This window comes from Salmo trutta, chromosome 2 (assembly GCF_901001165.1).
Source record: "Salmo trutta chromosome 2, fSalTru1.1, whole genome shotgun sequence".
Lineage (NCBI taxonomy): Eukaryota > Metazoa > Chordata > Actinopteri > Salmoniformes > Salmonidae > Salmo > Salmo trutta.
In genome coordinates, this window is record NC_042958.1 from 57,241,204 (window position 1) to 57,310,154 (window position 68,951).

Below are 68,951 nucleotides of genomic sequence, written 5' to 3' on the forward strand. Positions count from 1 at the left end.
ATTAGGTGTGATGGGCATTCCTTTTCGGTGAGCTGGCTGTTTTGGCTCCATTCACATAAAAGAGACGGCTTATTTGGCTCCCACACGGCTCTTCGTTGGAAATGCTTAAAAATCGACCTAGAATCATGAAATAAATTACAACTCTCCAATGTAAAGCCCAAAAGGTAGGCTACCTTTATGTCAGATCATGAAATGTGCGTTCAAAAATGTTTTACCTGGCCAAATCATGTCACCATTTTTTTTTTACACACTGAAAAAATCAGTGTGGACCAGATTGATGTGCTCTCCCCACTATTTATTGTTTCTGCAATGAGAATTCACCCTCTTTAGAGAATTATTTTGTAAATTATGTACAGAAAAACATTGTTTTGAGCAACAAAAAATGTAAAAGCAGTATTAGCAGTATACAAAAGTTTAGAGTGCACAGCTTTTATCCAAAAGGTTTGCCTTTCAAATATAGATTTCATTGATTAAGTCAATTAACTCATGTACTGTTTGGCCTATAGGGTGTGATGTGGCTGTTACATTTCAAGCTTCAATATACTAGATTATTACATAACAGTTAAGTATAAACAAGACTTCAGTTCAGTGGTGTCATGCCCATAGGGGGCACAGGGGCACGTGCCCTCTCAGATCTGCCCTGTTTGTAGACCCTTTTCTGCAGTCGAATGACCAAAGCGCCCTCTAGTGGGTGGAATGTTAATATTTTTTTTTACATTTCAGAATTAATAAACACATTTTTAAAATCATACCAAAAATCTAGTGTTTCTATGTCAAACCATTTTGTTATATTTCAGTCTTCTGTGATGTATATAAAGTGCAATATTGGGATGCAAACTGAAAATGTTATAAATGTCAACTCAATATCTGACATTGAACAGGTGTCTTCTCTTTTTAAAGCTCATAACCATGTGTGTGAGGTGGATACTTTGGTTTCAAAGTAGATTTGTTTAAGACTACCAAGAAACACTGTGTGTGACCTTTATTTAGCCCACTGCAGTAAAAGGTCAAAAAAATGTTTTGTTTGTTTGTTTTTTCTCTGTAATACTAGAAAAAGACTAGAAAAACAAGCAATAACTGTAAATGTACTGAATAAGACTCTCATTCCTTTCAATCTTTTACCCAGATTTTAGCTTAGATATGCAGGAAAAATATACTCTTTTTTTTTTTTACAAAGAATTAAGAATAATGAATATGGCTCTAGATAGCACAGAAAATCTATTTCAGATGTTTGAAATATGCACAATTTTCCAACTTAAGGCCACCACTCCCCAGCCATCCTGTTCTTTGTACCCCCTCAGATTTTGGGGTGCATGATGCCCCTGCTTCAGTTGATTTAATAAATAACACATTCAATAAAACATTTTAAATTACACAGAAAACATCACCAGTGAAAACACATTTAGCAGTACACAGCATTCATTCGCATCAAATTCATAGCAAACTATCATCACAAAATACACAAAGTCCATCAACAGGGCTTTGATAGCTCAATCCACGTCCACCATGTCCAATGCAGAGAAAGGCTTTCTTCAGAATTGTTCAATCACTCTGTGAAAAGATGAAACTCATTTTATCAACTCGCTTTACTTGCTGACAAAGACAAGTGAGAGGTAGGCTAATAAATATGCCCCTAATGAGGACTGTTGGAAAATGCTTTTAGGTGAGTTGGAGGTATATTGTTGCTGTACTAACCAGATCATCAAGGTCATCCATCGCAGGTGGCTTTCCTTTCTTGCTCCCTATATCCTGAATCATCTGAAATGGAAAACCATGAATTAAAGCCACACTCCGTAAGATGTGCAAACCTTCAAACATAGACATAAGCCTATATGGCAGAGTTACACTTACTTCCACATATTGTTCGTACTCCGCCATTCCCTCATCCTCTTCGTTCGCCCAGTCTCTCCAGTTTTCGAAGTCTACAGCCATCCAATTTGGCTACAATGAACATAATAATGATGGAAGCAAGGGAACATGTTGATAGACATTCTATCAGGTAGAAGATAGACTCTGTAATATAACGGCTTCATAGCATCGCATGTTGACTTTCTGTTTTCAAAAGACAACAATAACATCATCTGAATCAGCCAAGACAATTGTCTCTTTCCAGTGTGAGCATGCCCCAAGGGAGGGCACAAATCGTCTTTGTCGCCCCACTGTTTATGATGATGTCATATTGCTGAGTCTAACTTTAACAAAAACATGAAGCATTTATCCACCCTTACATTGCTCTTAACTATTCTCAGCGAAATACCAAATGTTCCAGTACCTTGAGATTGGCATCTTTCTGAAGACGAGGCCATGCTACATTTTCTTTAACCTTCCTGATCAAGATGTGGATACTGCGATCATAGATTTTCACTTGAGAGTCCTGTTAGAGAAATACACAGTGATGTACAACAGTATCCATAATGCTCTGTAACTTGTATCTGGTTTTCAATACATTACAGTGCTGAATACTGAAGCATAGTGTTTTCTATGTTAGTTGGGAGGAGCAAATTAACTTTGATATGAGAAAAAAAGTGGATCCTTACGAATTTCATTACTTTGTCGTAGAAGTAAATGTGATTGTACATGTTGTTGTCATCAACGTCTTTGCAACTGTCATAGACACAAATCCACAGAGACATACAATGTTATTAAACGTAGGCTATAACGCAACACTTTGCAATAATAACATATACTATTTATAAGAGCAATGTATAGTTATTATAGAGAGTGATAACACAGGCCTGTTTATGAAATCACACACATGCACATTCACACATTCATACACACTTACACACACACATAGACACACACACACACACACACAATTTAGACTAACACAAATTGCTAGATCACACACTTTAGGGTTACAAATTGATCAAACTCACCTTAAAACTATATAGGTATCCTGAATATCAACCTCAACATCCTTGGGGTTTTGCACCATGAAGTTAATGGCCACATATTTCTTCTTGTCATACCATAGAGTCTGTGCTCCTTGACTATCGATAAAAACAAACAAAACATAATGAAAATATTGTTATATTGTATTTGTTAACAGACTAATAACTAAATACCATTTTATTATAATGTAACAAAATGTATTTTCATTTGCATTATATGCCCAATTTACAAGTGATCTACCGACTGACTAAAAGCACATGGGGTAAGAGACCTGGAAACTTCATTTTACAGCGCTAGTGTATAAACCTAGTCTGTCAAATTAGAAAATTGCTTCTTAGCAATACATACCACTCCTCTGGTCTGGGAAGGTTTTTTGGTAACATGGCCATCTCGTTGGTACTTTGTTGATTCTTGGGAGATAATATGCTCCTGGATGTTTATGGTTCTTTTGAAGTTTACTGAGAAAGCAAGTAGCCTCCTCAGAATATTTAGCAGTCTATCTACTAAGACCTGCACTATTTTTAGATCAGCTGGTATCAGCTGCTAGGGGTACATATCCCATCCCCCTCCACTTCCCTATCCCTATAGGCTGTAGTGGAACTCTCTGGAAAGAAGGGGCATTTTCAATTTTCACTCCAGGACCAACCCACTCTCTGTGAACTCAAGGAGATGGGGGAGGGAGATGAAAAGCTTGCCAGAAGACAGACAGAAACTGATTGCTGCCTCATTTGCCATTTTTAAATAGGGTTGAAGATCTTATTGTCAATATGCTTATTAATGGTCAGAATTGGAATACAAATAGACTCAAAGTTGTGGAAGAAAGTCACACACCAGTCACACACCAGAGGCCTACAAAATGTGGGACATTGCTACATATTCATATTATTTAAATAGCTAAAGTGGATGAAAATAGTATTACCTGGATACTTGTAATTTCAGTGCATTTACATAAGTTGTCTCAATAAATGCAAGAACCCATTCTCATGGGAAAAGTATTTTAAAATTCGGAAATACTACAGTTACTAACTTAATTGGTCATGGCTAGAAGGGATCCAGCTTTTGTCAAATTAACGTCCGATTTAACTTTTTGTAGCAGGTTAGTAGAAATTAAGCAGCAGGTTAGGAGCATTAACGTAGCAGGTTAGGAGAATTAGGTTAAGGTTAGGAAAAAGGTTATCTAAAATGTTATGTTAATGTCGTGGAAATTACCACCAGGGACACCTGAAGTCAATATTAAATGAATCATTCTTTATTATCAGCAAGCTGGAGAGGTTCCAACAAACTTAATGCACCATAGTACACATCGGTCTGGAGCTCTCCCGGGGCAATCCCGTTAGTTCTGTTATATACTGCTTTCACAGACAAGTTATATTTGCATGATTTAGCTTATTCATTATTCATAATTAATTCATAATTAACGTTTGGTTCCTGCATGTTACTGGCACCGTCTCCTATCTTAACTTATAGAACATATTCTGGGCGTTCTGCCAAAAGATCTGAGGAGGGGGTCATGATCATCTCTACCCAGCACCTACAGGAATCAATGATTGTATGAGACAAGATGTACAATTCAATGCTTTCTCTTCAGACAACATTTTCCATCACATTAATTTGACAAGCTAGCTAGCTACTGGAGTATGTTCATTTCGCTTGAATGTTTGCTATATTGCGAAAAGGCTTGTACTGAACTTCACGTTTCCCCAAAATGTTTTTGTACATTCTTTCGTACAGACTTTGAGGCATGTTTGCTCTGTTCGGTGGGTGTGCGAGGTTGTGGCTTGAAGCAATAACTGATGTATTTAAAGAGCAAAGGTGCATTTGAAGCCACAACCCAACCCCTCTCAGTTCTTCAAATGGTCGTTCAGTACAACACCATTGCCGTTCAATTGAACGTTCTATTAAATATTTATGTACTGCACGCAGCCCTGTTTCTTTGCTGCCAAAAGAACAAGAAGGGGGTAGCTGCATCCCAATATGGCGACTGGAATATGGGCAAGTGGGTGTATCGAAAGGAAAGTAGTGGGCTTGTGAGAAGGGTGCAATTGCGACCCTCAATTTTGGGCGTTCTTGTATGTGGGCATTCCTGCATTTGCAGGAACCTCTCTTCATACTTATTTTGGTCAATTTATAAGATAGGACAAGCGGGAAGCGGGGACGCTCCAGTACAGTAGGGGGCGTTAATGGGCGCGGCCACAACGGTAGCTAGCTAGCCATACACCATTAGACTGTGGCCTGTCGGAAACTGTTTTCTGTTAATGACGGTAGGGCAGGTGTTCGGCAGGCAGGAGTGAAGGACACTGTGTGCTAGCTTAGCCAGCTAGTCCTAAGGAGGACTCCGGTACACAGCAGATGGGGCGACACTGTGTGCTAGCTAGCTAACTAGCAAGCTAGCTAGTACACGGTGTCACTAACTAGCGAGCTAGTGTAACTGGTGTGAAATGGCTAGCTAGTTAGCGGGGTGTGCGCTAATAGCATTTCAATCAGTGACGTCACTCGCTCTGAGACCTTGAAGTAGTTGTTTCCCTTGCAGATTTTGTGGAGCAATAGGTAACATTGCTTCAAGGGTGACTGTTGTTGATGTGTACAGAGGGTCACTGGTTTGAGCCCAGGTAGGGGCGAGGAGAGGTACGGAAGCAAAACTGTTACATTGATGCTGTTGACCCGGATCACTGGTTGCTGCGGAAAAGGAGTAGGTCAAAATGGGGGTGAGTGTAACCGGTGTGAAATGGCTAGCTAGTTAGCGGGGTGCGTGCTAATAGCATGTCAATCAGTGACGTCACTCGCTCTGAGACCTTGAAGTAGTTGTTTCCCTTGCTCTGCAAGGGCCGTGGCTTTTGTGGCACGATGGGTAATGATGCTTCAAGGGTGACTGTTGTCTATGTGTCCCTGGTTCAAGCCTAGGTAGGGGCGAGGAGAGGGACGGAAGCTATACTGTTACACTAGCAAGTACACAGTGTCGTCCCAGCCTCCCGCCTGCTGTGCTAGCAGGAGGTGGGACTACCGGTAGGACTACCGGTAGAGAGTGTCCTTCGGCCGTGCCTGTCGGCAGTGGTTTTCTCCGGTACGCAGCAGGCGGGAGGCGGGGGCAACCCCGTGTGCTAGCTAACTAGCAAGCTACCACACAGTGGCACTAACTAGCATGCTAGATAGTTAGTTAGCTACCTAGCATGAGTGAGGCGGGGGCGACCGTAAATCCTTCGTTCACGCCTTTCATGCACTTTTTACCTATAGTTTTTTTTTATAATGGTGAGGGAAGGCAGGAGTGAAGGACACTGTCTACCGGTATCGCTCCTGCTAGCGAGCAAGGTCGTCTTTGGTAAGCAGGGGCGAAAAACCTCAGATAATACTTTTATTTCGCTTTTGACCCACATTCCAAAGTGTCACACAAGCATGATGTGGTGCTCGAGGGGAGGAGGGGGTGTTCATAAAATAACTAATGGGATGCTAGAGGGGGGAACGCCCCGAATTGCGGGCTGCAGTTGTATACTACTGGGGCTTGTGGAAATTAGTGGGTGTCGAAAGCACTCTGCTGGTAGACGGTTTTGATTGAGCTGTGCTTTTTTCTTCAGTTTCTTACCAAGCAACTACCTTAAGCTAACTTCCCCGAGAGTTTGGACTTCTGTTTTCGTAATTGTACATTTACAGTTGTAAAACTGACGGTTGTTTATTTTTTATTAAAATTATTGATAATGAGTGTACTGTTGCTTCATGAGTTGTATGTGCATGTTTACTGTGACTGTCACAGGCTGACCACACGCGAGCATTGCAAAATAAATATAGAAATCCATGTTATTCAATTATTGCGCGCGCCAACGAGCGTCTGCATTGGCAAGGGCTACAATAGAAATCAGTTCTATTTCTGACGCAGATCGCGCTGCAAGTCCTGCCTCTCCCATCTCCTCATTGGTTTATAGAAGCAGGTACCCACGTGCCATCTCCTCATTGGTTATACCCACGTGGGTGACTGAAAGAGAACTGTTTTGGTTGTTGTGGTAATACTATGAAAGTTTAGATGCCAATCACCATATAAGTTCAACGATGAAAAAGCCTGGAAGGAGGAGAGATGACTAGAAACGATTCGGTTGACCATTTTATGTGTGGATTAATTGTCAGAGTAGAGGACCTTGTGCATTTCAGGTAAAATAACAACTCAATGTTTATATCCCAGGACAAATTTGCTAGCAACAGCAAGCGAAATAGGACAAATTAGCTAGCAAGTGCAAGCTAACTAGTTAAATTGCCATAAATCTTTAATGCTTTTCGACCTGACAAAATAAATGTATGCACAATGGCGCACGCGCACAGCCGGTTTGGGTTCCGTGTAAGCCATTCTCCTAACTTGCCACGTTAATTATCCTTATCTGGCATGTCATTTCTCTTAAACTGCTATGTAAACGTTCAACTGACCCGCGGTACACCTGGCTATGGCCGGGCCAACCAATAATAGAGCGCTGATGTTACACCCGTCGCTGTTCATCCACCCACTGATGTTAAACCCATCGCTTTTGAACCACCCACTTATTTTGCAACGCCTACTTTTAAACACATCGATACAACACCAGTGCACTGGTCGCAGACTTACCGTCTCGTGGTGTAGCCCAATCAGCGACGCAAAACGGTCTTGAGCGACAATAAATCTACCCAATTAGCTGATCCACTCCTTTCAACACACCCACCCACTGATACTAGAGACACTTTTGAGGAGATGGGAAACTCCATTGAATCTATTTACGCCATTGTGTACGTTGACTATGCTTCGTCAGAGGGCCTCGCGGTGCATTCTGGTATATATTGAAACAAGGAGAGCTCTCCTTCAAGGAGTGAATGGGAGTCAATTGGGCGCTAGCTCAAAAAAACAACATTAGCATGAATTCCACATCTATTTACAAATCTCACTATTTTTCGAGATCTAAGTTGAGTAATTTATCTGTAATACCGAATAGCAACCGCGGGACGCAGCATGAAAACGTGAACGCTTTTGGTGGACAGTCTGCTGTGTGGGGCCTAATAAGGTACTCCATTCATTGACTAAAGGGATTCCTATCTCCTCTTTTCTCTAATATCTCTGCACATCCTCCAGTCCGGTCGCCATATTGTGTTGCACCTTTCAACAAGATCTGGCTAGTGAGCTTCTGCATAGTGTACCGTGGACTTATTTAAATTGATTTCAATGGCGTTTCAGTGTCAAAGGGACTGTTACATGCAAGAGGTATGAGGGAGAGAGAGTAACATTTGTCTAACTTGTGCTTTTTTTAAGAGCAGGTACAATCAGGAGCTTGCTACTGTTAGCTGAAAGGATCCGAGCCGACATGACAACCTACGTTACAGCTAGCTAGCAAACGTTCTTAAGAGTAACTTGTACTCTTTTTTTTGTGTAGCCTACTTTAGTTAGATAACGTTAGTAGTTGACAGGCAGAGTGAATTATTGTTTACACGATATCTAGTTTTCCAATGCCATGATGAAATGTCAATCAAAAAGCACGTTAGTCACAAAATAATGGGTGACCGCTGCCGGTTTACGGGCTCCTAACCAACTCTGCTATTTCTTTATTTTTTTCGCATTGTTTGTGACAAATTTTGTACGTAATGTTGCTGTTACCGTCTCTTATGACTGAAATGAGCTTCTGGGCATCAGAACAGCGATCACTCCCCTCGAACTGGACGAAGATTTGTTCTTTAATGAGTCGCGAAGAAAAGACGGATGGCAGGGTGCCTTGTAAGAATTCCCCAAGTAGATATACCACCACTACCCTTGGTATTACTGGCCAACGTGCAATCATTGGAAAACAAACTCTATGATTTAAGACTGCCCTACCAACAGACATTAATAACTATTATAAACTGGACGGTTCGAGCCTTGATTGCTCATTGGCTGACAGCCGTGGTATATCAGACCTTATACCAAGGGTATGACAAAACATTTATTTTTACTGCTCTAATTACATTGGTAACCAGTTTATAATAGCAATAGGGCACCTCTGGGGTTAGTGGTATATGACCAATATACCACTGCTAAGGGCTGTGTCCAGCACTCCACGTTGCATTGTGTTTAAGAACATCTATTAGCTGTGGTATATTGGCCATATACCATACCCCCTCGGGCCTTACTGCTTAAATATCTTATGTTTCACCAACACTTGGCTAAACAACGACACGGATAATATCGAGCTGGCTGGTTTCTATTGTGTTTCGGCAGGACAGAGCAGCTATTTCTGGTAAGACGAGGGGCGGGGGTGTGTGTCTATTTGTCAATAACTGCTGGTGTGTGATGTCCATTATTAAAGAAGTCTCGGTTTTGCTCGCCTGAGGTAGAATACCACATGATAAGCTGTAGACCACACTATCTACCAAGAGAGTTCTCATCTACTCAGGCTCCCGAGTGGCGCAGTGGTCTAAGGCACTGCTTCTCAGCGCTAGAGGTGTCACTACAGACCTTGGTTCGATTCAAGGCTGTATCACAACCGGCCGTGATTGGAAGTCCCATAGGGTGGCGCACAATTGGCCCAGCGCCGTCTTGAGTTTGGCCGGGGTAGGCCATCATTGTAAATAAGATTTTGTTCTTAACTGACTTGCCTAGTTAAATAAATGTTAAAAAATAAATAATATTTGTAGCCGTCTGTTTACCACCACAAACTGATGCTTGCGCTAAGACCTCAACAAGCTGTATAAGGCCATAAGCAAACAAGAAAATGCTCATCCAGAAGCGGTGCTCCTAGTTGCCGGGTACTTTTAATGCAGGCTAACTTAAATCTGTTTTACCTCTTTTCTACCAGGATGTTCAACCAGAGGAACAAAAATCTGACCTTAATTCTATCCCCTTGATTCCTGCATACAAGCAAAAACTAAAGCAGGAAGTACCAGTGACTCGCTCAATACGTAAGTGGTCAGATGACGCGGATGCTACGCTACAGGACTGCTTTGCTATCACAGACTTGAATATGTTCTGGGATTCATCCAATGGCATCAGAGTATACCACCTCAGTCACTAGCTTCATCAATAAGTGCATTGATGACATCGTCCCCACAATGGAAGTACATACATTTCCCAACCAGAAACCATGGATTACAGGCAACATCCGCACCGAGCTAAAGGCTACAGCTTCTGCTTTCAAGGAGCTGGACACTAATTTGGACTCTTACAAGAAAAACCGCTATGCCCCCAAATGAACCATCAAACAGGCTAAGGATCAATACAGGACTAAGATTGAATTCTACTACACCGGCTCTGACGCTTGTCGGATGTGGCAGGGCTTGAAAACTATTACGGAGTAAATCAAATCAAATGTATTTATATAGCCCTTACATCAGCTGATATCTCAAAGTGCTGTACAGAAACCCAGCCTAAAACCCCAAACAGCACGCAATGCAGGTGTAGAAGCACGGGGGCTAGGAAAAACTCCCTAGAAAGGCCAAAACCTAGGAAGAAACCTAGAGAGGAACCAGGCTATGATGGGTGGCCAGTCCTCTTCTGGCTGTGCCGGTTGGAGATTATAACAGAACATGGCCAAGATGTTCAAATGTTCATAAATGACCAGCATGGTCAAATAATAATAATCACAGTAGTTGTCGAGGGTGCAACAAGTCAGCACCTCGAGAGTAAATGTCAGTTGGCTTTTCATAGCCGATCATTGAGAGTATCTCTACCGCTCCTGCTGTCTCTAGAGAGTTGAAAACAGCAGGTCTGGGACGGGTAGCACGTCCGGTGAACAGGTCAGGGTTCCATAGCCGCAGGCAGAACAGTTGAAACTGGAGCAGCAGCACGGCCAGGTGGACTGGGGACAGCAAGGAGTCATCATGCCAGGTAGTCCTGAGGCATGGTCCTAGGGCTCAGGTCCTCCGAGAGAGAATTAGAGAGAGCGTACTTAAATTCACACAGGACACCGGATAAGACAGGAGAAATACTCCAGACATAACAGACTGACCCTAGCCCCCCGACACATAAACTACTGCAGCATAAATACTGGAGGCTGAGACAGGAGGGGTCAGGAGACACTGTGGCCCCATCCAATGATACCCCCGAACAGGGCCAAACAGGCAGGATATAACCCCACCCACTTTGCCAAAGCACAGCCCCCACACCACTAGAGGGATATCTTCAACCATCTACTTACCATCCTGAGACAAGGATGGCCGCGGCCACAAAAGCCGCGGCCGTTGCAACGCAAGGGGAACAACCACTTCAGGTCTCAGAGCAAGTGACGTCACCGATTGAAACGCTAGTAGCGCGCACCACCGCTAACTAACTAGCCATTTCACATCGGTTACACCCTCAAAGATCTCCGCCACGGCACAACCCAAGGTGGGGGCGCCAACCCAGACAGGAAGACCACATCAGTAACTCAACCCACTCAAGTGACGCACCCCTCCTAGGGACGGCATGGAAGAGCACCAGTAAACCGAGCTGCCCAGTGACGCGAACCTATGAGCTAAATGCCGTTTTTATTCTCGCTTCGAGACAACCAACACTGAAGCATGCATGAGAGCACCAGCTTTTCCGGACGACTGTGTGATCACGCTCTCCGTAGCCGATGTGAGCAAGACCTTTTTAAACAGGTCAACATTCACAAAGCCGCGGGTCCAGACGAATTACCAGAACCTAGACCAACTCCAATTCGCATACCGCCCCAACATAGCCACAGATGACGCAATCTCAATCGCACTCCACACTGCCCTTTCCCACCTGGACAAAAGGAACACCTATGTGAGAATGCTGTTAATATACTACAGCTCAGCGTTCAACACCATGGTGCCCACAAAGCTCATCACTCAGCTAAGGACCCTGGGACTAAACATGCCCCTCTGCATCTTGATCCTGGACTTGCTGACGGGCTGCCCCCAGGTGGTAAGCATAGGCAACAACACATCTGCCACGCTGATCCTCAACACTGGGGCCCCTTGGGGGTGTGTGCTTAGTCCCCTCCTGTACTTCTTGTTCACCCATGACTGCGTGGCCAAGCACGACTCAAACTCCATCAAGTTTGCTGACGACACAACAGTGGTAGGCCTGATCACCGACAATGAGAGAGCCTATAGGGAGGTGGTCAGAGACCTGATTGTGTGGTGCCCGGACAACAACCTCTCTCTTAATGTGAGCAAGACAGGAGCTCATTGTGGAATAAAGGAAAAGGAGGGCTGAAAAAGGCCCCCATTAACATCGACAGGACTGAAGTGGAGCGGGTTGAGTTTCAAGTTCCTTGGTGTCCACATCACCAACAAACTATCATGGTCCAAACACACCAAGACAGTTGTGAAGAGGGCACGACAACACCTTTTCCCCCTCAGGAGACTGAAAAGATTTGGCATGGGTTCCCAGATCCCCAAAAGGTTGTACAGCTGCACCGTCGGGCATCCTGACTGGTTGCATCACCGCCTGGTATGGCAACTGCTTGGCATCTGACCGTAAGGCGCTACAGAGGGTTGTGTGTACGGCCCAGTACATCACTGGAGCCAAGCTTCCTGACATCCTGGACCTATGTACTAGGTGGTGTCAGAGAAAGGCCCAAAAATGACCAAAGACTCCAGTCATCCAAGTCCTAGACTGTTTACTCTGCTACCGCACGGCAAGTGGTACAGGAGCAGCAAGTCTAGGACCAAAAGGCTCCTTAACAGCTTCTACCCCCAAGCCATAAGACTGCTAAACAACTAAAGGGTCACCCGGACTATTTACAGTGACCCCCCCCTTTGTTTTTACACTGCTACTCGCTGTTTATTATTTTTGCATAGTCACTTTACAAATTACCTCGACTAACCTGTACCCCGCACATTGACTCGGTACCGGTAACCCCTGTATATAGCCCCGTTATTGTTACGAAAAGGCATTGTTACTTTTTCTTTTACTGTAGTTTATTTGGTAAATATTTATTTAACTCTCTTTCTTGAACTGCATTGTTGGTTAAGGGCCTGTTAGTAAGTGTTTCACGGTAAGATCTACACCTGTTTTTTTTTGGCGCGTGTGACAGATTTTGATTTGAAATCAAGCTAGCTAACAGCTAGCTAGCTAGCTTACATAGACCAGATTTAACTGACATGGGTCTGTTTGTTTATGATCCTACCTCCAAGTTTTTCTGCTTCATGAAATTTAATGTAGTCCTGTTTTCAAGCCCGAACAGCCGTGGTCGCCGTTTCTTTCATAGCTCTCTTGATGTATGAAATAGCTACTACCAAAGATTCTGAACTAAACCAAGATATCTGTGCTACCAAATATACTGGTAACAAGCTCCTTCTGTCTGTGCTACTACCAGCAGTTGTACGGGCTAAATGTGTTTCCAAATGCCAGAGTCACTGACTAGATACGTTTTCCTTGGCATAAATTAGGTGTTCAACTGACTGTCATCATAATGTTGCAAATTGTCTTTCTCTCTGCAGTTTGTCACCTCAGTGGTGGCTTGCTCACCTGGTGAAATGAAACAAGAAATCAATGGGAAGAAAGAAACCGTTAAAGGCTTCAATGTCAGGCTCCAAGACACCATATTGTTTCCTGAGGGAGGTGGTCAGGTAAATACAGGAAAGCCAAAATGTTCACTGAACTACCCCTCTCTTTCTGGTGAGATAAGGATGGTGTGCTGTAAGTGGTAGGACGCAGGCTTACACCTAGTATCTTCGATCACCAGCCAGATGACCACGGGCTGATTGGAGATGTGCCGGTGCTGCGGGTGACGAGGCAGGGAGCTGAGGCTGTGCACTTTGTGAGTTCAGCTCTAGAGGTGGGCCAGGAGGTGCAGCTGAAGCTGGACTGGGAGCGGAGGTTTGACCACATGCAGCAACACTCAGGTAAGAGCACAGACAGGATTTACTGTATGTGCAGTGCAAAACTGTACAATTCAGCTTCTCAGAAACAATGACTTGTATTTATGCAGTATGATTTAAGCGGTGCGTTCAGTATAGCCTACTTGAAGGTACAGTTGCATAAATCGTGACTTGTTTTTACTTGGTCCTTAGGGCAACATCTAGTCACAGCTATTGCAGAATCCATGTTTGGGTACAAGACCACATCCTGGTAAGCATGCAGAAAGCACATTGATTTCAGTGCCTGCACTTGTACAAAAAAAGTAATGCTTTGGTTACTAGCTACATAATTTCCTTTTTAACATGACCATTAAGTGAAGTTAGCATTTTTGCATCAATCTTTCTCTTTAATTGGCATGTTCCAGGGAGTTGGGGCGTCAGCGCAGCACCATAGAGCTGGACACTCCCTCCATGAAGCCTGCCCAGATGGAGGCCCTCGAGGCAGCAGTCAATGAGAAGATACGTGCTCATGTTCCCGTCGCTGTTCAGGTCCTCTCCTTAGATGACCCTGCATTGGAAAAGGTGGGCATCATTCATATCGAGTAAACACAAAAAAATGCACAGAGAAAAGATTGTCGTATAATACAATACAGGCGGCTATGTCACTATGCACTATTTCTCCATATTTCACGTCGCTTTTGGGACTATACGTTTCTATCTGACATTTTGGTAAAACTGTTATTGCATAGTTGCTCTATAGGTGGTCCTTTACATGTGAGGTACACTATATATACAGAAGTATGTGGACACCCCTTCAAATTAGTGGATTCTTCTATTTCAGCCACACCCGTTGTTGACGTGTAAAAATAGAGCGCGCAGTCATGCAATCTCCATAGACATACATTGGCAGTAGAATGGCCTTATTGAAGAGATCAGTGACTTTCAGCGTGGCACCGTCATAGGATTCCACCTTTCTAACAAGTCAGTTCCTCAAATTTCTGCCCTGCTAGAGCTGGCCCCTTAGTTTCAGTGGAGGGAAATCTTAACACTACAGCGTACAATGCCATTCTAGACAATTATGTGCTTCCAACTTTGTGGAAACAGTTTGGGAAATGTGGAATCCTAATTGCAATGCCCCGGTGCACAAAGCGAGGTTCCATACAGAAATGGTTTGTCGAGATTGGTGTGGACGAAATTGACTGGCCTGTACAGAGCCCTGACCTCAACCCCATTGAACACCTTTGGGATGAATTGGAACACCGACTGCGATCCAAGCCTAATCGCCCAACATCAGTACCCGACCTCAAGAATGCTTTTGTGGCTTAATGGAAGCAAGTCCCCACAGCAATGTTTCAACATCTAGTGGAAAGCCTTCCCAGAAGAGTGGAGGCTGTCACAGCAGTAAAGGGGGACCAACTCAATATTAATGCCCATGATTTTGGAATGAGATGTTCCACGAGCAGGTGTCTACATACTTTTGGTCATGTAGTGTATGTCAGATTTTTTTTTTGGGCGGGGGGGGATTTACGATGAAAAAAACATAAGTTCTATCTGCACAAACACCTTTTAACTTGGTGCTATGAGGTTCGATCTGTTCCAATCACACATAAGGCTGGGTTGTCATTCAAAAATAATGTATGTAAGGTGTTATACTTATTGAATCATGAAAGACCAAGACCTCACAAAACAGTTCTGAGATCTGGGACTTGAAAAATACTTATTTCAAAACTATACAGTGCATTCAGAAAGTATTCAGACCCCTTGACTTTTTCCACATTTTGTTACGTTACAGCCTTATTCTAAAATTGATTCAATTATTTTTTCCCCCCTCATCAATCTGCACACAATACCCCATAATGACAAAGTGAAAACAGGTTTTTAGAAATGTTTGCAAATGTATTAAAAAGAAAAAACGGATACCTTATTTACATAAGTATTCAGACCCTTTGCTATGAGACTCTAAATTGAGCTCCGGTGCATCCTGTTTCCATTCATCATCCTTGATGTTTCTACAACTTGGATTCCACCTGTGGTAAATTCAATTGATTGGACATGATTTGGAAAGGCACACACCTGTCTGTATAAGGTCCCACAGTTGACAGTGCATATCAAACCAGAGGGGAAAAAATCCTAGACCACCTTTATTCCACACACAGAGATGCATACAAAGCTCTCCCCTGCCCTCCATTTGGTAAATTTGACCATAATCCTATCCTTCTGATTCCTGCTTACAAGCAAAAACTGAAGCAGGAAGTACCAGTGACGTGCTCAATACGGACGTGGTCAGATGACGCGGATGCTACACTACAGGATTGTTTTGCTAGCACAGACTGGAATATTTTCCTGGATTCATCCAATATCATTGAGGAATACACCACCTCAGTCATTGGCTTCATCAATAAGTGTATCGACGACATCGTCCCCACAGTGACCGTACGTACATATCCCAACTACAAGCCATGGATTACAGGCAACATCCGCATCAAGCTAAAGGCTAGAGCTGCTGCTTTCAAGGAGCGGGAGACTAATCCGGACACTTATAAGAAATCCTGCTATGCCCTCAGACCCACCATCAAACAACCAAAGCGTCAATACAAGATTGAATCCTACTACACCGGCTCTGACGCTCATCGAATGTGGCAGGGTTTGAAAACGATTATGGACTACAAAGGGAAACCCAGACGCGAGCTGCCCAGTGACGCGAGCCTACCAGATGAGCTAAATGCCCTTTATGCTCTCTTTTGAGGCAAGCAACACTGAATCATGCATGAGAGCACCAGCTGTTCTGGATGTCTGTGTGATAATGCGCTCAGTAGCCGATGTGAACAAAAGCTTTTAAACAGGTCAACATTCACAAAGCCGCGGGGCCAGACGGATTACCAGGACGTGTACTCAAAGCATGCGCGGACCAACTGGCAAGTGTCTACACTGACAATTTCAACCTCTCCCTCACGTCGGTAGCCATGAAGTGCTTTGAAAGGCTAGTCATGGCTCACATCAACACCATCCTCCCGGACACCCTAGACCCACTCCAATTTGCATACCTCCCCAACAGATCCATAGATGGTGCAATCTCAGTCGCGCTCCACACTGCCCTTTCCCACCTGGACAAAAGGAACACCTATGTTCTAATAGCCCAGAACTTTTTTCCACCACTTTTTGGGAAGAAGCTCTATGGTAAAAACAAATACAGTTGCCTCAAACATGCTTAAGGCCCTTGGGAGAGGCATTGCTGTTTTTGTCTTGTTCTATGTCAATATGAAAACCTCCATGGAAGGGGTATTTCACAAAATTTACAAACTTACCATATTTTATTGATAACTAGCAAGTATAGTTTACTTTTGGTGTCAGAGACCAGAAAATTAAATATGTTTACTCATCCCGAGCTAAGCTTTAGCAATGTTGCTAGTTATCCATTGGATATAGTGTATTTGTCATTTGAGGTAACTATCGCTTCAACAAATGTGTGATGAACATGAATTCATATATTTGATGTTTTTAGAAGGACGGAAAGGTATTCTCATGATTTAATCATTAAATGTCTAGTTTGTATTGAAATAATTTAAACATTCTTTGACCTTATGGTTGAACCCAGATTGACATTTCAGAGCAATAACGTTCTATTTGCGATTGCACCCCCCTAAAAAAAAGAAATTAGGATTTTTATACTCTTTAGGTACAATTTTTTTAAATTTTTTTTTTTAAGTTGAGGACCTTAATGGGTTATGAAAGAATTCACTACAAAACAGTTCTGGGATGTGAACACTTCGATGCTCAATATCTCAGAACTATGTTTGCGCAGATAGAACCTTATTGTCCTAAGGTCTCCAGTCTTGGCAAAGCTGTGTTGACTTCCCTTGTGACGTATTAACCCATGAGCTGTGTGAAATGACTACTGTATATTTTAACTCGTCGTGTTGTATATCTAATAGGTGAGGAGTCGCGGTCTCCCGGACGACGCAGCGGGGCCTATCCGGATCATCGACATCGAGGGCATTGACGTCAACATGTGCTGTGGGACCCACGTGTCCAACCTCAGTCACTTACAGGTGGAACCTCCAGACCTTACACAACTGTCAAACACTGTCACCTTTACAGTATGGGGTTATGTTTATGTCCTAACCACACCGCCTCCCCTCCTACTTTGCTGATGGGTTTAATATTTGATACTATGTAGCTCATCTCTTGTATATTTAATGTGGCTTAATATGGCTTTATGGATGTAACGCTTCTCTCACTTTTGACAGATTTGAATCTGTGTTTTAGGTCATAAAACTCCTGGGGACTGAGAAAGGAAAGAAGAACAAAACTAATCTGTTATTTCTGGTGGGAAACCGGGTCCTAAAGTATGCTGAGAAAAGCTACAGCACAGAACGCTCACTGGTATCCCTCCTCAAGTGAGTTCTGTGAGGCAATGCTGAATGTGGCAAGAACCTAATGTGCTATAAATGATATATAGGGATTTTAAAATGCAATAGATGTTAAGAAATAAAGTCTGTAACACTTGATTGGACTGTGTTTGACAGAACGGGACCAGATGATCATGTTGATACAGTAGACAAGATCCAGAAGACTGTTAAGGGGCTACAGAAGGTGAGCTATTGAAAACCTTCTGTTTCTCTGAAATCCCCCTATTCTGCCTTCAATTTAATCATTAAACAAACTCTGTTTTCATTTGACAGAGTAACCTGGGACTACTGAGAGACATGGCTGTTCTAATAGCCCAGAACTTCAAGTGCAACCCAGAGAGGGGCAACTTCTTCACCTTACACAAGTCAGGGTCTCTCCACATTTATTTTATTTATTTTATTTCACCTTTTATTTAACCAGGTAGGCAAGTTGAGAACAAGTTCTCATTTACAATTGCGACCTGGCCAAGATAAAGCAAAGCAGTTCGACAACATACAACAACACAGAGTTACACATGCAGTAAAACGAATATACAGTCAATAATACAGTAGAAAAATAAGTCTATGTACAATGTGAGCAAATTAGGTGAGATAAGGGAGGTAAAGGCAAAAAAGTCCATGGTGGCAAAGTAAATACAATATAGCAAGTAAAACACTGGAATGGTAGATTTGTAGTAGAAGAAAGTGCAAAGTAGAAATAGAGATAATGGGGTGCAAAGGAGCAAAATAAAATAAATAAGTACAGTAGGGGAAGAGATAGTTGTTTGGGCTAAATTATAGATGGGCTATGTACAGGTGCAGTGATCTGTGAGCTGCTCTGACAGCTGGTGCTTAAAGCTAGTGAGGGAGATAAGTGTTTCCAGTTTCAGAGATTTTTGTAGTTCGTTCCAGTCATTGGCAGCAGAGAACTGGAAAGAGAGACGGCCAAAGGAGGAATTGGCTTTGGGGGTGACCAGAGAGATATACCTGCTGGAGCGCGTGCTACAGGTGGGTGCTGCTATGGTGACCAGTGAGCGGAGATAAGGGGGGACTTTACCTACCAGGGTCTTGTAGATGACCTGGAGCCAGTGGGTTTGGCGACGAGTATGAAGCGAGGGCCAGCCAACGAGAGCGTACAGGTCGCAGTGGTGGGTAGTATATGGGGCTTTGGTGACAAAACGGATGGCACTGTGATAGACTGCATCCAGTTTGTTGAGTAGGGTATTGGAGGCTATAATAGAGTACACAGAGTGCGGCAGGTAGCCTAGCAGTTAGAGCATTGGGCCAGTAACCGAAAGTTCGCTGGTTCGAATACCCGAGCCTACAAGGTGAAAAATCTGTCGATGTGCCCTGGAGCAAGGCGCTTGACACTCATTTGCTTCAGGGTCGCTGTGCTTCTATGGCTGACTGCAATAACAACACATTTCACTGCACCTATCCAGTATATGTAACAATACATTTTTATTTTTCTTTACTGAAATTTTTTTGATGGACAGATGATATGATTTGGCTGATAATCTGTCACTGAAAATGTTCATCAGTTTATTAAAATAGTCAAGATCATTTTTTCTCTGTTTAGGAAGGAGGGTGACAACGAGTTCATGAGCATCATAGCCAATGAAATAGGCACTGAGGTAAGATTAATACTCTATGTTCCATGTCTAATATTCTTTAGTGAAATGCATCTAAGGTTTACTGTAAGTAGCGTTGTACCATGATTGACTACATTGGAAATTAAGAGTTGTTGTGTTATGAATACCTAATATACCATTATCCCTCCTGTTTTTTGGGGGGTTTTTTGTCTCGTAGGAGACATTGGTTTTCCTGACTGTTGGCGAGGAGAAAGGACCAGGGCTGTTCCTGCTGGCAGGACCCAGTGGGAAAGTGTCTGAACTGGGACCACGGTAAGCACTGAATGGGCTCGGCATTAGGAAATCCATTTGATTGTCTCCTGTTCAGGAGCTTGGATGTTTTGAGTTTCGACTTAATGTAAAGTGGGTTCTTATTCTGCAGAATAAACTTGGCAATGTCCCTAAATAGTCAATATTTCAAACTCAAACAAAGACTTTGTCTGAAATGTATAACAACTTGGTGCTGTGTCTGTATTGCAGAGTGCTGGAGATGCTCCAGGGCAAAGGGGCTGGGAAGAACGGGCGCTTCCAGGGCAAAGTAAACAGCATGGCACGCCGAGGGGAGGTGGAGACCCTAATACAGGAACACTGCAAGAACGAGCAGTAATGGATGACTGGTGTGTATATTTTTTGGCTATATCGTATAAATGAATAAAAACAAAAATTGGCTAAATGGTCTTAATTTAATTAGATTTGATGACTTTGTGGCTGTGCCAGCTAGTGACCACTGCAGAGCTGCCTCCAGGACAAGATTAATTTCAGTAAAAGTCAACCTGTGCTTTGCTAAGTAACGATACTTCTGACCTCAGTGATGACCACAGTGTACATTCTAAATCAAGGAGCTGTATATATTATGAAGAAGAATACTAGATATATTCATGAATATAAGTACAAGGAAAATGTAAAAATTACCATGTTTAACATGTTGGACTAAGGAAGCACACCCATGTAATTAATGATTAACATTGCATTAATGAATGTGTTTGAAGATATCCTTTTTAAATTGTATTTGTTCTGTGCTTATCGTCTTTTTTTAAATGATTTTGTATATTTCACCTTCAATAAATCAAAGGAAAGTATATACATTTGGACAGTCATTTTCATTTGGTCTGCAGTTGCATAACCAAAAGAAGGACCGACCTTGTCAATTAACTTGCCAGTCAAATATTGATGGTTCAGCCAAGGCTGTCAGTTCTACGTATTTGCAGGGAGTGACGGCTGTGTGACGTGTGAACCTGTGTAATCAGTGAGCGTGAGGCCAGAGGCCAAAGTCCAGGGTTCCATATACAGATCACCCTGTTGCAGGAATGCAAACTTATAGTGTATTTGAGCTTTACAAAGGCTTCTAAACCTTGTAATTTCCACTTTGAAATGTCAGACTTGATTTGCCCTAACAAAAAATGTATCAACCCCTACAAACGTAATTCACATTTCCTGTTGCTGAAGGATCTGTATGGTTGATGACCACTGGTTTGGCTCATATTGTTAGCTGTTGATTTTGGGGTTTGAAAACCATGTCATGATTGTGCAGCAGGTAGCCTAGTGGTTAGAGTGTTGTTCCAGTAACCGAAAGGTTGCTAGATCGAGTCCCCAAGCTGACAAGGTAAAAATCTGTTATTCTGCCCCTGATCAAGGCAGTTAACCCACTGCTCCTAGGCTGTCATTGAAAATAAGAATTTGTTCTTAACTGACTTGCCTAGTTAAATAAAAATGTTCATTTTACCACTGCTGCATTTTCTAAGTTTTTGTGGACTTGCTTATGGTTTATCAGTAATTTTGTCATTAATGTTGGAAACAAACATTGTAGAATGTCTGAACTGATACCTAACAGTATGTTTAGTAGTGTTAGATAAATAGCACATGGTCAGTGATGTATTTGAAAGATTTTTATTATAAATATTTGACAATTTCCAAAAATATTTAACAGGAAAAACAGTTACAAAACAAATATGAACATTGTTATATATTACTTTCTTAGAACACACTGTAAAGCAGGCCACTAAAGTCCCTGCGAGAGCTTTTGGGCTCATTCTCCTGGACTACTTTGCTTTATCTTTTTTCAAAATGAGGTTTAGTCAAAGCAACTGCAAGGAAACATTCACTTTCTAGGCTCCTGAGTTCGCACTGAACTACTTCTAAATTATCATTTTTTTATACAATTAAATCAGTGTCTTAAGTGCCTCTGAGTAATATGCTGGATAGTTCTTTCATTTCAGTGTCCACACTATGCATATATAGGAAAATAAGACATTTTACAGTGAGTGACTGGATGAACATATGTATGGTAGACAAAGACCACAATAGATTGTTCATCTCTTTGGCTATTTGGGAAGAAAGTCAATATATGGAATGATTAAGGATTGAAGCACCAGTGAACACTGTACAATTCTGGAGTGAGCTCCGTATACATAAGTCTATGTGCGTCAGCAGTCAACGACCTCACAGATGCTTCTTGCTCTGTATGCTGCTAAACGCTCCTGACATGCAGTAGGGGATGATGCTCACGGTTGCCAGGGGGACAGTGGCGCTCTTACAGAAAGACAGAAGGTAGAAAAGGGCGGCGGTGTGCGTGGGGGGCTTGAAGGAGTCAAAGAGGTGCAGCAGGAGCAGCGAGGTAACGATACATCCCACCCTGAAGGGGGTGCTGCTGTTCTTCTTGCTCTCGGTGTAGAGGGGGGAGTGCACGCCCAGGCCCAGGCCAAACAAGGTGCCCATGTTACGCAGGAGGCTGGCGAAGGGAGTGGAGTCCATGTGGACCCACTCAGCCCTCACACACCACTTCTGGGCTTTCTCCAGGGTCCACAGCAGGTCCACGCCCAGAGCCTTCAGCAGCACGTAGAAGCCCACAGCGAAGGAGAGCAGGAAGACGGTGGTGTAGAAGTACTTCTTCAGACTGGCTCTGTAGATCCACTGGGTTCTGTTGAAGGCCTCGGCCACAACCATACCTAGAAATCAAATAGACGTCATATTAGCATCGTGTAGTTGAACAATCTGCACATTTTGTGCCATAGTTATGAGGGCTTTATACTGACCTGTGATAACTCCACAGACGACTTGGTGGGGGAAGTGGGCAGCAATGAATACTCTGGAGAGACAGACACACACCTGGACTGCCCAGAAGAATGCCCACAGAGTGCCCCGCAGATACCTGCCCAGACAAGGGGGAGAGGAACCGTCAGCAAATACGTCTATAGGCGTTTTGAAATCTGTCTGGCTGCTACAATAGTGTACAAGAAACCTTGAATACCACTAAACGTGTGTGACACTACAGGTGAGTAGGCTTCTACCACTGCACATGTAATCATTTTAAATAAATTGTTGCTTTCTTTATCAATTTCCCATATCAATTTGGATACGGTTTCACAACAAAACAACTCAAATGCACTCTTTGGCACATCCCCTTCCCTTCGACAACTAAAGTTAGTTTTCATGGTAAATCATCAGCTACGGTGCTGCACAGAGAACATTGATAAGCACTGAACTAAAAATGGTAAACAAGGATAAGATAATTGAGGACAAGAGAAGGAGGGGTTGAATGCTCTCGAACTTACATGCCCTTGGTGGAAGATCTCGTCTTCTTCTTGGTCAGCATGATGGCTAGGATGGAGGTGACCAGTGTGTAGTAGACGCTTGCGGCTCCCATAGCGTGGCCAGAGGGACTGCCTACCAGAGAAAGGCATACTTCAGTCGATGGTCATAGCACTTTATTCAAGTCAAATGAAAACCCAACAATACTGTACAGGATTCTAAAACATGAATATTCTCAACATCATGAAAATGATAAAGCGTTGGCTATATTCACTGAATCGCAGCATATATATTTCATGTCATAAGGCACTATGGGAAAAAATAAATGGAAGTAAAGTGATGCTTCTTACCTGGGCCAGTCTCACAGGTCATGGGGTATTGTTCAATGTGAGGTGCAGTGGTATTGCTGTAGTAAGGTGTTTCATGAACCCACCAATACGGCCTCTCGCCAAACAGAATCCTGGAAGGAAAGCACAAGCCACTTAGACTGATGCAGGGAATTTAATTGACAGTGCACACACACAGACATTCACACCTACATTTCAATGTGTCCAGATGTAGCCGAAGGGACACATTAGATCAAGTTCTAAATTGGTATCCCAGTAAGCATTTATTTGAAGGGTACCTATATAATGACTTCATAACACACTCAAATCAGACATAACAGCAGTACATAAGCTCAACTGGACTCACCACTTGAAGACCAGGTTGAGCCAGTCTCCGATCACTGCCACCCAGATGAGCTTGATGCCCACTGACTCCCGCAGGTGGAACCAGAGGGGGAAGAAGATGAAGAAGGTGTTCCTGAGGTCAGCAGCCCAGGACACCCACAGGAACAAACCCGATGCATCCTTATAGTTGGTCTGGAGGTAATTAGTGGTGCTCACCCCATAGCCCTGAAAGGCATCCGTGACTGCCTCCATTTTCCAACTGTCCCTAGTGAACTATCCGTCTAGGAAGCCAATGTGAGATGTGTTGCAGAAGGAGAGCACTGTAGCTATGTAAGAGTCTGCTGGTTGTTTTTATACCAGAGGGACCCACCACCCAAAGGCATGCACAACCTGATCTTTGAACCTTGCACATGTGTAATAAAACACAACAGGACAGGGGAGTTTGGGAGGGTTGTACAGTACTAACTGGAGAGACCATACAAACAAGTACAAAGGAGGGGTAAAAACAAAAGTCAATCAGTGTCTCTGTGTCGCTCACCCTGAAACAGCATGGAGACAAAAATAAGTAATTTATGATTGACCAGTGGAATTCACATTAAAACCTAACAGATAGCCTACACAATAGTTTGTGGCAAAACAAGCCAGCCAAGGGGATGTGTGAACAACGGCATTGCTTTTGCTTTTCTCGATTAAAATGCAAAATCCAACGTTTTACTTGTAATACAATAAGTTGTCATTGTAAGACCATGAAATGGATAAGATAGGAATTAAAAGAGTCATGTGTACCAACTTACTAAGCCCACTTTTTGGCCAGTTTCAAAAAACACATTTAAAAAAACAAGAAATAAAAAAATGTCATTATGAAAGGCTGGAAGAGATCGAGACCAGCGCACTGTCGAAAATAAGGAATAAATCCAAAACTGAGGCTTGAACGCAAAATAAAGACGTTTATTTTATATTATGAAAGGCTAAATAAATGTTGACGATATGCAAAATCATCCCGTTCGTCAACGACCTGCAGATAATCTGTCAGTTATACAATTCATTTCTGATGATTTTGTGAAAATTGTGGTCAGCGTCCTGTGGCTAGCCCACCTGTCGGTTACATAAGGGATCAATCCTTAAATAGTGTGGGACTTACTCCAGAGATGCTGAAAAGATAACTGACCAATAAAACTAGGTCCTGGATATGGTACTTACCATGCTGTAAACAAGTCTGATTAGACAACCCCCAAGCCAGGACTCACCTCAGGCTTTAGCTTATTGGAAAGAAATAGTAAATTAACTTATCATTACAGCAGGTCATAAGGTCAGTGCATTTTTGATTGATTTCGTGCCATTCGTTTCACATGATAATGATGGATGGGGTTGAAGTGGTAATGACATGAAAAGGTCAATCAATAGGTCAATCAATTTTCATTGGCCTGCTTAACGTGTTCTTGCTACGATCTTTGCCAAGAGACGTACAGTCCTGGAGTGGAAAAACATTCACCCACTATCACACACACATCCTGTTTCAGGGGCTAGCTTATCACTCCAGAGCAGAGAACTTCTGTTTACCGGTTTGGGAAACAGGAGCTCCATGTTGGGGTGTAGGCTAAAGGTCAGGGCGCCTGTCTACAACGTCCACTTGAAGGCAAACAAATGCCCTAACCTTGAATAAAGTCTGATGGGAACAGACAGTCCTGGAGCTCCAGAGGAGCTCTACCAGCTTTGGTGCACCTTCCCTGCGTTGCTGATCTATCTGGATCCACACTGCAGTCATGGATCTTTTCCACAGCTGGGGGTGGAGGTGGCCGTCCATCTGCAGACCCAGTATGGGCATTATGAGGGCTGGTTTAGCCTCTACAGTGGCAGCCCTGCATACCACCTTCTTCTGTTTCTTCCCAGGCTGGTTCTATCTGCGCAGGGACGTGGGGGTCAAGCTCATCTGGGTGGCTGCCATCGGGGACTGGCTCAACCTGGTCCTGAAGTGGTAAGGAACGGGTTAAATCAGGTTTCTGTCATTTTGGAGGTCATGGATTTTTACTACAAATTTGGAATAAATACACATGAATGAGAACTTGCATTGTCTTGAACATAAATCCTATAAAGTACACTTTTTTTCATAAAAATACACTTTTTAGAGTTGACATTGTCATTATATAATCATTACAAAGTTGTAACATTTCAAGGAGTTGAATGGTGTCCTCTCTCTCTGGCAGGGTTCTATTTGGAGAGAGACACTATTGGTGGGTCCATGATACCCACTTCTATGGGACAGACCCAGCCCCTGCTTAAAACAATTCCACATCACCTGTGAAACTGGACCAGGTCGGCAATGCCATAGATAGACCAATGTGTGTCAGAGTATAGCAATGCGTATCACTCAACATACCTCAAGAATATAGTAGTATTGGGAAGTGGAAGCATTATTGTCTTAGTATGTAATACATTAATGATCATAGGGCCATAACAACCTTTGCACTTTAGTATTGATTCCCATTCAGCAGGGTAAATACATGGAGAATAATCTTATCTGGAAAGGGAATTCAGTTGGAAGTGTACAGTGAATTCCAGTGGAGGCTGGTGACTTGAAAAATTGAGGAGGATGGGAGACCCACGTAGATATCAAAGTGTGTTTCAAAAATCGGCAAGAGTAATTATTTTAACCTAAAGCATATAATAAAGACATTTATAGTACAATATTATGGAGAATGGGAATGAGACGGCTACTTACACAGTGTTGGGAAGGGATCACAGCAGTGATTGAATGAGGGTATGAGGCATGAGTTGAGGTGTTCGGAGGCTTGACTTCAGTGCAGGACAGGATTTGTCTGGGAAGACAAAAAACAATAACACAACACACTACACAGTTAGACAAAAGAAGAATGAGTTAGTCCAAGCAAGGAGTAAAATCGTTGATGTGTAATAATGTGATTGTGTATGTGATTGACTCTACATACAGTAATGAGAGAAAATTGATGGAGGTACTCACAGTGCTTGGAGAGGAAACATTCAATGTGCCAGTGGATGAGTGGGGACATGAGACGTGGCATCAGTTCATGTCAGGAGAGAGTTGACAATGGTAGTAGAGTGGACTGGTCATCACCTCTTAATCAGGGACCAGGAGGGGACTTAGCTTGAAATACAAATAGCAGGTACATTCCATTACAGCTGCGCCATTGAAGGTTTGAACAAGTTTCTCCCTGAAGATAAAACACAGAGTTCACATCTTGCCCACTTGACACATCAAAGTAGCCCAAGAAACATTCCTGAATAAAGCCCTGATCATCCACATACCTGACGATAACTGACAACTGCAAGCAGACTGGTGGCACCATAGGTCCCAGTGCGGGGGAAATTGTTACACCCTGGTGCCTGGAGTTTTTCCGTATCTGTTAACCTAACTAGGAAAACTCTGGACCCTATAAGGTATGACAGTGATTAATCAGTTGTAAAAAGATTTTATAAGGGCTATGATGGGACCAGTTTTTCCTAATCAAGTCACATGGTTTTAAAAAACGGAGAAAAAAAACTCCTGGCCCTGGGGTGGCTGAAAACCCTGTCAAACTGCAGCAACTTTAAACTTGTTCATATTCATTATAGTTAGACTAGATTAGGAGGGGGATTTCCTCTACCCAGACACAGACAACAACTGGTAGACAATAGAACTCACAGGGTTGAGCTTGCTTTATGAATGTTTGCATCATACAGTTCTATGCAACTGTAGGCCTTGTAAAAAATGACCTCACATCTGTCATCACTATTATGTTGATAGATTCATTCCAGTGAATCATTTTGGATTGAAAACGTATTGACAGCCTAGCCAACCCAGTTTTGAATATAAACCAAATTTGATTACATTCACATTTTCTCCTGACACACAAATGGACTATAAATACATAATGTTACCAATTAGTTACCCTGACCAGATGGACAGCGCACATAGGCTGTATCCAGCTGCTCTTATTAGTAGCCTACAGTCGATCAGACTGAAAAATAGTCTCGTTTTCATCCCATACAGCATGTCAGATCTCTAATGTTTAGTTGTAGCCTAGGCTGATGCAACATTTATATCATGCGTTTTTGCTTGTGTCTGTCCGGAGTGATTATGTATTTTCATCTTTGCTAAATAAATACAGGAGGAAAGTGGAATGCCTACTTGAGCGCACGCGAAAAAAATGCGGTGCGTCAACCTCTTTCTTTAATCTAACTTTTAATGGATGATGTGATGTGAAGCTATCAAATCATTCGGAATTGATTTCGACATCCCAGAAAATACATTTGAAAGTTCTATATGTTCAGCAAGTAACGAATTGTTACGGGGGGATTATTATTAAACATTCCAGGCCATACTTAAACATTTAAAACTAGATAGAAAGTAAGGAAAAATGATCATGGACCTATATATTTGCAAATAACTCCCTTTTTTTCTGGCCTTCAAATATATTTTGACAAACAAATCAGTACAACAACAAAAAACTGTGCGGCCCTCCATTGAATTTCAAAATCCTGATGTGGCCCTCGAGCCCAAAAGGGGGTAGGTACGGTCTAGGGTTGTTTTGGAGCAGGGCCTTAGTGTCTTATTCATCCCCAGGTTCTTGCAGGTGGGGCTGTGGATGCTGCTGTGTACAGTGGAGCTGCTGGTATGCATGTCCAGAGTCTACATGGCTGCCCACTTTCCCCACCACGTCATCAGTGGGGTCATCACGGGTCAGAGAACCAGGACTCTAGATGTCTAGATTTCAAGATGCAGACACTTGTACCCTTGTACCCAGCAGGTCCTGCTAACCTGAATGCTACTGCACAGGCGTGGTTATTTTCTTTTCATGTTGTCATCCTTTCCAGGAACTCTGGTGAAATGTGCAACCAGGCCTAGCAAGTAGTGTAGTGTAAAAGTTATTGTATCTTATTTCAATGATCTTGTAGCTTGATGACAAACTCCCTGGTCTCTATCCATGGCAGGTATCGTGAGTTCTTCTCCAGAGTGCAGTGGATCTACAGAGCCAGTCTGAAGAAGTACTTCTACACCACCGTCTTCCTGCTCTCCTTCGCTGTGGGCTTCTACGTGCTGCTGAAGGCTCTGGGCGTGGACCTGCTGTGGACCCTGGAGAAAGCCCAGAAGTTGTGTGTGAGGGCTGAGTGGGTCCACATGGACTCCACTCCCGTCGCCAGCCTCCTGCGAAACATGGACACCCTGATTGGCCTGGGCCTGGGCGTGCACTCACTCCTCTACACCGAGAGCATGAAGAACAGCAGCACCCCCTACAGGCCGGGATGTATCTCTGTCTCCTTATTGCTGCTACAGATCAAGGATGGCTTGATGTTCTCCTCCAGGAACCAGGCAACGTTCTACGTGTTGTCCGTCAGTAAAAGCGCTGCTGCCCTCTTCATCCTCACAGCTCTGGTTCCCGGAGGACTCTCCTGGATCTTCCCAGGTAAAAGTGGGGCGGCTAAGCTGAAATTTTCATAACAATTGTTCACTTTGTGATAAAAGCACCACATTTGGCACAGAGGTAGGTTTATGTACCCTGAAAATATTTTGATATTAGGCCATGACATATTTGGCCCATGGGGGGCATGGCAGCCATCTTACAAAATGGCCACCGAAAGTAAAACAATTTTACAATTCAGAAGGACTGTTTTGATATAACTGCACCACATTTGGTGCATAGATAGAAAAATGTACACTGAAATAATTTCAGTTTATTTGGCAACACTATTGTACAAACCAAGGACTATGGTGGAAGTTGAGTGTAGTTGTCACCTGGAGGTGTGTAAATCTGTTGGACTATCAGAAACTGTTTTGATTTGACAAATTAATTGGCTTGCTAAGCTCATGAGCAGAGAGTGGGAATGGGAAGCAAGAACACCTCAGGAGCTTGGGACTATAAGGTTCTATCTGCAAAAAAAATATTCTGAGATAATTGGCTTTAAAGTTTTGAACCCTCATTGGTTTGAATGGTGTCAGCAATTTTTTATCTTGTATTCTTTTGAACTTAACAACATGAATTGGGATATTTGGAGTACTATATAGGTAGAGAACATTGAACAGAACAAGGGTATGTCAATAACAAAATGTTGACAAAAATGCAGATAGAACCTTATAGTCCCAAGCTCTCGACCTGTTTCTTCAAATAGATTGCTCTGTTTGTTCCTAATTAAATGTAAATGTTACATACAGTATATGCAATCCTGTGTATACCAACATGTTATGGGGAGACAAGTGAAAACTTGTGATTCAGTAGAAAAGCTTGGAGGACATTGAGGAGCTGAATCTTCTGTTACAGTAAGCAATGATAGAAGACTAGGCTATCTTTAGCTTTGTGAAAAAATCTTCCACTGTCTCAGAGCATTCATGCTGTAGTTTCTCTATTTCTTTGTGGTGGTTATGTCTCTTGGGTTCAACTTGATGTTAGTGAATGACACTGTGCTGGTGTGGCTCCTTCGATGACAACAAGAGGACAAAGGGTGATTATCAGGCCCTGGACTCTGGACCCTGAGCGGTGAGGATCAAGACTGGTTGTACTATAATGTACACTAAGTGTTTCCATTTTATTTACTAGATGATGTTGTGAACAAGGTTGCCGTGATTAATGAGCAAAAGCCCTTTTGCTTGGTGTACACAAAGATATTTTTTTTACTTTGAGTTAGTTTTTCAGAGAAAATTACCCCAAATGCCAATACTAATTAATGAATTATTACTAGGGACATTAAACATTTACTACTAGACGACCGACCCTTAGCTCAATACATAGCAACACTCTTTACCTCATGCCCACTGACGTTGGGAGTTTTGGGCATGGAGGTTCAACGAGCAGCACTTTTTGTGTACAGAACGATGACCATGTGTATCTGTGCGTTAGTGATACATACCAAGTATACTGTTTCAATCAAACATACCAGCAATAATCAAGAAATACTTGACTGTACATTGTCACGTCAACACTACTGTACAATAATCTACTTAACTTGACGCTGATATCAAGTCAGTGACAATCCATCCTATCATTGCCAAGTATTGTGACGGACATGCATATTTCCTATAATATTGTACATCCATCCAACCACGTGTTGTTTCCCTCTTTCAGCTCTTATCTCCAAGTGCATCGTGGGTTTTCTTCCTATGCTCACCTCATAAAACGATATACTATATCTATACAGTACAGCTCGATTTGCAAATCTCCCAGTAAATTACCATAATTTTCAGAAATGTTGGTAATCTATTAAAAAAACTTTGGTAATGTATACTAGAATAACATAACACATAAGATATACATTTTATTGTCCTTATAGTGGATAGACCATATGGTTGAAGAGAAAATGGCTTAATCAATGAAAAAAAGCATCTAATCAACAATGACATAATTTGCAATTAACCCTGCCACTCTTCCAACTACTTACTTTTTTCACAACTGTGGTTGTGACTGTTTTACAATGTAAATGAAGGTTGGGTTTGTTTCAATCCTGCCAACATAACCACAGATGCCAACACACAAGTAATTATCAATTCTGAGTGCAGCTGCACAAGACATTTTTGGTTTACTTTGGATATCCCTATGAGGCTAGTTATGGACCATCGGTAAATTGCACAATGTACATGGGACAATATGCAAACATTTCAATAGCTCAAAATATCAATGACTTATATATAAATTGCCGAAATTCATATACAAATATTGGAAGCATTTCATAAAAAATCCAAAGGTGTGCAACATGAAAATATTGTCTTATTTGCATTGCGTAATTTATTGACGGTCCCTATCTAGCCCGGAGATAGGCTATCCAAAGTCAAACCTACTTACCATGGTCGCACACCAGCCGGCTGAAGCTATTTGGCGAAATAATAAAAAATAACTCTTCCCATCAGCAAACACGCACGAGACACCAACATCAAATCATACCCCGAAACCAACTCACGTTTGAATTCAGTCATGGTAGCCATAATTTCTTAATGAACCAAATCAGGAAGTGCAGTCGGCCTTTAAAGATCTATCAGTGAGTAGCTATGTTTCCATTCACTTGTGGAGTGATTTTTTGTCGACATTTAGAAAATTTGCATCGAAAATAGTTGCAACTGCTAGGGTGCGTTTCAAATCAAATCAAATTGTATTTGTCACATGAGCCGAATACAACAGACCTTACAGTGAATGCTTACCTACAAGCCCTTAACCAACAATGTAGTTTTAAGAAAATACCCCCCCCCCCCCAAAAAAAGGTAAGAGATAAGAAAAACAAATAATTAAAGAGCAGCAGTAAATAACAATAGCAGGGATATATACAGGGGGTACCGGTACCGGTACAGAGTCAATGTGTCAATGTGCGGGGGCACCAGTGTCGAGGTTTTTGAGATCATTATGTACATGCAGGTAGGGTTATTAAAGTGGCTATGCATAGATGATAAACAGAGAGTAGCAGCAGCGTGGGGGGGGGGGGGTGCAAATAGTCTGGGTAGCCGTTTGATTTGCTGTTCAGGAGTCTTATGACTTGGGGGTAGAAGCTGTTAGAAGCCTCTTGGACCTAGACTTGGTGCTCTGGTACCGCTTGCCTTGCGGCAGCAGAGAGAACAGTCTATGACTAGGGTGGCTGGAGTCTTTGACAATTGTTGGGCTTTCCTCTGACACCGCCTGGTATAGAGGTCCTGGATGGCAGGAAGCTTGACCCCAGTGATGTACTGGGCCATACGTACTACCCTCTGTAGTGCCTTGCGGTCGAAGGCCAAGCAGTTGCCATACCAGGCAGCGATGCAACCCGTCAGGATGCTCTCGATGGTGCAGCTGTAGAACATTTTGAGGATCTGAGGACCCATGCCAAATCTTTTCAGTCTCCTGAGGGGGAATAGGTTTTGTTGTGCCCCCTTCACGACTGTCTTGGTGTGCTTGGACCATGTTAGTTTGTTGGTGATGTGGACGTCAAGGAACTTGAAGCTCTCAACCTGCTCCACTACAGCCCCGTCGATGAGAATGGGGCGTGCTCGGTCCTCCTTTTCGTGTAGTCCACAATCATCTCCTTAGTATTGATCACGTTGAGGGAGAGGTTGTTGTCCTTGCACCACCCGGCCTGGTCTCTGACCTCCTCCCTATAGGCTGTCTCATCGTTGTCGGTGATCAGGCCTACCACTGTTGTGTCATCAGCAAACTTAATGATGGTGTTGGAGTTGTGCCTGGCCATGCAGTCATGAGTGAATTGGGAGTACAGGAGGGGACTGAGCACGCACCCCTGAGGGGCCCCCGTGTTGAGGATCAGCGTGGCGGAGGTGTTATTAGCTACCTTTACCACCTGGGGTGGCCCGTCAGGAAGTCTAGGATCCAGTTGCAGAGGGATGTGCTTAGTCCCAGGGTCCTTAGCTTAGTGATGAGCTTTGACGGCACTATGGTGTTGAACGCTGAGCTGTAGTCAATGAATAGCATTCTCACATAGGTGTTCCTTTTGTCCAGGTGGGAAAGGGCAGTGTGGAGTGCAATAGAGATTGCATCATCTGTGGATCTGTTGGTGTGGTATGCAAATTGGAGTGGGTCTAGGGTTTCTGGGATAATGATGTTGATGTGAGCCATTACCAGACTTTCAATGCATTTCATGGTTATAGACGTGAGTGCTACGGGTCGGTTGTCATTTAGGCAGGTTACCTTAGTGTTCTTGGGCACAGGGCTATGGTGGTCTACTTGAAACATGTTAGTGTTACAGACTCAGACAGGGAGAGGTTGAAAATGTCAGCGAAGACACCTGCCAGTTGGTCAGCGCATGCTCGGAGTACATGTCCTGGTAATCCGTCTGGCCCTGCGGCCTTCTGAATGTTGACCTGTTTAATGGTCTTACTCACATCGGCTGCGGAGTGCTTGATCACACAGTCATCCGGAACAGCTGATGCTCTCATGCATGTTTCAGTGTTACTTGCCTCAAAGCGAGCATAGAAGTTATTTAGCTCATCTGGTAGGCTCGTGTCGCTGGGCAGCTCTCGGCTGTACTTCCCTTTGTAGTCTGTAATATTTTGCAAGCCCTACCACATCTGACGAGCGTCGGAGCCGGTGTAGTACGACTCAATCTTGGTCCTGTATTGACGCTTTGCCTGTTTGATGGTTCGTCGGAGGGCATAGTGGGATTTCTTATAAGCTTCCGGGTTAGAGTCCTGCTCCTAGAAAGCGGCAGCTCTACCTTTCCATTAAATTATCTTGTGTCGATCAAAACAGCTGGACATAATGAAGTCACACCAACAACAACAAAAATTGTCGCAAATACCTAGTGTCGGATAAAAATGTTCTGGTTGAAATGTTTCCATTACTCATTTAGGCAAATTACGCATAAAAAAATTGTAGACAGCCTGTAGGCCATGTCCTCCCACCTATCTGTTTCATGTCTTTGGTAGCCTTTGAAAGCCAGCATGAATAGAATGCAATAATTGAGTAATACTTGCCATATTCTAATAATTCTCATGTTTCAACGCATCAGCACGGTCCGTGCCATGGTGAAACTTGCACTCCTGTAGATATTAAATTATATATATATATATATATACTGAATGAGTCAAAAGTTTGGACACACCTACTCATTCAAGGGTTATTCTTTATTTTACTATTGACCTATTGAGTATATCTGTTTTACAGCTTTGTCATTATATTTTTCATATTTAAAACATCTTATTTTATTATTTTCTATAGGCCTATTTTGCATGTTATTAAAATTACCTAAAATCCTTAAGTTTCCAAAATGTTGGTAGTTAACTTACATTTTTTTAAGTTACCGGTAACATTCCCTCCTTTTGCAACCCTGAGTTCACCTAACATGTGTGTGTATGTGTGGAAGGGATTGCCACCAGTCTGTGAGGAGAGCGGGATTGTTCCTGAAGGGCTGACCTACATTCTGCCAGTGCATGGACAGAGAGTGACTGAAGGTGTGTCAGCTCCACCACCACCACCTCATCCAGAGGTCGCCGCTGCCTGCACATTGAGCCTACGCAACAACATGTGGACACACACTACAGACTACGCCAGGATAGGACCTGTTGGGAAACACACACACTACAGACTACAACATACTGTAGATGTCCAAAATAGAGTTAAAGGTCCAATGCAGCCGTTTTTGGCTCAATATCGAATCATTTCTGGTCAATTATTAAGTACCTTACTGTGATTGTTTTTCAAAAGAAATTGTCAAAAATAAACAAAAGTAGCTTCTTAGTAAAATGTAATTTCTCAAGCAAGAATTTTGCTAGTACTATCTGGGAGTGGTCTGAGAGAGGGCCCTAATTGGAGGAGCCTAATGGGAGGGATGTGTAATCTGAAAACTAGCTGTGATTGGCAGTGAGGAGGAGGGCAAATTATCTTTGTTATTGGTCAATTAACTAATACCACCTGGTTGTCACCAGGCGGTCCAAAAACCCCACCCAGCCAAACAACTGACATTTCAGGTGGTCTTTTCAAACAGCTCTTACACTAAAAGTGCATTATCATAACTTCACAATTTCACAGTATTATTCCAACATAGTGTGGAAATATATCTGAAACACAGGAAAATCTACTTTGACTGCACTTCCCTTTTAAAATAGGATGACTAAGACCAGTAATTTATCATCTATGAACATATTCGTTTGTGATAAAGAACAATTGCTTAATCTCAAACAAATCAAAACAGTATTGTCTGCAAAACCCATCTTGGCAAATGCATGTTTGTCATGTAAACTAATGAGGCACATTTGTACTCCGAGCTGATGCAGGCAAAGGGACGTTTTCCAATCAAATACAGTCTGTGAAACATAACATACCCTGTGAAAGTAGCCGCCCTTTCCACTTTACTTCCGTACATGTAACCTAATCTTTTGAATGAGCTTCATGACTATATCATCAAATTTATGAAAATGCGGTCATTTAATATATATGAAACTGTATTTGTTTTTGGATTAATTTACTTAATTAATTTACTGCCCAGTGACACATGCCCTTTATGAAGTTTTTGCGCTGAAGACCATTGCGCTACGTTTTTGTCCATTGAATACCATTCAAAAAGCTTACAAAAATTCAAAAACGTCAAGGCTACTTCCTTGAAAATGATGTGTCAGTTGCACAGCTTATTATGTTAAGTGATCAAGATGCAGTTCAGTGGAATCAGATGTGTAATTGACTGTTACACTGCAGTGGACCTTCATTGAAAATCAGCCTTACATGTACCATTTAGCTCCATCTACTGGGTGACAAGGGCATTGCTGAACCAGCTTTACGTCAGTCACAAATCAAATCAAATCTTATTGGCCACATACACATATTTAGCAAATGTTATTGCGGGTGTAGCGAAATGCTTTTGTTCCTAGCTCCAACAGTGCAGTAGTATCTAACAGTTCACAACAATACACACAAATCTAAAAGTAAAATAATGGAATTAAGAAATATATAAATATTAGTTTGAGCAATGTCAGAGTGGCATTGACTAAAATACAGTAGAATAGAATACAGAATATACATATGAGATGAGTAAAGCAGTATGTAAACATTATTAAAGAAGCCAGTGATTCCAAGTCTATGTATATAGGGCAGCAGCCTCTAAGGTGCAGGTTTGCGTAACCGGGTGGAAGCCGGCTATTTAACAGTCTGATGGCCTTGAGATAGAAGCTGTTTTTCAGTCTCTCGGCCCCAGCTTTGATGCACCTGTACTGACCTCGCCATCTGGATGATAGTGGGGTGAACAGGCCGTGGCTCGGGTGGTTGATGTACGGTCGGCATTTGATTGCGATGAATTCTAGGCCGGGTGAACAAAAGGACTTGAGTTCCTGTATGTTATCACAATCACACCATGAGTAATCAATCATGAAACATACACCCCCACCTTTCTTCTTCCCAGAGAGTTCTTTATTCCTGTCTGTGCCATGTACTGAGAACCCAGCTGGCTGTATGGACGGGGACAGTATATCCCGAGATTCATGTTTCCATGAAACACAGTATGTTACAATCCCTGATGTCTCTCTGGAAGGAGATCCTCGCCCTGAGCTCATCTACTTTGTTGTCCAGAGACTGGACATCAGTGAGTAATATACTCAGAAGTGGTGGATGGTGTGCATGCCTCCTGAGTCAGACTAGAAGTCCACACCGAATACCTCTTCTCCGCTGGCTGTGTTTTGGAGCAGACTGGAAGTTAAATTGTCCTGGGGGGTACGAACAAAGGATCCAATTCAAGGAAGTCGTATTCCTGGTCGTAATGCTGGCGAGTTACCGCCACCCTGATATCCAAAAGTTATTACCGGCTGTATGTAATAACAAAAGAATTCTGGGCTAATAATGTAAGAAATAACACAAAAAAATTAAATACTTCAAAGTTGCTTGGAGCTAGAAGCAGAGCTGCCATATCTGTCAGCGCAATCAGACCAAAAGGTTACATCAATGGTTTGTGTGAGCAGATATGAGTGTAATGATGTCTGTATTACCTCTGAAGAATATCAAGCATGATGAAACATTAAAGTCTTTAGAAGTAAAACCACTCCAAAATGTCTTCTTAAAAAAAGATTTTATTCAGTAAAATTAGTTGAAGAAACACTTTCCGGAGTTGGCAGCATTAAAATGTCATGTCTCAATATCATTGAATAATCTAAACAATTTTACAGACATTCTGAAATAACTGTTCTGATTTGAGTCCATAATATTCAGCATAAAGTCAGTCAGCCATTACCACCATCAACAGGGTAATTGAAAACCCAGCCACTAAAAAGCACTTCTGCAGTGACCTACATAGGACTGTCTCCCATCGCGCCATAGAACATTCAATATAGCATTAGACAAAACGGTAAAAGTGGTCTTGGACCGTTTAAAAAATTTCAGAAAAGACAGCGAGATGCATGGACAAAATGTTTTTAATTTAATAAAAAATACATAGCGTTCTTTTCCCGAGCCATTGCTCACGGTTCGTCGAGAGACCTCATAACATACTCTTCGAAGGATTTTAAAACAATGACCATATTTTACAAATCAAACGAAAAGATACCGGGACCATGGTTTCCTGGATTGTACTGATCTGGTAGTGATGGTCTAGCTCTACTCCTTCCGCTACTTCGACAGCTGGCAGGGGAAGGGAACGGGAAGGGTGGCTGGGTCAGACTCAGTACAATGCTTCAGCATTACTGCTCCTAGGCTTCTTGATCTTGTCAATGTTCTTCAAGATCATGTCGTGTAGCGTTACCTGTAGCAGAGCAGATTCAGGATAAAAAAACGCAATGTGTTATCTTGTGGGTAGAAATGGATGGTGAAGATAACTATTCCTGTGCATAACAGGATATTTCACTCACGTATTGATTTCTCAGCTCTGAAACTATGACCTTGAGGCTGATGTATTTCTTCTCATCAATCTCCGTCACTGTGCGCCGGTAGTCCTCCTGTTTAGAGAAAGAGACTTAAGGTAAATAGTAATGTAGATGCATGTAAATAATGCATACTAGGGTTGGACAATATCACATTTTCATAATGCTGCTTTGCCCTCAACAAATGCTCAGTGTAGTGACAGGTTTCTGTCTGGAAGAAGCTTGCCAACCAGACCTGCAGTTAGCAATCACACTTACCACATGTGGGTATTTTGCTATTTTGGACACTAGCTTTGCTCTTGTGATGTAGTATCTATGGGCAGATAGGATACAAGATGGTTATATAGCCTACCACAGTAAGACTAAGTGTAAAGACCGGGTTGAGGTTAGTACCCAGATATCTGGTCGAGGTACGATGCTGCTTCCCCCTCCACTGTTCGGAGTTCAGCTACTGTCTCCTCCTGCAGACACCAAATCAGTGGTGGAGCCATGGTTCAATGTAGCATACACTTAGATGAGACCTTAGGTACAGACAGCAATACAAATGGTGCACCTTTTAATACATATAGACTCTAGTAGTCTAAATCCATTGCAGTTGTGCATCCTGATGTACTATGCTGACCGCTCCTGCATATATTATTTTGTAAATGTACTCTGTTAATAGTTCACAGAAGTTTATTGCAACGTACTGGCCGCCTACTCGTCTTCTTTAATACATATAAAGTAAACGTGGCACCTGAATTGAAACCCCGAAGTTGTTGCCATCTTCTATTCTTGGGATAAGCAACTGAACCCACATTTTGACCTGAAGAACAAGACTGACAAATTATTTGGGACTGCAGATAATGGGTGATATGTACTCACTTAAACTTATGGTATAGATTAAGGCAAAGCCTGTGGGATAAATTATGGAAGAGTGTGTGGGAAAGCGTGATGTACCGTGTTACATTTCTCTATGAGTGTCCTGATCTCTGGCTTGACCTTCTCGATCAAGTCCACCAGCTTGGCGTTGCTCTTCATCATCCCACTAGGCATGATAAAGACCTTGTTGCCAGCCACTGTAGGACAGGAAGAGAAGATTGTTCCCGTGTGGCTCAGTTGGTAGAGCATGGCACTTACAACACCAGGGTTGTTGGTTCAATTCCCACGGGGGACCAGTACAAGAAAGTATGCACTCACTACTGTAATTCGCTCTGGACAAGAGAACATACCTCTTACCACTGTAGGCTTGACCAGAAGTAAACACCAGAAAATAAAGAAAACACTCAAAATATGCATGTAGTGTTACTCACCCTTGTCCTCCCCAGTACCAGCTTCCATTTTCCTCTTTTTGGCATTTTGCTGCGAAGAGGATATGAAGTTGCTTATATCTGTTACAATTACAGATTGCATTTGGTCATCACAGGGTGTTTAATTCCATTCCAAGTCTCACCGCTTCAAGTCCACCGTGGAGGTTTGAGAGTAGAATGGGGTCTGGCACTGTCAAGTTGATTTCTGAGTGTATCTCCTTAAGTTCACAGATGTTTAAAATGGGATCCTGCAAACAATGGCCCACAACACATGCACTCTAAAAAGAAAATTGGAGGACACTTGACTAATCATTTACATTTTGATTACATAAATAAGCTTACCTTGAGAAAATGGTCAAGTTCCAATAACTTATTTGGGAAAAAACTCGCAACTAGGTTCTCCGCCTGTGAAACAAGGAGTTTAGTTGGAAAATGACATTCAGAGCTACCTACAGGTAGCTAGTTACAATATCTAGATAATTTGGTCCCCCGCTGAATACTGTAAACAACAAAGGAAACTCACCTCCCCAGTAATTCGTTGTCTGAAAGCATCGACCTGTACAAAAACAACAACTGTCATATTACAGGAAAATAATAAAAATATTCAATAACCAGCAGGATTGTTTGAATACAACATGTGATTAGGATACTGTCTGCAAGACATTGCTAATCATCAGTCAACGTCAATTCAATATGCTATCTGTCTACGTCTAAAAATGGTGTTGAATTGCGTTACCGGGTTACCTTGACACCGTTAGTTATTAACTAGCTAATTAGCTACCAATACTCGCCCCGTATGAAACATGCGGCACAAGCAATAACCCTTTTATAGAAGGAAGTGCACCTGTTAGACAGTTTCCCTTGCCCGTTATGCCAGGCATGGGAAGAAAGCAAGTTAGCTTCTGCACTTTGCCTCACTGACTAATAATTGCTAGCTAGCTAACATTACAAGCAACTTCTCCCAAGATGTCGCATGAATTTTGGACGTAAATTACGTTTTACCTTAATATTAAGTTCATTGTCCACCTTGAGGAGTGAATTCATCTTCTTTAACCACAAACGGAGGAAATACTATTGTCCTCAATTTGGGACTAAACGTGCAGCTTTCCCACTCCTGTCACCCACAATTGTTGTCTTAAAAATGAGGTATTCAACATGAGACAACATGACATACGAACACGCATGCACAGTAATGGTGCTTTCAAGACAAATTGGAACAAGGAAAAAAACTAAGTCAGATCGTGACGTCGGCGATCGATTTCTAGAAAGATACCCGAGTTTTCGACCTGGAATTCCGAGCTGGATGACCGTTCAAACACCTGTTCCCAGTCGGAACTCGAGTTTTTATTTCCCGAGTTCCAGTTATCTTGACCGTACTGAAGATTTTTCCGAGTTCCCAGTTGTTTTGAACGCGGCATATTTATGCACTGAACGCGCACTCGTAGTTTTGAGCTGACGATGTAAACAAGAGGATTGGCGAATGCAAGAACTCGTTTTGTCCACAATAATCTTCAATGATTCTCCTTATTTAATCACAAAACGCAGCCATGGGGCTACCTGTTACGATTAAAGTGAATTTCAGGGGGAATGTAAAGAAATTTGTGGCTCCAGATTTGGATAAATCGGAATGGGAGTCGGTTGAAGCCTGGGCAAGTAGCTAGTTTAGCTATCTAGCGCTGGCGCAGTTTAGCTAAAGACAAGTTAGCTGCATTCTTCGAGCCTAGCAGGCCTAGCCATGGCCTAGTTACCACAAACGTTGGACCATTTAGACATTTGTCTGCAAATTATCTTTCTAGCAACAAATTAGAGTATTATTATTATTATATGTGATGTGATCCTGTTCTGCTGATCCTGAATCATCATGCTATGTTCTTTGAATTGAATCTGCAGATAAAAGCATCGTTTGGCATAAGCCATTTCCAAGTGAAATATTTTGATGAGGACAATGAGGAGGTGAGTTAAAAAGTATTTTATTCTATTGTGTATTATTTCGAATGTAGGGCAAAGTCCTCACTCTGCTCGATCATTCACATGGTTCCAACATTTCTGATGTAACGTTACAGCAACAATAGTATGGGACAAGGGATACATTAGCAGATTCAAAGTATGTTTTTTCAGAAGGCATTCTGTAACACTAATGACTCTCTTTGTTTCAGGTTTCCATTAACAGTCAAGGTATGTAAATTAAGGGATAATCCTAATATAGGAGGGAAAGTATTCTCAGCTAAATCACAATGATATTCCATTACTTTTCTCCATCTTTAATGTGATGGTTATTAGTTAGATCTTTCCCGTTCATAATTGAGGTCACACCAACACAAATGTATTCTCTGATCTCTTTTGTTTGTCTATGTTTTTCAGAGGAATATGAGGAGGCGGTGAAGGTATTCAAACTTACATGTTTTTTTAATGTATTTCAAAGGCTAAAAAAACATTCTGTGAACTAGTTTTTCCAGTCTGTTAAATGCTATATGGAATTGCTGAACGTGCTATTTCCTCCAGAGTGCAGAGAAGCAGGGGAACCAGTTGCACATGAACGTTTACAAGGCAAAGCAGGGGCAGGCTTGCGCTGGGCCGGTCAAGGCCCAAGATGTGAAGGAGCTGAAGGGTGACCTCCGGCCGGCCCCTCCGTACCCCTCCAGGGTCAAGACTGTGGACAAAGGCACACAGGTCACCCCTGAGCGAGATGTTGTAAGAGCACCACACACGGCTTTCAATGTTGATGCAATGTTGTCTGAATGTAAGAGAAGTTATATCATTGTCAGGTTGGTATAGTTTTGCATGAGTGATACAATCACTTTCTTCAGGAAAGGTTGTGAAAATGTAATAATAAAATACACACTCTTTGGTTTCATAGTATGACTTTGACAAATCATAATATGAGTTTAATGTCAATCAATTGATTTTATAGGTGGTTGTGAAGGACAACAAATTGACCAAGCCAGAGGATAAGCCTCCCCCAGCTTGGTTCAGATCTTACATGGAAAAAGTAAGTCCATATTGAAATTAGATTCTTCATTGTTTCTTTATATTTCAGAATAATAAACCCCAAAATCGACTTACATTTTTTAAAATTTAGAACTCGTTTTAACGGGATCCCTCTCTCCTGTCAGTTCAAGGATGAGGTGGTAAAGGAGGTAGTGGAGAAAATGTGCAACGACTTCTCTGGCCAGTGCTGCACCCACAAGGCTCCTGACCCCAACGGGCCCCTCGAGGCCCTTGGAGCTGTAGGTGGAGTCAATGTCAAGGGGCCAAAGATCAGCTCCTCCTCCACCGGGCCCCCTGCCTACACTTCATTGGGCTATACTCCCGACTGCAGCAAATGCAAGAGACCAGCCTCTGATGGAGCGTATCAGTGCAGGTAGACCCATCACAACAATAATAGATCAATATTATTACGTTATTAATGAGCTCTGATTTCTCATAAAATGTAATTTTCAATTAGTGTCCTTACCTTCTTTTTGGTGTCCTGTTTTTCTCCAGTGTGTGTCCATCCTGCATCTTATGTGAGCTGTGTCGACACAGCCACGACCCCAGCCACAACCTGGTGAGAACTAAAACGCCCCTCTCCATCCCTGAGCATGGCATGTCAGGAGAATTAAGGTGAGTCTGCTGGATGTAGAAGCCTGCCCTTACTGTGATGTTGTCTGTTACTTGTATTGTCAGATGTTCAGCTTTCACACCTCCCACTGTATTTTTTATTTATTTTTAACTTCTGTATTTTGTTTGTACTCAGGTTCCCAAGGCGAGGAGACAGGACGGTGCGCAAGGCTGAGCGTCAGCGCCTCAAAGCTGAGAGTAGGCAGCTCAAGGCCGAGGTGAAGGAGATCAAGAAGAAGCTGAGGCTGGAAAAGAGGGGCCTGCAATGGAGCGGCCCTGCCACTACCTTCGCCAGATCCAATATGGCCGCCACCCAGGCTCCAGCCCTGGCCCCTGATCCTGCTGCTACCCAGGCCCCAGAACCATCCCCAGGTCCTGCCCCAGACCCCCAGGCCTCCAGTCCAGAGTAAGCGCCACCCTGGGAGGGCGTCAGAGTGCTGGGTGTCTCTAGGCCCAGCATGGAGAAAAAAATCAAATATTTTCTCAAGAAATAGGCCATCTTTGTAATAGTTGTAATAGAATTTATCGCTGGTGGATGATGGAACTACCCCACTTGTGAAACTGCTGCTGCTGCTTCATAGATTTCTAAACAATAAATAGCTTTGAGCTGCAAAAAGGATCCTGCTGCTTTTATGATTCATAGAAAAAAAGAGGGATGGGTCTGAAGCCGGGGCTGTTTTCAACAATGCTCTGTACACTTGAAACACTAGGGGTCCCGAGGTCTCCCACACCACCTTGGTGCCCACTATGGCTGCCTTGTTTCTGGATGAAAATCTGCCTGATGGGACCTGCCTAGAGCCCGGCACCAAGTTCATCAAGTACTGGAAGATGAGGAACTCGGGCACCATCAACTGGACCTCAGAGACCAAGGTACCCCCCCAAGAGGACCCCTCTCAGCCCCTAACCTGCATACTAGAACGATCTCAGTCCCTAACCTGAATACTAGAACTAACTACACATAATTGTAACTATTAATTATGTGTAATTAGTACTTACTGTCTGATTAACCCAACCAGTGCTACAGCCCTTTGTGAATTCAGTGTAAATTCTCTGTGTGAATACAGTGTTAAGTTTTCTGTTGAAGTGTTTTTGTCTGGGTCCTTGTGCTTGTGTCAATGTATGTGTGTCTTCTTTGCATGCCTGTGTGTGTGTCCCTAGCTGAAGTGCATGTGGGGTAACCTGGCCCTTGCGTCGGAGGAAAAGCGCGAGGTGGCCGTGCCCCTGCTGCAGCCGGGCCAGGTGGGCGTGGTCAGTGTGGCCTTAGTTGCCCCGGTGATGGAGGGCCCCTACACCTCCCACTGGCGCCTGGCGCACTGCGGAGAGCAGTTTGGCCCCCGCGTGTGGTGCAGCATCGTGGTGGCCCCCAGCACCAGCCAAAACACCAACTATCCTCAGAGCAAATGCCTGGCAAGTCAACCAGCTCTGTCCCATTCACATTTGTTTAGCCAAGATACACACTAGTACAGGGGCAGATCTACTAAGCAAATTTGACATCAGGTACAAAGCAAGAATATTTTGCGATTGCAGACCCTGATACAGGGATGGATTTACTAAGCATCAGGTAAAAGTTACAGGAATAAAACATCAAAATCCATCCTATTTCCACCACTATTAGTGTCGTTATATCTTGTGATTTACGTTCTCCCACGGTGCTTCAGAAGGACGAGCCCAGGCCTGTGGTTGTGGAGAAGATGGAGGGGAGGTCCAGCTCCAGGGACAATGGTCTGGCCATGTCTGTAGACTACTGCCACAGAGACTACTACTTACCCTCTGTAGACCTGCTCACTGCACAGGTGGGGAAAGACTAAGGTCCGGGCAAGTCAAGGCATGTTGGCTTTGCCACAAAGGTAGACTCAGTAGTATGATATCGCCATACACCACAGGGCAACTTCCTGCTTTATTCAATGACTCAACAATATTTGTGTTTTTTTAGGATCTGTTGTCCTTTGAATTGCTGGATATGAACATTGTACAAGAGTTAGAGAAAGTTCCCAACAACACTCCAGTTGGTAAGAAACGATATGATACCACCACAACGCATGGCAAGATAGATTTTTGTGGGACTTTTTTCAGATATTCCGAGAATTGCAAGACATAATGCTTGTGTGTTGATGACTGAGATGTTTTTGTTCCATTGGTAGATCTGACCCCCTGTATGTCCCCTCTGCCCCACGACGGCCCTCTTCTGGAGAACCCAGACCCCGCTCTGTTCCAAGACATCACTGAGACGAACAGGGTCAATAACCCGCTGGGTAAGGCAGAGGCCAATGTTGTGGTCTTTCACTTTACTCTTTTATCCAGTAAATAAGTGACAAGTCTATATCAAATTGTGAGTTTTGTTGTTTATGATTAACAACTATGGATTTAAGAATATAAATATGCTAGACCTGAGGCTTTATCACAGGCTCTAAGGCAAGTGTCAGCTTGAGTAAAAGAAGTTGAGAAAAAAATCTTTGATCAGTGTTGACCCCATATCATACACAGCCCTAATCTTTGTATTGTGTGTGTCGTGGTCAGGTGTGAAGAGGGAGAACTCGGACCCCCTTGGCCACGAGGATGGGGACGAGGGGGACATCAGCGGGTCCCAGTTTGTGTGTGAGACGGTGATCCGCTCCCTCGCCCTGGAGGAGGCTCCCGACCACAAGCCCCCGCGCAGACATCAACCCAGCTACTGCAAGCCCACAGGTGAGGCGGCCATCTTGTTTGGTTGAATTTCCCAGCAAAATGGGAAAGAATGACTGAGTGACCATGATATGAGACTCAGTTGAACGATAGTATGGCTGTTCTGTCCACTCACTAGCTGTGCTCTTGGTCTTGTTATCTGACTGTGTAAATGGGGGAAGTTAAAAATGAAAGTAACACCAGTTGTTTTTTTAAATGTTTGAAGCACTCCCAGCTGTAGCCCTGGGACCTGTCTTTGACTATGAGAGGAAAGTACTTGACACTGCAGTAAGAGTGGCAGGACCAGATGTGCTGATGATGGGGGTTATGAGAGGTCAAGGTTCACCTTCAGGCCTTCCCCAGATCACACTGTCAGAGGAGGAGACCGTCACAGGTAAGAAATAACTCTCAATACAGTCAGTCTGCTTTTGTTTACACTCAGTAACTAGTGGTAACTCTCAAGTCAAAATGCACCAGTTACTCATTGGCAATTGTAAATTATCATGAGACATAATCAGAATTTGTTTTGGTTAATGCATATTTTCTTCCTCATTGCATTGTCCTCAGAGGTGCTTCTGGCCCCAGAGGTTGAAAATGTGTACATGGAGCTGCATGAACTGAAGGAGGAGGACAAGGAAGACAACAAAGCCAGAAATGATGTGAACGAGGAGGATGAAGAAGAAGATGAAAAGAATGAGAACTACGATGAGGTGGAAGAAGACGAGACCGCAGACTGGGACGAGGTGAGCAGCCAGATATCCACATTGTCCTCGTCCTCCTGCGAGGACTACGTCATCGTCCTGCCCGACTGCTTCGACACCAGTCGGCCGCTGGGCGAGTCCATGTACAGCTCCGCCCTCTCGGAGCCTGTCACTGCTGCAGCCGCGGAGCAGGAGGAGTATTCCAACTCGGAGCATGAGGAACTGGACAGGGCCACCCCAGAGGGGGAGAGGCAAGAAGGGGCCGGGGCTGCAGCCTTAGTCACGGAGGCTCCAATCCACAGCAGTGTCAACCAGATGCTGTGTGCCTCCCAGACACTGGACACTGTGCCCCTCACCCCTGAGGTGGTGCCCCCGCCCGTCCCTCTCCTGTCCCCACAGGCCCTGTACAGACACAGGTGAGAGGGCTCTCTGATGCAACAGTAGTCTATTAGCTTAGATATTACAGGGCTCAACACACATAGGTGAACAGGGGAAAATTATATTATGACAGATGATATGTTACAGTTCTATCACACACATTTGCAATGTGTTTTATTTTAAAGTGAAGTGTGCAAATTGTTCAGTATCTACTCTAGTAGGTCTATTGGAATTATACTATACTGTTGTCCACTCTCCCTTCTCTTCGATTAGTATATTAGGATGTTTTTGTTCTGTTTCCCAGGTCTGAAGCGGTCCATGTTGCAGAGCCAACGAGTCAACAAGCTTCTGGACCAGTAGAACCATGCGAACCAGCGGTCCATTTAAATGGTGGGTGTTAGACATGGCGGGCCGGGAAGTGTCTGCAAAATGCAGCCTTTTCCTTGCATGAAGCAGACACAATGTTTTGGAAGCTCTGATCACACAAAAGACTCATTTGACATGCATGAGTCTTGGCAGCTTTTTAGCTGGTCTTGTGGACCACTTTACCATCTGTGGCCACTGGCCAGAAAGGAAACAACATGCGTCTCTCTTTGGAGAACGGGGAACTAGATGTTATTTCAAGGCTTCTTACTTCAGCAAAACATCTGACTGTTAATGTATAGCTCTCTCATCCAGTATGTGTTCTCCCCCCCATCTATATTTCAGTATCTAGTCAAACCAGACTGGCAGGCTCAGACAGTGTCTTGAAGACGTACAACTCCAGACCCCGCAGCTACCCCCACCGAAGGTGAAACGACTTCCTACACAATATTAAGCCTAGTTTAGTTTTAGAAATGATCTACACATCTATTGCCGTACATTTTTTGTTGTTGTTGAAAAATGTCCTCATTTGTGCTAGATGGGACGCTTGGTTTTCTACCAACAAATTAGTATTTGAATGCAAAGTTTTAAAGTCTACTGGTCATTCATTGGTAATAGGCCCTACAGTATGATACAACACTACATTTTAAAACCGCTTTAAATAGAAGATATTTAAAGACCTTTTGAGTGATCTCATCGGTGATATAACAACTCTTGTTGATACACAATCTGTTCCCCATAAGTATAGTGGCTGACCACATCCTTCCTGTTCTATAGGGGCCAAGGCGGTATGACAGAGGGACTTGTCAAGGGGGCTTTGTCAGTGGCAGCGTCTGCCTATAAGGCTCTCTTCACTGGACAGAGCTGCTCCACAAAGGTACACATACAGCACAGTCAAACACCTTGTCGCACACTGCCATGAGATAAACCTGACTCAGCTTTAAATATGCTGTATGATAAATGGTTATTATATCATGAAGTGATTATTACATACAATTGTTGAGTTATCCATTTTGAAGCGTCTTTACATTTTGGCATATCTTCTTGACTTCCTGTGCACTTTTAAATTGACAAACCAGAACTAACCTTTGACCTGGCTCCCCTACCCCTTCACCCCTGCAGCGTGGTGTGGACCCGGCCAGCCAGGACGCCTCCATGATGGCTGTGCTGCTGGAGATGGGTTTCGGGGACCAGCGGCTCAATCAGCAGCTGCTGAGGAAGCACAAACACAACCTGCTGCACACTGTCAATGAGCTGGTCGCCAAGGCCGACTACGAATGGGGCGCCGCCACACGCTACTGATGGGCCAAATAAGCCGGGCCTCTACGCAACCCCTGACCTCTGTGACACCCAATGAGAGAGAGGGGTTTTCATTATAGCACTGCTGTCACTGACATGTTAGGTAATGGGCCATACCTATTGCCATGTTCATATGCTACTCGGAACTAGGAAACTCTGAGATTTCCAGCTTCCTGATTCGTTGAACGCGGCACGTGTATAACTACTACCAGTTAGCATGTCGGAAATGTCAGATTCCTAGTTCCGACTAGCTGCTGAATGTGACATATTGACAGGGCTAGGGTAGGTTCTCTGTCCAAAGAGAATGGAGGGTGTTGGTATTGAATGTAACCAGAATTAAAAGTCCACTTTTATCCTTCGCGGGTGGTATTGGAACTACTCTTGTTGTTTTGAAGGACTTACAGGGTTGATTCACAGGGGAATTCAATTACATAGGAATGCTAAAGTACGCAGATGTCAGATTCCTGTTGATTTCTGTTAGATATAGTAGTGAATCGGCCTTAACAATGCAATCTTGTATGTATGTATCAAAAGTACTGTTATTTTAGATGTTACGCAACAAGCAACATTTGACCTGTGGATTGTGTTATGAACAGGCACTGCATATTAAGGAAATAAGCTGTTTCTTTTTAAGAGACGCCTGCATGTCAGGTTTAGGTATATATTCGTTATGTAGCTGTACCATGATAACCACAGCTATAAATGTTGGCTCTGCGTCACACACATCCTCATGTTCAAACTTTTCACCCTGTAAGAATCATCCTTGTTCATATATTTCCATCATACAACACTACGTATATCCAACCGTAACATCTATAAGAGACATTCCTAAGTTTGTTCACGGAACTGAGTTTCTCACCGTTTTTCTGCGTATCGGTAGTGACTGGTTCCTGTGTCACTATGGGGGTTTTACATGGATGGTCATGTAAGTGCGTAGGTTTTAATCATTGTATAATCCCATTACGTTTGATAGTTTTCGCTCTGTATTTTTTCATTTAAAGAAAAATTTGATTTGTAACTGGACACATTGTGATATTTGTTCAAATACTCACCCTTTAAAGGAGCATGCTTTGAAAGAAATGCTGAATATTTTTCCTGTGCTTGGTTAAGGGCTTTCCTCTCATTCAGCATGTAAGTAAGTACCATGCAATTGTCAGTTAGCCAATAAACAACTTGCACAATTCTCCTTAAGTGGCTGAAATGTTGTATTTTCAACATGGCTGTTTGAATGGCAGGTCAGCATTTTTTGTAATGAGTCTTGTTCTGGAGGTAATCTTCATTAACTTCACAATACCTTTAAGATACTTTAGGATGATTTGGACATGAAGAACAAAAATGTTCTAATATAAACTCAGCAAAAAAAGAAACGTCCTCTGCCTGTCAACTGTGTTTATTTCCTCAAACTTAATGTGTAAATATTTGTATGAACATAACAAGATTCAACAACTGAGAAACTGTACCACAAATGGAATTATGTGTCCCTGAACAAAGGGGGGGGGGGGGGTCAAAATCAAAACAGTCAGTATCTGGTGTGGCCACCAGCTGCATTAAGTACTGCAGTGCATCTCCTCATGGACTGCACCAGATTTGCCAGTTCTTGCTGTGAGATGTTACCCACTCTCCCACAAAGGCACCTGCATGTTTCCGGACATTTCTGGGGGGAATGGCCCTAGCCCTCACCCTTCCGATCTAACAGGTCCTAATGGGATTGAGATCTGGGCTCTTCGCTGGCCATGGCAGAACACTGGCATTCCTGTCTTGCAGGAAATCATGCACAGAACGAGCAGTATGGCTGGTGGCATTGTCATGCTGGAGGGTCATGTCAGGATGAGCCTGCAGGAAGGATACCACATGAGGGAGGAGGATGTCTTCCCTGTAACGCACAGCGTTGAGATTGCCTGCAATGACAACAAGCTCAGTCCGATGATGCTGTGACACACTGCCCCAGACCATGACGGACCCTCCACCTCCAAATCGATCCCGCTCCAGCGTACAGGCCTCGGTGTAACGCTCATTCCTTTGACGATAAACGCAAATCCGGCCATCACCCCCGCTGAGACACAACCGCGACTCGTCAGTGAAGAGCACTTTTTGCCAGTCCTGTCTGGTCCAGCGACGGTGGGTTTGTGCCAATAGGTGACGTTGTTGCCAGTGATGTCTGGTGAGGACCTGCCTTACAACAGGCCTACAAGCCCTCAGTCCAGCCTCTCTCATTGCGGACAGTCTAAGCACTGATGGAGGGATTGTGTGTTCCTGGTGTAACTCGGGCAGTTGTTGTTGCCATCCTGACTGTACCTGTCCCGCAGGTGTGATGTTCTGATGTACCGATCCTGTGCAGGTGTTGTTACACGTGGTCTGCCACCGCAAGGACGATCAGCTGTCTGTCCTTTCTCCGGACATTGCAATTTATTGCCCTGGCCACATCTGCAGTCCTCATGCCTCCTTGCGGCATGCCTAAGGCACATTCACGCAGATGGGCAGGGACCCTGGGCATCTTTCTTTTGGTGTTTTTCAGAGTCAGTAGAAAAGCCTCTTTAGTGTCCTAAGTTTTCTTAACTCTGCCCTTAATTGCCCACTGTCTGTAAGCTGTTAGTGTCTTCACGACTGTTCCACAGGTGCATGTTCATTAATTGTTTATGGGTCATTGAACAAGCATGGGAAACAGTGTTTAAACCCTTTACAATGAATATCTGTGAAGTTATATGGATTTTTACGAATTATCTTTGAAAGACAGGATCCTGAAAAAGGGATATTTCTTTTTTTGCTGAGTTTAGGTACAATTGACTTGGATTTGTGCCACAAATGCTTAAAAGTTAGCATTTGAAACAGTGGCCTGGTTAACAAAAACAAAGCATGGATTGCTGTCATTCCTTGTCCATAGACTGCTTACAGGGTAAGGAAACCAATATGTAATTTGGGTGGACTATCCCTTTAAATTCTGCCCGTTGGTTGTACGGAAAAAAAATAGTTATGTTCACTCAGTATCTTTAGAAATTGGACATAGGCCTACCGACTGCCATGTATTGCTTTGCTTTGTCAAGTCTTAATCAAAATCTAGGTGCTATAATAAGCGTTGTGGGAAATGCTAGTAATTTACCACCAAGTGGCAGCATACATCGTTCAGACATGACGTCCGCCTTTCAAATGCTTCAAGTAGGAAGTGAATTCGTCTTTTCGCCAGACAAACTATTTTGGAGAAAATCAAATATTCGTTAATCGTTGACTGGTATAAAACATGTTTGGCTGTGAGTATTTACCATATAACAATTAGCCGCACTGAAAACCTGACGGACATCAGATTATAAAGTAAGTGCGCAGAAGCAAAAGTATATCAACTTTCCACACTGTCAGCTGAACTAATGCTTTGTCATTTTCCTTAAATTCAAAGTGAATACTGTATATCATCATTTAATAATGTCATGTTTTCAATGCTTAAATAATTGATAGGCCATCTAATGTGTTTGTCATTGTCTAATTCAGGTAGCCTATTTTAATTAGAGTTATATTATATATTTTCAAAATTATGAAGATTTGTAATTTGAAACAATATTTATGTAAGGAATGTATAGTAAGGATGACAGACAGATACAATGCGTAAATGCTGTTATCAAGTGGCATTCCTGGTTTGTACTCCAAATCTATATAAAGGAGAAAGTGTTACATGAAATTACAAAGGCCTACACCCTTAGCGATATTGTGGCAAAAAAAACTCATTCATCTAAACATCTCATCCAACAGAACGTATAAAAATAAGGTATCGCTTTATCTAATCCAGCAGCAGGCAATCATAGACATGCAATCAGTCCGAGATAAGATACAGTGATGCTGCATATCAATGCTGCATATCAAAATCTTTACAGCAATGTTGAGGACTTTGGCCTCCTCCTATGTCTTTGTCTCCTCGTGTGTATCAAATGCAGGGAAATGATTTTATAGAGGCAGGTTGAAGGTTTATAGTGTTGCACTATAAAGAGCAAATCAATATTCTTTCAGGCTTCACACAGTCCAACACCAAGGTGCTTTATAGAAAGAGCAATACAGCTTTAGACAATATCAGTCATACTTGTTCATGTTAGAGAATGCATGGCTGATGCCACCTTTTAACAGCAGACAGGGGGTTGTGTTTCCTCTTCTCCCAGCAGATAGGACGGTGTTTCAGACCATGGTCACTGTCGGACACCCCAGTGCCTCCAAGGAGGGCACAGAGGCCATCATGCCTCAGGAACAAGAACCACAGAAGAGAAGATTTCGGTCCCACTCCCAACTATATGGAGCCATCGGGGACAGCATAGGCAATTTAGGAGATAACTGCCCGACTTGTCGGGGAATAGGGCGTATTCCAAGGGGTAGGTGGCCCACTTCTGCCAGACTGACTACTTAGTTGTTCCTGTGATTAACTTACATTTCAATAATGTGACTATTTCCATGTTGGTATTCTAAGACTTGCTGATGGGATTCGGGAAGTGTCTTCCTTAAACTATTGATAACCCACACTTGATTTAAGAGAAGTGATGTTGTGTGCAGGAAGGCTGACATACCAATAGAGCCATATCTCTAACTGTGAAATAGTAACCCTCCTTACTGTTCTCTGTATAGAACATGATCAGCTAGTGGCAGTCATCTCATGTTCAGACAAAAGACTGAGGCCCAGCCGCACGTAAGTGTGTGTGTGTGTGTCTGTTTTTGTGCGTCTGATTATGTGTGTTTGAGTGACTGTGTGATGTGTTTTACCCATACGTGACACTGTATACAGTAAGATTCTTTGTGAATTGAATCAAAATATCATATTTTGCTTCATAGTTGTTCACTCAAATTTTCCAGGAAACTCTACGTGTGTATCTCGGTGGTGCTGTGTCTCCTGATCTGCTTTCTGATCCTCTTCTTCCTCTTCCCACGGAGTATCTCACTATCCCCTGTCACCGTCCAATCAGTGATGGTCTTCTTCACCCCAGACAAAGTTGAAATGCAAGTCACTGTAAGTTTACATGCCACACTCCCGTAGACATCAAAGACAACATGTGATCGCTCATTGTTTGGTCTATTGCATGAGGTCAGTGTGATCAAACTATGCGTTTCCTCTTCTAGAATGTTTTCAACTTCACCAATGACAATTTTGCGGAGATGGAAGTCTTGGACTTTGATATGCAAGTGCTGATCGATGAAACAGTGATGGGCAGAATCAAGATATTTAATATGACCTCTGTCAAATCACGTTCAGAGAAATTGGTGAGTTTGATATTGTTGTTTAATATAAATCATAATGGATCAAGTAGCCTAGCAGTTAAAAGCGTTGGGCCAGTAATTGAAAGGTCGCTGGTTTGAATCCCGAGCTGTCTAAGTGAAAAATCTGCCGATGTGCCCTAGAGTAAGGCACTTAACCCTATTTGCTCCTGTAAGCCGCTCTGGATAAGAGCGTCTACTAAATGACTAAAATGTAAAATTACACAATTGTAGTACTGTCGTGCAAAGCACTTTCCTTTAAGGTCCTATATGAAACAATTTGACCTTAATTCCCAATCTAATTGAGTTTTCCGGTCTCCTTTTTTTATGTTCGTACAGTATACTGTTGTCATACCCATAATAATTGAGGACCCAGGCCTGAAGTAAGCATGATGTTTATTATCACTTATATGTTCAATATCATTACCATCACTACTTCTAAATTAGGAATGAAATATAGTATTATCTGTGTACGTTATGGTACATCAACTATTCGTGGCTAGGACTTACAGTGCATTCGGAAACTATTCAGACCCCTTGACTTTTTTCACGTTTTGTTACCTTATTCTAAAATTGATTAAATAGTTTTTTCCCCTAATCAATCTACACACACTACCCCATAATGACAAAGCTAAAAAAAACACGTTTTTAGAAATGTTTGCAAAAAAAAGTGGAAAAAGTCAAGGGGTCTGAATACTTTCCGAATGCACTGTATATTAATTAAACTTAAAGTACGTTCTTGGATTTTCTTTTAAAAATATGATTTTCCTTATGTTATATGTATAGGCTAATAAATGTCTTTGTAACTCTTCTGTTTCAGTAATTACTGCAAGTCAACCTCCATAAGGATTCACACCTTGTTCTTACTTTTGCAGTGGGTATCACACTTTTATTTTAAGATATGTTAATTAAAGGGCCAACCATAAACACATCCGTCTCACTACATACACTTCAAGACACTTCAGCATCAGACTACTAGGCTGTAGCATGCCTAGCTTCAGTGCTTGTCTATAGTATGCCCCATTGACTTCCTATTTCAACATACACTATAGTGTAACGACCCTAGGTTTATAAGCGCAGATATCGACTCTGAGCATGCTTTTGGGCACAGTCGATAGCGCGCTGGACTTCGGGCTAGAAGGTCGAGGGTTCGAGACCTGCTCCCTGCCTGTTTCATTACATTGGTGTCAGAAGTGATCGAACCTTGCATCCACAACAGTGCGTGTGCTTGGCCGGTGAGCGCGTTCCTATAAAACGTAGAGTCGCAAGCTAGCGCGAGGAAGCGCTCTTTGAAAGCAGGGAGTAGTGTAACGACCCTGGGTTGATAAGCGAGGATATCGACTCTGCCACTTGAGCATGCTTTTGGGGCACAGTCGATAGTGCGCTGGACTTCGGGCTAGAAGGTTGAGGGTTCGAGACCTACTCCCTGCCTGTTTCATTACAATATATACAAAAGAATATGGACACCCATTCAAATTAGTGGATTCGGCTATTTCAGCCACACCCGTTACTGACAGGTGTATAAAATCGAACACACAGCCGTGTGATCTCCATGGACAAACATTGGCATTAAAATGGCCTTACTGAAGTGCTCAGTGACTTTCAGCGTGGCACCGTCATAGGTTATTGTGAAGTGGAAACATCTAGGAGCAACAACGGCTCAGCCTCGAAGTGGTATGCCACACAAGCTCACAGAACGGGACCGCCGAGTGCTGAAGCACATACCGGGTAAAAATTGTCTTTCCTCGGTTGCAACCCTCACTACAAGTTCCAAACTGCCTCTGGAAGCAATGTCAGCACAACAACTGTTCGTCAGGAGCTTCATGAACTGGGTTTTCATGGCCGAGCAGCCGCACACATGCCTAAGATCACTATGTGCAATGCCAAGCGTCGGCTGGAGTGGTGTAAAGCTTGCCGCCATTGGTCTCTGGAGCAGTGGAAACGTTCTCTGGAGTGATGAATCACGCTTCACCCTCTGGCAGTCCGACCGATGCCAGGAGAAAGCAACCTGCCTAAATGCATAGTGCCAACTGTAAAGTTTGGTGGAGGAAGAATAATGGTCTGGGGCTGTTTTTCATGGTTCAGGCTAGGCCCCTTAGTTCCAGTGAAGGGAAATCTTAGTGCTACAGCATACGATGACATTCTAGATAATTCTGTGCTTTCAACTTTGTGGCAACAGTTTGGGGAAGGCCCTTTCCTGTTTCAGCATTACAATGCCCCCGTGCACAAAGCGAGAGCCATACAGAAATGGTTTGTCGAGATCGGTGTGGAAGAACTTGACCTGCCTGCACAGAGCCCTGACCTGAACTCCATCAAACACCTGTGGAATGAATTGGAACGCCGACTGTGATCCAGGCCTAATCGCCCAACCTCAGTTCCCTACCTCAGTAATGCTCTTGTGGCTGAATGGATGCAAGTCCCCGCAGAAATGTTCCAATATCTAGTGGAAAGCCTTCCCAGAAGAGTGTGGGCTGTTATAGCAAGAAAGGGGGGACAGACTCCATTTTAATGCCCATGATTTTGCAATGAGATGTTCGACGAGCAGGTGTCCACATACTTTTGGTCATGTAGCGTATCTCGACTGGAACTGCCCAGGCACTCAAACATACATATCCTGTACTTCTAAGAATGATTTACAAAGTAGTTTTGCTGACTATTCTTGTCAGTGGCCTTGAAGACCTTTAGCGAAGTAAACATGTATTGACCAACTTCTTTTCACCTAGACAAAATCAGAATTTTGCTTTTCAAGACCCAACACTAATACTACTGGAGCCAAAATAGGAATGTTTTTAGCCTTTTCAAAACATGGCTGAATTCCCCCTTTTCAAGCCACGTGTTCAAAATATGTCACTCATTTGTTTCATGTCTGTTTGGGATTAATCAGGCTGTAAACCTAGTAACAGTGTAACTATAGTCATTCCTTTTAGCTCATAAACCAACCCAATGTACAGTCGTTACATTTGTTATTACCGAAAAAGGTAGTCAGGAATAACAAATGTTTGAACTTTGACCATTTTTCACATTTTGAAACAGGAGACTGTGCACTTGCAGTTGAAGATTTCAAAATGTCTGCCTTAATATTCCCTCTTTGTCTTTCACAGAATGACAATGAATGTGTCCTACCTGGCTCACTCAGAGCAGCTGTCCAAAGACACCTTTGAGTACATTGACTGTGGAGCCAACACCACCATTCCCCACCCTATCGGGCAAATGATTTTTGAACGATGAAAGCCTGGCAACGAGGGATTCCCAAAGTGAAAATATGTATTATAAACAAGATAGACTCATCAAAGGGAAATGTATACGTATTGTAGTAGACAATATTATTCATTTTAGTATTGTCCTCTGCTCTGCCCACATTATTTGCTGTGCAATATTCTTCTAAAGTAGTTTTCTGAATGATTTATGAACTGTGCCCACATTATTTGCGGTGCAATATTCTTCTAAAGTAGTTTTGTGAATGATTTGTGAACTGTGAAAGTACATGTTGGTTGTTTTAACATAATTGTAGGGATTTCGAACAGATATGAGATGTGTAATAATGATTCAGAATACAAATTAAATTCCACAAGTTATGTTATGTGTATTTTAAAGTTTACTGCATTGATATTCAGTATGCAATTGGCTTGTAATTCCATTAACCTCCATTAACCTTACAGTATATAACAAGGTAAATAACATTTCCTAAGTGTTGCCATGATTTGACTGTGAGAGGAATGGTGCAGTGAAGTGACAACTTTCCTGGACAGGGTGTGGACTGACTATTTGCACACTTGGAACTTTTGAGGGACATGGCTGAAATACCTAGAACCTTACCAGCTTTTTGAAGTATTTCTTTGAAGACACTGACATGAGATGTGTGGGAGGGTGCATGTCCCAGTGCATGATGTTTACAGCTACATATGTTGATGTACTGTAGGAGCGGTTGTTGTTGACATTGAGAGCCTCTAACAATAAGGTGGTGCTGTCATGCTGTCCTTAGCAACCACTGCTGGGAGTACTGGATGGACTGAAACACATCAAACAACAATCTTCATAAATCTGATGTCATCAATGCAGAGTTTCGGATTTGTCCTTTTAGAAAGGACTTTGGAGGTTAAATCAAGTTTCTATAATATTATTGAATTTCCTTGTCAATCGTCATAACATGATTAGTAAAATAAATAGGCCATATTCTACTCTCAATGTCTTAGATTGAAACCATGAAAGCTGAGCCCCTGATAACTAGAGGTCCTATGGCAGTAGAATGGACATGTTTGGCTAAGGTTGTCCCCATCACTCAACTGTGTGATGCAAGAACTGAACTCACTATCTGTTGTCAATCTGGGTACTGTAGCTGTCTTAGTGTGCACACTTGCAGTGCACAGTTTTACCTGCTATAAAGAGAAAAGCATATAGAGAGAGGGTTATAAAGAAGTTAGATTCAGTTAATTGCATAGACATTTATAACCTCTAGCAAGGGATGAGAATACCTTAACCCAGCGACACATCCAGCACAATGGGTAGGACTGGCATGTTTAGCGCCTCAGACTGGCTCTCTACCATCAGAGCAGATCACTTCACATCCTATAAATCCAAGAGAGAAATCATCTCTTTATACACATTGCTAAGGCTCTGTGATTTAGTCTACCACTGGAGTAACATTATAACCTTGACTGAAATAGCTACGGTATCAAGAATGTCCTACTGTCCTATATGTCTCTTACTTTAATGTCATCGATAATAAAAAGAACAGTGGCCCTCCCTGCTTTATGAGTGATAGTCACGCGGCTTTCTGCCTGCGCCGTGCTTCACACTACATGGCTGTCATGTTAGTACATCACGTTGTGAAGAAGGAGGACATTTAGAGTATTGGACCACACAGCGTAATCTGCGCATGGTAATTACCCTGATTGAGGAGTACTCAAGAACCTGGGCTCATTTGAGTGGTAAAGCGAATGAATCCGACTGTCAAAAGTCGGACACTACCCACTGGGCACAGACCTCAATTCAACTCCACATTGGTTCAAATGATGTGGGAGCTATGGGCAATGCCTACAGATAATTTGTTCCTTAAACATGGTGGGATCATTTTGCGCCTGTAAAATTAATTATGTGAGAAATGGCGGAGGAAACCCATTTAACTTGTATTTTTTTATCCGTTACATTGAAATTGAACTGCGAAAGTAATTTTTATGTGCGCTACGTCATCATGCACAGCCTTTTATCTGCAACAAATCAATTTGATGGAAACTCATCTCTGGTAGGAAAATGCACATATTGTTTTTATGCAGATTTTCGAATATTCACATGAAAATCTGTCGCCAGTTGAACGCAAACCTAGTTACTGATGTGGTTTTCCAACAGCAAGGCTCAGTGCAACATGGCAGTAGTGTTGCCAGTAACCACGTTTCCAATCCACCGTTTTTATGGTAAAAATACTTAATGACCTTTGATCACATGAACTTTGTAAAATTCATGCAGTCAACATGTCGGGCAATTTTTATCCTAGTAATGCAATACACTTTGAAAGGCCGTGAACTTCACAAAAGGGATCCACTCGAACGCGGCCCCTATGACGCAATCCTTTGAAGAGACATAAAAACTGCATGCAGAGACTAGCTACATCTAATCACAGAATCGAGTTGAATATAATAGAATAACTGTTTGCGCAATAATACATAAGATCAATTCACAAACTGCATTGATTATATTTATGCTAAAACGTATTTTTCTCTGTTTAAAAACAAAGACAAAATTGTAATTTATTACTTTCCTAAATAGACAAAAATGCACTTGCCAATGAGCTCTGCAGACAGCAACAACAGGACAACATCAACTGCCTTTACTGAAGACAGATCTGACTGCTGGTTGTGGCATCATGACATGATAATGACAATGCAAGATTAAACAAAACTGTTTTGTTCAACGAATTCCATTCCATTCTTATCCAGTGTGTGGGTAGTGGTTATGTTTGACACAAGGTGGCGCCAAAGTCTGTCCATACCATAGAATTAGGAATTAGACAACTTTATAGGATCTCTATGGTCCATACACTCAGCAGGGGAATAGATTATTGAGTGACGTCACCTCGGGTTGTGGTTCTAGCGGTTGTGCGCGCTATTCCACTCCACTGTTATTGCTCCACCAATGCAGGGAGCAGACGGACAGATATGAGCGCGCAGAGATAAACTATATTTGGATGTATGAATATATGGATGTGGTCGCTGCGCTAGGATTATGCCATATTTGTACATTCAAGAGGTCTAGAAGGTAAATATATTTGACAATAGTTTTTATCAGGTTATTATACGATTTTGTACAGATAGAGATAGGGTATCTTACTGCAATGCCATCTGAGTTGTAATGCTATGCACATGGTTGGTTATAGCGGTTTCATTCCAGTAAAATGTCTCGCTCATAGAAGGCAAATCTGCAGTTTTATCACATATTTCATTCCTCAGAATGGTGCCAGAATTACAGTCAGGCTATTTTCTTCAATCTGATGTTCTCCCAATTAAAGAGTTGGGATGGCAGCAAAGACGTTTTCTTTTTATATAACAGCCTATGGAGAAAATATGGGTTGTGTTTATTGAAGTTGTGTGTTTTTCTTTAGAAACCAAAGCCTCATAAAAACAATTGGATTATAATCGCAATCATATCCCAGCATTAACTGCATTCAATGTGCAAATGCATAGATATTCCCTCATACATATTAAACTTGTAAGCAATGTGCCCCAAGACAGCCATTGGGATTTGACTGTATTATGAGGATTAGAATAGTGGCAAAAAAGACAACTATAACAACCAGCCACCAATTAAATGTTGTCAGCCCTACCGCTCCTTACAATTTTAAACCCAAACCATAATTTATCTTGATCAATTCAGAATCAAATTGTGCTGTCTGGACATTTCCTATGACCAACAATTAAATTGACCGTGTTTTAGGCTATGGCTGTTATGGTTGTGGTTTTATTCCAACAAAGGATAACCAATTGGTCTCAATTATTGCTTGGCTAGTTGCAATTCAATTGAATAAGAAATTGCATTAATCAGTCTCATTATATGCAAACATATCAACTAACCATAGAAGCAATCATTAATGTGTTGTATTAAAGTGTCTAATGACATTTCCTGTCTGTGTCATTGTTTATTATTGTGTAATAGCACCTCAATTGTTGTGATACCTGTCAATCTCATTGTCTAGTCTTTAAATAGTAACTCATTATTGTGTTTGTGTTTTGATAAGGTCCGCAGTCCTGCAGCCATCCAGTCTGCCACCTTCACCTTTGAAGAGGGTGCCAATGCCAACCTATTAGAAAGGATTAACTAGAATTTGCCACCTCACATAAAGAGGTGAGAACATCCCATTGCCATGGGGAACCAGCTGACCGAGATAGCCCCCAACGCCCCTTTCCTGCAAAACTTCCAGTCCTTGCACGTGGTGGTGATCGGCCTGGATGCGGCTGGCAAAACCTCTCTGCTCTACAGACTGAAACTCAAGGAGTTTGTCAAGACCATCCCGACCAAGGGCTTTAACACGGAGAAGATCAAGGTAGCGGTGGGCAGCTCGCGTGCCATCACCTTCCAGGTCTGGGACGTAGGGGGCCAGGAGAAGCTACGGCCCCTGTGGAAGTCGTACACGAGGCGGACCGATGGCATGGTGTTTGTGGTGGACTCCACCGAGACCGAACGTATGGAGGAGGCCAAGGTGGAGCTTCACAAGATCACCCGTACCTCGGAGAACCAGGGGGTGCCCGTCCTGGTGCTGGCCAACAAGCAGGACCTGGCCTCGGCTCTGTCTGTGAGCGAGGTGGAGAAGGCCCTGGCTGTCCATGAACTGAATGCCTCCACCCTGCACCACGTACAGAGCTGCAGCGCCGTGGATGGACAGGGCTTACAACAAGGCCTAGAGAAACTCTACGAGATGATCCTGATGAGGAAGAAGATGGTGAAACACAACAAACATAGAAAGAGATAAGCCTTTGGTTGTCCTGAGTTACAGGGATATTTATGTACTGACTATGTGACTCTTTGAGCGGAAGTCCCGCTCCTTTAAATAAAAAGGAGGGCTTTTTGGCCAACAAAGGACCAATTCCAGATGGCCCAGGGGTCAGGAGAAATGGATTTGGCCTTTATGTGACATGCAGTATTGATACACTGTGTCTTTCATACCTTGTATTAGCCACGCAGCTGCCATTTAGATGCAAGAAATACGTAATAGCCACGACAGGATGTAGCTGCCTATGACATATTTTATCACACAAAGTTGGACTCACTTGTTTACACCACAACACTTTAGAAATATGATACTGAACTTTGAACTCTGTACTCTGGATTTGAACAAAGACACATTTATATGATATGAAGCTAAATGGTATAGATATCAAATGGGACACCAAGGCTATTACAGTATTATTTTTTAAATTTAATTCCAAGTGCATTGCACTTCCGCCACCGAGTTTCAGTTGGATTCACAGACTGTTTTCAGAAGTTGTAAAATGTTTGTAACCCTGAATAATTAATAAATCAGCACACTGTATTAAATATATGTTGATATCTGTTGAGACAATATCATAGTGTAAAGCTAACACAGCATGCATTTTAATGGGGCTTGGACTTAGAAAGATACCAAAGACATTTTTTATTTAGCTGTATGTTGTTAAAGGATGGCAAAAGGAAGCCATCTTCAAATTTTATTCGTCACATGCTTTGTAAATAACAGATGATGACTAACAGTGAAATGCTTACTTACAATGCAGAGAGAAAGAAAATAAATGAATAATAGAAAAGTAATAATACGTAATAACGAAAGTAATAATAGATACACAATGAGTAACGATAACTTGGTTATCTACAAGGGGTACCAGTGCCGAGTTGATGTGCAGGGGTAGGAGGTATTTGAGGTAGATATGTACGTATAACAGTAGCAGCAGCGTATGTGATGAGTCAAAAAAAGTTAGTGCAAAAAAGGGTCAATTCACATAGTCCAGGTAGCTATTTGGTTAACTACTTAACTACATACAGTACCAGTCAAAAGTTTGGAGAAAACCTACTCATTCAAGGGTTTTTGTTTATTTTGACTATTTTCTACATTGCAGAATAATAGCGAAGACATCAAAGCTATGAAATAACACATATGGAATCATGTAGTAACCAAAAAAGTGTCAAACAAATCAAAATATATTTTAGATTTTAGATTCTTCAAAGTAGCCACCCATTGCCTTGATGACAGCTTTGCACACGCTTAGCATTCTCTCAACCAGCTTCACCTGGAATGCTTTTCCAACAGTCTTGAAGGAGTTCCCACATATGCTGAGCACTTGTTGGTTCTTTTCCTTCACTCTGCGATCCAACTCATCCCAAACTATCTCAATTGGGTTGAGGTTGGGTGATTGTGGAGGACTGGTCAACTGATGCAGCACTCCATCAATCTCCTTCTTGGTCAAATAGCCCTTACACACCCTGGAGGTGAGCTTTGGGTTATTGTCATGTTAAAAAACAAATGAGAGTACCACTAAGCACAAACCAGATGGGATGGCGTATCGCTGCAGAATGCTGTTGTAGCCATGCTGGTTAAGTGTACCTTGAATTCTAAATAAATCACAGACAGTGTCACCAGCAAAGAGCCACCACACCATCACACCTCCTCCTTCATGCTTCACGTGGGAACCACACATGCGGAGATCATCCGTTCACCTACTCTGCGTCTCACAAAGACACGGTGGTTGGAACCAAAAATCGCAAATTTGGACTCATCAGACCAAAGGACAGATTTCCACCGGTCTAATGTCCATTGCTTGTGTTTCTTGGCTCAAGCGAGTCTATTCTTATTATTGGTGTCCTTTAGTAGTGGTTTCTTTGCAGAAATTTGACCATGAAGGCCTGACTCACACAGTCTCATCTGAACAGTTGATGTTGAGATGTGTCTGTTACTTGAACTCTGTGAAGCATTTATTTGGGCTGCAATCTGAGATGCCGTTAACTCTAATGAATTTATCCTCTGCAGCAAAGGTAACTCTGGGTCTTCCTTTCCCGTGGCGGTCCTCATGAGAGACAGTTTCATCATAGCACTTGATGGTTTTTTAAATTCTTGACATTTTACGGATTGACTGACCTTCATGTCTTAAAGTAATATTTGAGCTGTTCTTGCCATAATATGAACTTGGTCTTTTACCGAATAGGGATATCTTCTGTATACCAACCCTACCTTGTTACAACACAACTGATTGGCTCAAACGCATTAAGAAGGAAAGAAATTCCACAAATTAACTTTTAACAAGGCACACCTGTTAATTGAAATGCATTCCAGGTGACTACCTCATGAAGCTAGTTGAGAGAACACCAAGAGTGTGCAAAGGCAAATTGAAGAATCTCAAATATAAAATATATTTTGATTTGTGTAACACTTTTTTGGTTACTAGATGATTCCATATGTGTTATTACATAGTTTTGATGTCTTCACTATTATTCTACAATGTAGAAAATAGTAAAAATATAGAAAAACCCTGTAATGAGTAGGTGTGTCCAAACTTTTGACTGATATGTAAGTATGTAGCACTCTTATGGCTTGGGGATAAAAACTGTTCAGGGTCATGTTGGTTCCAGACTTTGTTCATCTGTACCGCTTGCTGTGCGGTAGCAGAAAGAACAGTCTATGGCTGGAGTCTTTGATCGTTTTTAGGGCTTCCTCTGACACCGCCCGGTATAGAGGTCTTGGATGGCAGGGAGCTCGGCCCTACTGATGTACTGGTCCGTACGCACTACCCTCTTTAGCGCCTTGCTGTCGGATGCCAAGCAGTTGCCATACCAGGTGGTGATGCAGCCAGTCAAGATGCTCTCAATGGTGCAGCAGTATATATTTTTGAGGACACAAGCAAAATATTTTCAGCCTCCTGAAGGGGAAGAGGCTTTGTCTTGCCCACTTCACAACTGTGTTGGTGTGTTTGGACCATAATATATCCTTAGTGATGTGACACAAAGGAACACAAAGCTCTCAACCCGCTCCACTACAGCCCTGTCGATGTGAATGAGTGCGTGCTCGGCCCTCCCTTTCCTGTAGTCCAGCATCAGCTCCTTTGTCTTGCTTAAGTTTACGGAGAGTGTCAGGTCTCTGACCTGCTCCCTATAGGCTGTTACATCGTCGTCGGTGATCAGGCCTACCACCGTCGTGTGGTCAACAAACTTAATTATGTTGTTGGAGTCGTGCACAGCCACGCAGTCGTGTGTGAACAGGGAGTAAAGGAGGGGACTAACTGCGCACCCCTGAGGGGCCCCCGTGTTGAGGGCCAGCGTGGCGGATGCGTTGTTGCCCACCCTCACCACCTGGAGGTGTCCCGTCAGGAAATCCAGGATCCAGTTGCAGAGGGAGGGGTTCAGTCCTAAGCTTAGGGATGAACTTGGAGGGCACTGGTGTTGAACGCTTTGCTGTTGTCAATGAACAGCGTTCTTACGTAGGTGTTCCTTTTGTCCAAATGGAAAAGAGCAGCGTGGAATGCAATAGAGATTTCGTCATCTGTGGATCTGTTTGGGTGGTATGTGAATTGGAGTTGTGTCTGGGATAATGGTTTCTGGGATGATGGTGTTGATGTGAGCCATGACCAGCCTTTCAAAGCATTTCATGGCAACAGATGTGAGTGATAGTCATTCAGAAATGTTACCTTGGCGTACTTGGACACAGGGACTATGGTGGTCTGCTTGAAATATGTAGGTATTACAGACTAGGTCAGGGAGTGTGTAATGGTTGTCATCGGATTGAGACCAAAACGCAGCGGGTATATGTGTACTCATCTTCTTTTATTACGGAAAGAAGGAAAAAACTAAATAAACATGTACACCAAAAGAACACAACGACGAATAAACAGTCCTGTAAGGCCATAAGCTATACATGGAACAATCTCCCACAAACACTAAACCAAACACATACCCATATATAGGACTCTCAATCAGAGGCAACGAGAAAACACCTGCCTCCAATTGAGAGTCCAACCCCAATAAACAAAACATAGAAATACAAAAGACTAGACAGAACATAGAAATACACTAACATAGAACAGTACCCAAAAACCCGGAAATAATAAATAAAACACCCTACTAAATAAACCACCACCCCGAACCACATAAAACAAATACCCTCTGCCACGTCCTGACCAAAATAAAAAACAAATACTCCCTCTACTGGTCAGGATGTGACAGAGTGGTTAAAAATGTCAGTGAAGACACTTGCCAGCTGGTCAGCGCATGCTCTGAGTACGCCTCCTGGTAATCCGTCTGTTGAACGTTAACCTGTTTAAAGGTCTTGGTCACATCGACTCCGGAGAGAGTGATTGCACAGTCGTCCGGAACAGCTTGTGCTCTCACGCATGGTTCAGTGTTGCTTGCCTCGAAGCGAGCATAGAAGGCATTTAGTTGTCTTCATTTGATCACACATTAGGAAATGCGAATTGTAGTGTTTTTGAGGTGTAGAATGCTTTGAAAGTTTGTAATTGCCACATTAAATTGTCCGACTTGATTTATCCTAACTGAAAATGTATCAACTCCTAGAAAAATGTCCATTCATTATAATCCACATAATAATTCACATGTCCTGTTTCTGCAGGATTATTTTCCTGCTGTGGTCAAACTGGTCAAATTAAGAGCTGAACTTTAGACCCTAGACATTTTAATAGGTGTAGTAGGCTGAGGCAAAAATATCCTTCAGGTATGATTCTAATTTGGTTTATGCACAGTGCTGAGAGCTGTATGATGGAAAGGTTATTCAAAACTCAAATCCTTCCCTAAAGTGATGTACGGAACTTGACTAGTTTTCACTTCTGTGCTATAGATAATCATCATATAGCTTCTCTTTATGATAGTCTCACTGCCAGTGCCTGGGCAAAGGGAATGTCCTATTGCAAATCAGCCAGCAATGAAAGAGCAAAGTTCACCATAATCCCATAGAAAGAATAGGTAATATTGCATAAAAGAACAAGCGCTACTGTTGTTTACCGTTACATATGCATTCCTACTGCTCTCCAGTATGTTCTCCACTATTTGCATTATATTCCTTGGCATAAAGACACCGGTAATAATGACATGAAGGGCTCTTTGCCTCAAGTATCTCTTCTCCTCTATTAATGGCTGAGTCAGAAAGTGGGCTATGGAGAGAAGCACCCACCCCCAGTCCAAATCCATTTACTTTGATTTCCACTCAGCTAGGTTGATAGCTGCTTACATTGTAATTAAATAAATTAGTAGTGTGGTTGTGGCAACTTGTGGGTAGAATCAAACAGCTTCGGGGAATAATAAAGATGGATAGCAGTGGGCTTTGGCGACTATGGCAGAGCTACAATAGGGAACCTCTTGAGTCAGTAATGAATGTGATTGGTCATTCTATAGATCTGACTCACCAATATGCATAGAATGCAAGATTGCATACTTCAAGTAGAGGCTTTGGATTTGATCAGGCGAAAGTGTACACTTTAGATCTTGTGTATTCTTAATTATAAATACAATAGTGAAAATTAATCAAAGGAGGACTTTAAGGACAGGGGCAGATTACCAAAAGGGGCACACAGGGCACGTGCCCCGGTGGGCCCACAGATACTGTAGCATATGATAGCAAAATGTGTAGAATAGCAGGAAATTAGCTTAAAAATGGCTAAATGTTCTCTCAGCCTTATGGCAAAATGTGTAGAATTGCAGGAAATTTGCTTTGAAAAGGCTAAATGTTCTCTCAGCCTCATGGCAAAATGTTTAGAATTGCAGGAATTAGTTTTACAACTGCTAAATGTTTTGTCAACCTCATGGCAAAATGTGTAGAATTGCAGGAAATTAGTTTTAAAACAGCTAAATTTTCTCTCAGCCTCATGACAAAATGTGTAGAATAGTAAGAAATCAGCTTGAAAACGGCTAACTGTTCTCTCAGCAACTGTTCTCTCCATGTGTGGAATAGCAAACAATTACCTTTAAAACTCGTGGTAAAATTAAATTGACCAGCTAATTAAATGTTATAGCGGATAAGACACAAGCCACCTGCTGAGAAAGTCCAATTAAGAAGAGACACTACTGTCTCTAAGGCCTGGAGCAAACAAACATGCACTCTCCCTCCCCATCTGTGCTAGATACAGATACATACTGGCTGCCAAATAAATATGCTTTATTCTTAATCCAACTACAATTTTGGAAATAGTCCTTAATGAAGAAACAACAACAGTATTTCATATTATTCAGTGCTAATTATTGCGAAGATGTTGTTTTGTTTGAGTGCACTCAACTATAGAGAAATATTTGGCAGATGGAACATTGGTTGAAGCTGTTGATTTCCTGATAAAATTAAAGAAGGTTTTCTCAAAATAGAGATTCTAGAGGGAAATCCAGCAAACTCAACAATACTCCCAATTGAAAATGTTTGCTATTTTTGGACATTTCTATCACTGTTCTCTCCTAAAGGGTTTCTTTTTTTAATCCATTTGGGTCTGTCCCAGATTCCATAATGTACTGCAAGCCCATTGGCCAATTTCCAGATATGAGGTTATGCAGTGACCAATGAACCAATCTACAATCTACATTCCCATGCAATGATCATGTGCATTCTGCCAACTAAGTGTTGCAGCTTCTATAGAACACTGTACATTTGTCTCTGATAACGACTGATAAGGAGTTAGAGTATGTACCATCCGTTGATATACAGTAAGATACAGCAACCTTACCACAACCTTATAACAACCTTACCACAACCTTATAACAACCTTACCACAACCTTATTTCAACTGTATCACAACCTTATTTCAACCGTACCACAACTTTATAACAACCTTAGCTGACGCTGATTTGCAACGCATAAGTCTGTTGGTTGCTAAACAACAGTCTCTAGAGTCTGGGCCTCTGCACATTGACACAAACCATGACTGTGACCTGCATGATCTTACACACCAAGTTATTCACAACAATCTGTTCATTAAAACTTCTGAGGGGTATTTGTGGAGTCATCCTGACACAACAGCTGGTAACTGGAATTCATTAGCCTAACCTCAGAAAGGAAGTTGCTAAACTGACACAGAGTATTTCTCGACTATGGGAACTTCAATGACTTCAAATGGCAAATATTAGCATTTTGAATGTATGGATATGACTAGTTTTAATATAAATCCAGGAGAAATGAATGCCTCTTCAAAAAGGTAGCATCATTTCAATATTATATGCATGGCTGGCTTAGTTAATGCCTCTATTGAGAAAGGGATCCTGCGGTGGATGTAAATATGTTCTCTCTCCTTCAACCTCCTTCATTTTCCAATGCTGGCTTGTTTGCTAGGACAAACACAAGTGTTTGCGGGATTATGGGAGATGAAGCAGAGGAATCACGAGCTGACAGGTGGATCCCTAAAA

General features: G+C 42.5%; 7 protein-coding genes and 1 pseudogene across 17 annotated transcripts; 5 read left to right on the forward strand and 3 right to left on the reverse strand.

Annotated features, from left to right (window-relative positions):
- Window positions 1-1,108: 1,108 nt before the first annotated feature.
- Window positions 1,109-3,441, reverse strand: LOC115158282 (putative protein PTGES3L). Its single transcript, XM_029707050.1, has 7 exons — window positions 3,244-3,441; window positions 2,880-2,993; window positions 2,538-2,604; window positions 2,273-2,374; window positions 1,852-1,941; window positions 1,696-1,758; window positions 1,109-1,551 (listed from the first exon to the last, which is right to left on the reverse strand). The coding sequence occupies exons 1-7, from the start codon at window positions 3,282-3,284 to the stop codon at window positions 1,543-1,545; spliced, it is 486 nt and encodes a 161-aa protein (XP_029562910.1). The 5' UTR covers window positions 3,285-3,441; the 3' UTR covers window positions 1,109-1,542.
- A 4,519-nt stretch (window positions 3,442-7,960) lies between these two features.
- On the forward strand, window positions 7,961-20,720 carry aarsd1 (alanyl-tRNA synthetase domain containing 1). 2 transcript variants are annotated; one of them, XM_029707061.1, is made up of 12 exons: window positions 7,961-8,104; window positions 13,261-13,389; window positions 13,506-13,665; window positions 13,834-13,891; window positions 14,046-14,202; window positions 17,553-17,669; window positions 17,887-18,017; window positions 18,147-18,213; window positions 18,303-18,400; window positions 19,588-19,642; window positions 19,818-19,912; window positions 20,120-20,720. In XM_029707061.1, the coding sequence occupies exons 1-12, from the start codon at window positions 8,066-8,068 to the stop codon at window positions 20,244-20,246; spliced, it is 1,233 nt and encodes a 410-aa protein (XP_029562921.1). In that variant the 5' UTR covers window positions 7,961-8,065; the 3' UTR covers window positions 20,247-20,720. The 2 variants fall into 2 exon arrangements, with proteins under 2 accessions (XP_029562921.1, XP_029562930.1); XM_029707070.1 differs by having other exon boundaries at window positions 7,962-8,104; window positions 18,303-18,394.
- A 792-nt stretch (window positions 20,721-21,512) lies between these two features.
- On the reverse strand, window positions 21,513-24,173 carry LOC115158300 (glucose-6-phosphatase-like). Its single transcript, XM_029707083.1, has 5 exons — window positions 23,861-24,173; window positions 23,518-23,627; window positions 23,191-23,302; window positions 22,672-22,787; window positions 21,513-22,584 (listed from the first exon to the last, which is right to left on the reverse strand). Exons 1-5 carry the CDS (start codon window positions 24,088-24,090, stop codon window positions 22,079-22,081), a joined length of 1,074 nt encoding a protein of 357 aa, XP_029562943.1. The 5' UTR covers window positions 24,091-24,173; the 3' UTR covers window positions 21,513-22,078.
- A 699-nt stretch (window positions 24,174-24,872) lies between these two features.
- LOC115158306 (glucose-6-phosphatase-like) lies at window positions 24,873-34,994 on the forward strand (annotated as a pseudogene).
- A 2,297-nt stretch (window positions 34,995-37,291) lies between these two features.
- Window positions 37,292-40,524, reverse strand: LOC115158324 (proteasome activator complex subunit 3). Of its 3 annotated transcripts, none has more exons than XM_029707146.1 (11): window positions 40,387-40,524; window positions 39,908-39,940; window positions 39,727-39,789; window positions 39,528-39,602; window positions 39,388-39,436; window positions 39,035-39,153; window positions 38,832-38,900; window positions 38,489-38,556; window positions 38,354-38,408; window positions 38,084-38,170; window positions 37,292-37,977 (listed from the first exon to the last, which is right to left on the reverse strand). In XM_029707146.1, the coding sequence occupies exons 1-11, from the start codon at window positions 40,426-40,428 to the stop codon at window positions 37,897-37,899; spliced, it is 741 nt and encodes a 246-aa protein (XP_029563006.1). In that variant the 5' UTR covers window positions 40,429-40,524; the 3' UTR covers window positions 37,292-37,896. The 3 variants fall into 3 exon arrangements, with proteins under 3 accessions (XP_029563006.1, XP_029562998.1, XP_029562988.1); XM_029707138.1 differs by having other exon boundaries at window positions 39,528-39,632; XM_029707128.1 differs by having other exon boundaries at window positions 39,528-39,662.
- A 314-nt stretch (window positions 40,525-40,838) lies between these two features.
- LOC115158311 (next to BRCA1 gene 1 protein) lies at window positions 40,839-49,572 on the forward strand. Of its 2 annotated transcripts, none has more exons than XM_029707108.1 (21): window positions 40,839-41,033; window positions 41,275-41,337; window positions 41,541-41,559; window positions 41,746-41,768; window positions 41,887-42,075; window positions 42,296-42,373; window positions 42,498-42,745; window positions 42,868-42,987; window positions 43,121-43,390; window positions 43,695-43,854; window positions 44,143-44,391; window positions 44,643-44,777; window positions 44,918-44,993; window positions 45,126-45,236; window positions 45,502-45,669; window positions 45,872-46,039; window positions 46,213-46,762; window positions 47,029-47,114; window positions 47,433-47,514; window positions 47,865-47,964; window positions 48,210-49,572. In XM_029707108.1, exons 1-21 carry the CDS (start codon window positions 40,932-40,934, stop codon window positions 48,387-48,389), a joined length of 3,177 nt encoding a protein of 1,058 aa, XP_029562968.1. In that variant the 5' UTR covers window positions 40,839-40,931; the 3' UTR covers window positions 48,390-49,572. The 2 variants fall into 2 exon arrangements, with proteins under 2 accessions (XP_029562968.1, XP_029562975.1); XM_029707115.1 differs by having other exon boundaries at window positions 41,887-42,054.
- A 1,936-nt stretch (window positions 49,573-51,508) lies between these two features.
- Window positions 51,509-57,777, forward strand: LOC115158338 (transmembrane protein 106B). 7 transcript variants are annotated; one of them, XM_029707185.1, is made up of 8 exons: window positions 51,509-51,692; window positions 52,501-52,732; window positions 52,983-53,043; window positions 53,208-53,361; window positions 53,472-53,612; window positions 53,946-53,989; window positions 54,427-54,480; window positions 56,708-57,777. In XM_029707185.1, the coding sequence occupies exons 2-8, from the start codon at window positions 52,549-52,551 to the stop codon at window positions 56,832-56,834; spliced, it is 765 nt and encodes a 254-aa protein (XP_029563045.1). In that variant the 5' UTR covers window positions 51,509-51,692; window positions 52,501-52,548; the 3' UTR covers window positions 56,835-57,777. The 7 variants fall into 7 exon arrangements, with proteins under 7 accessions (XP_029563045.1, XP_029563061.1, XP_029563054.1 ...); XM_029707201.1 differs by having other exon boundaries at window positions 52,526-52,732; XM_029707194.1 differs by having other exon boundaries at window positions 52,529-52,732.
- Window positions 57,778-59,701: 1,924 nt separating this feature from the next.
- On the forward strand, window positions 59,702-62,134 carry LOC115158372 (ADP-ribosylation factor-like protein 4D). Its single transcript, XM_029707221.1, has 2 exons — window positions 59,702-59,858; window positions 60,835-62,134. The coding sequence occupies exon 2, from the start codon at window positions 60,961-60,963 to the stop codon at window positions 61,564-61,566; it is 606 nt and encodes a 201-aa protein (XP_029563081.1). The 5' UTR covers window positions 59,702-59,858; window positions 60,835-60,960; the 3' UTR covers window positions 61,567-62,134.
- Window positions 62,135-68,951: the final 6,817 nt, after the last annotated feature.

What these genes read in the sequence shown, in the direction of transcription:
- LOC115158311 (XM_029707108.1), top strand. Translation starts at nt 40,932, where the DNA reads ATGGGGCTACCTGTTACGATTAAAGTGAATTTCAGGGGGAATGTAAAG. An exon ending in AATATGAGGAGGCGGTGAAG is followed by an intron (nt 41,769 to 41,886) that starts GTATTCAAACTT and finishes TATTTCCTCCAG; the next exon opens with AGTGCAGAGAAGCAGGGGAA. An exon ending in ACTGGACCTCAGAGACCAAG is followed by an intron (nt 43,855 to 44,142) that starts GTACCCCCCCAA and finishes GTGTGTCCCTAG; the next exon opens with CTGAAGTGCATGTGGGGTAA.
- LOC115158300 (XM_029707083.1), bottom strand. Translation starts at nt 24,090, where the DNA reads ATGGAGGCAGTCACGGATGCCTTTCAGGGCTATGGGGTGAGCACCACT. An exon ending in GACCTGTGAGACTGGCCCAG is followed by an intron (nt 23,303 to 23,517) that starts GTAAGAAGCATC and finishes TTTCTCTGGTAG; the next exon opens with GCAGTCCCTCTGGCCACGCT. An exon ending in CGTCTGTGGAGTTATCACAG is followed by an intron (nt 22,585 to 22,671) that starts GTCAGTATAAAG and finishes TTTGATTTCTAG; the next exon opens with GTATGGTTGTGGCCGAGGCC.
- aarsd1 (XM_029707061.1), top strand. Translation starts at nt 8,066, where the DNA reads ATGGCGTTTCAGTGTCAAAGGGACTGTTACATGCAAGAG. An exon ending in GGGTACAAGACCACATCCTG is followed by an intron (nt 13,892 to 14,045) that starts GTAAGCATGCAG and finishes GGCATGTTCCAG; the next exon opens with GGAGTTGGGGCGTCAGCGCA. An exon ending in CTGTTAAGGGGCTACAGAAG is followed by an intron (nt 18,214 to 18,302) that starts GTGAGCTATTGA and finishes TTCATTTGACAG; the next exon opens with AGTAACCTGGGACTACTGAG.
- LOC115158324 (XM_029707128.1), bottom strand. Translation starts at nt 40,428, where the DNA reads ATGAATTCACTCCTCAAGGTGGACAATGAACTTAATATTAAG. An exon ending in ACTTCGGGGTTTCAATTCAG is followed by an intron (nt 38,557 to 38,831) that starts GTGCCACGTTTA and finishes TGGTGTCTGCAG; the next exon opens with GAGGAGACAGTAGCTGAACT. An exon ending in CAGAGCTGAGAAATCAATAC is followed by an intron (nt 37,978 to 38,083) that starts GTGAGTGAAATA and finishes GCTCTGCTACAG; the next exon opens with GTAACGCTACACGACATGAT.
- LOC115158372 (XM_029707221.1), top strand. Translation starts at nt 60,961, where the DNA reads ATGGGGAACCAGCTGACCGAGATAGCCCCCAACGCCCCTTTCCTGCAA.
- LOC115158282 (XM_029707050.1), bottom strand. Translation starts at nt 3,284, where the DNA reads ATGGCCATGTTACCAAAAAACCTTCCCAGACCAGAGGAGTG. An exon ending in CTTCCCAGACCAGAGGAGTG is followed by an intron (nt 2,994 to 3,243) that starts GTATGTATTGCT and finishes TTTTATCGATAG; the next exon opens with TCAAGGAGCACAGACTCTAT. An exon ending in GATACCTATATAGTTTTAAG is followed by an intron (nt 2,605 to 2,879) that starts GTGAGTTTGATC and finishes TGTCTATGACAG; the next exon opens with TTGCAAAGACGTTGATGACA.
- LOC115158338 (XM_029707159.1), top strand. Translation starts at nt 52,456, where the DNA reads ATGTTAGAGAATGCATGGCTGATGCCACCTTTTAACAGCAGACAGGGG. An exon ending in AATAGGGCGTATTCCAAGGG is followed by an intron (nt 52,733 to 52,982) that starts GTAGGTGGCCCA and finishes TTCTCTGTATAG; the next exon opens with AACATGATCAGCTAGTGGCA. An exon ending in AAGTTGAAATGCAAGTCACT is followed by an intron (nt 53,362 to 53,471) that starts GTAAGTTTACAT and finishes TTCCTCTTCTAG; the next exon opens with AATGTTTTCAACTTCACCAA.